This window comes from Schistocerca piceifrons, chromosome 3 (genome assembly GCF_021461385.2).
Source record: "Schistocerca piceifrons isolate TAMUIC-IGC-003096 chromosome 3, iqSchPice1.1, whole genome shotgun sequence".
NCBI classification, from domain to species: Eukaryota; Metazoa; Arthropoda; class Insecta; order Orthoptera; family Acrididae; genus Schistocerca; species Schistocerca piceifrons.
Window position 1 is genome coordinate 142,030,063 of NC_060140.1, and position 72,089 is coordinate 142,102,151.

Genomic DNA, 72,089 nt, shown 5'->3' on the forward strand with positions numbered 1-72,089 from the left:
TGAGAACGCTCTCTACGTCACAGGCAGAAAACAAGACACCTTACTGTATTTTTCGTGGTCGGTGGAAGCCCTTATCCGGAGGGTTTTAAGTTGTATGTTAATCACTATGAATATATGTTGCTTCTAAGCACGTGACCAGACAGTGTCTCGAGAACGAATCGTTATTCGTACGATTTGTTGTGGTAAAATGACGGGAAGCGTCATACTGGTGGATGAAAAATTTTCGCCTTTAGTTATTTTCACGTTAAAGCTCGCGTGTTGTAAGAGAAAGCCGTTTTAAAGCAACAATCTACATTTACATCTACATCCATACTCCGCAAGCCACCTGACGGTGTGTAACGGAGGGTACCTTGAGTACCTCTGTCGGTTCTCCCTTCTATTCCAGTCTTGTATTGTTCGTGGAGAGAAGAATTGTCGGTACGCCTCTGTGTGGGCTATAATCTGTCTGACATTATCCTCATGGTCTCTTCGCGAGATGTACGTAGAAGGGAGAAATATTCTGCTTGACTCCTCGGTGAAGGTATGTTCTCGAAACTTCAACAAAAGCCCGTACCGAGCTACTGAGCGTCTCTCCTGCAGAGTCTTCCACTGGAGTTTATCTATCATCTCCGTAACGCTTTCGCGATTACTAAATGATCCAGTAACGTAGCGCGCTGCTCTCCGTTGGATCTTCTCTATCTCTTCTATCAACTGTATCTGGTACGGATCCCACACTGCTGAGCAGTATTCAAGCAGTGGGCGAACAAGCATACTGCAACCTACTTCCTTTGTTTTCGGATTGCATTTCCTTAGGATTCTTCCAATGAATCTCAGTCTGGCATCTGCTTTACCGACGATCGACTTTTTATAATCATTCCATTTTAAATCACTCCTAATGCGTACTCCCAGATAATTTATGGAATTAACTGCTTCCAGTTGCTGGCCTGCTATATTGTAGCTAAATGATAAGGGATATTTCTTTCTATGTATTCGCAGCACATTATACTTATCTACATTGAGATTCAATTGCCATTACCTGCACCATGCGTCAATTCGCTGCAGATCCTCTTGCATTTCAGTACAATTTTCCATTGTTGCAACCTCTCGATATACCACAGCATCATCCGCAAAAGCCTCAGTGAACTTCCGATGTCATCCACAAGGTCATTTATGTATATTGTGAATAGCAACGATCCTACGACACTCCCCTGCGGCACACCTGAAATCACTCTTACTTCGGATGACTTCTCTCCATTGAGAATGACATGCTGCGTTCTGTTATCTAGGAACTCTTCAATCCAATCACACAATTGGTCTGATATTCCATATGCTCTTACTTTGTTCATTAAAAGACTGTGGGGAACTGTATCGAACGCCTTGCGGAAGTCAAGAAACACGGCATCTACCTGGGAACCCGTGTCTATGGCCCTCTGAGTCTCGTGGACGAATAACGCGAGCTGGGTTTCACATGATCGTCTTTTGCGAAACGCATGCTGATTCCTAAAGAGTAGATTTCTAGTCTCCAGAAAAGTCATTATACTCGAACATAATACGTGTTCCAAAATTCTACAACTGATCGACGTTAGAGATATAGGTCTATAGTTCTGCACATCTGTTCGAGGTCCCATCTTGAAAACGGGGATGACCTGTGCCCTTTTCCCATCCCTTGGAACGATATTCTCTTCTAGAGACCTACGGTACACCGCTGCAAGAAAGGGGGCAAGTTCCTTCGCGTACTCTGTGTAAAATCGAACTGGTATCCCATCAGGTCCAGCAGCCTTTCCTCTTTTAAGCGGTTTTAATTGTTTCTCTATCCCTCTATCGTCTATTTCGATATCTACCATTTTGTCATCTGATCGACAGTCTAGAGATGAACTACAGTGCAGTCTTCCTCTGTGAAACAGCTTTGGAAAAAGACGTTTAGCATTTCGGTGTTGGGCTGTCATCGTTTCAGTACCATTTTGGTCACAGAGTGTCTGGACATTTTGTTTTGATCCACCTACCGCTTTCACATAAGACCAAAATTTCTTATGATTTTCTGCCGAGTCAGTACATAGAACTTTACTTTCGAATTCATTGAATGCCTCTCGCATAGCCGTCCTCACACTACATTTCGCTTCGCGTAATTTTTGTTTGTCCGCAATGCTTTGGCTATGTTTAAGTTTACTTTGAAGCTCCCTTTACTTCCGCAGCAGTTTTCTAACTCTGTTGTTGTACCACGGTGGCTCTTTTCCGTCTCTTACGATCTTGCTTGGCACATACTCAACTAACGCATACTGTACGATGGTTTTGAAGGAAGTTTCATGACAATGTGTCATTCTTGCTAGGATTTGTTACAGTTAAATATCAATAACATTTCGTCAAATGAAGCTTTTAGAGCACTGTAATGTAAGATTCGACAAGAATTGAGGTGGATCATTAGCATGGCGTAATTGGTTGAAACGCCACGATGCGGAACCACGGTGTCCCACTGTACCGCCGTCCGGAGTGGCCGAGCGGTTCTAGGCACTTCAGTCCGTAACAGCGCGACCGCTACGGTCGCAGGTTCGAATCCTGCCTCGGCGAATGGATGTGTGTGATGTCCTTAGGTTAGTTAGGTTTAAGTAGTTCTAAGTTCTAGGGGACTGATGACCTCATAAGTTGTCCCATAGTGGTCAGAGCCATTTGAACCATTTGTACCCTAGATTTTTTTTTTCCATCTTCGCGTGCTCTGAAAGGTTGTGGGAGTCTCATATGAAATTAACAGAATTAATTTCTTTAATATTTGACGTTATGTAATCATAAGGGCGATCTCAATCAAGGGTGAACTTTTTTAAACGCCATGTCCACCCTGAGTGGTCATGTATCTTTCATTGTGGTCTCACTACACGTTCCAGGATGTTGATGTTTTTATTTATGTATAACAACATGGCTAACACATGGTCAAGATAGAAATGTGCGTTTTAATAGCGCCAACGTAGAAAGTCTACGTGCATCCTTTTTCGTGAACAAACTGTTTGGTTTGGGAGTCAAATAAAGCCTCTGGATAGTGCGGAGAGCGCGAAACCACGTTAAGGAGCTCGTGTCGCTTGCCGATGGTGCTGTGTGTCGTGGGGTGGGATATCTCGTCTACGCGCTCGTCAACGCTACCTGTCTCGTCCCGTGTGTAAGGTAAGGAATAGATCCAGAACACCATCGTCCAGCTTTCAGAGGTTCTTCCTGCCACAGTTAGCTTTGTATCTAAATTCCACTGAAAATGGTACACAACAGTGCATACGTCGACGATTTGTGCCCTCTGTATTGCTTGGAAACAAAGTTGTTCCAGTAATTCACAGTACTTCCTATTCACAGCAGCAACGCCCACTTCAGACTACGTCGCTCAAATGGTTCAAATGGCTCTGAGCACTATGGGACTTAACATCTGAGGTCATCAGTCCCTAGAACTTAGAATTACCTAAACCTAACTAACCTAATGACATCACACACACCCATGCCCGAGGCAGGATTCGAACATGCGACCGTAGGAGCAGCGCGGTTCCGGACTGAAGCGCCCAGAAACGCTGGGCCACAACGTCCGGCACTTCGCTACGCCGTCGATCCTGCATTCGGCAGTGCTCGATTAGGTCTCGGGTTTGTTTTTCCAGCAATGTAAGTTTCACGTAAACTGTGATACACAGTAGTAGACATACACAGAAGCGCCAGAGAAATTGGTACAGGCATGCGAATTCAAATACAGAAGTATGTAAACAGGCAGAATAGGCGCTGCGGTTGGCAACGCCTATGTAAAACTACAAGTGTCTGGCGCAGTTGTCACATCAGTTTCCGCTGCTACAGTGGCAGGTTTTACTTGAGTTTGAACGTGGTGTTATAGTCGGTGCACGAACGATGGGACTCGGCATCTCCGAGGTAGCGATGAAATGGGGATTTTCCCGTTCGACGAGTTCACGAGTGTGCCGTAGAGATCAGGAATCCGGTGAAATATCAAATCTCTGACATCGCTGAGGCCGGGAAAAGAACGCGACCAATGATGACTGAAAAGAATCGTTCAGCATGACAGAAGTTCAGCCCTTCCGCAAGTTGCTGCAGACTCCAGTGTCGGGCTATCACCGAGTTCTAGCGTGCGAACCATTGAACGAAACCTCATTCATACGGGCTTTCGAAGCCGAGAGTCCTCTCGTGCATCCTTGAAGACTGCACGACACAAAGCTTTACGCCTCGCCTGGCCACGTCAACACCGCCTGTGCACTGTTGATGACTGGAAACATGTTGCCTGGTCGGACGAGTCTCGTTTCAAATTGTATCAAGCGGATTGACGTGTAAGGGTATAGAGAAAACTTCATGAATCCATGGGCCCTGTATGTCAGCAGGGGACTGTTCAATCTGGTGGAGGCTCTGTAATTGTGCGGGGCGTGCGCAAGTGGAGTGATATGGGACCACTGATACGTCTAGTACGTCTCTGACAACTGATACGTACTTAAGCATCCTGTCTGATCACCTGCATCCATTCCTGTTCATTTTGCATTCCGATGGACTTGTAGAATTCGAGAAGGACAATGCGACACCCGACACGTCCAGGATTGCAATAGAGCGGCTCCAGGAACGCTATTCTGGCCGCCAAACTCCCCAGACATGAACATTATTGAGCATATCTGGGATGCCTTGCAACGTACTGTTCAGAACAGATCCCCACTCCTTGGTATTCTTAAGGATTTATGGGCAATCCTGCAGGATTCATGGCGTCAATTCCCTCCAGCACTACTTCAGACATCAGTCGAGTCCATGCCATGTCGTGCTGCGGCACTTCCGCGTGCTCACGTGGGCCCTACACGATATTAAACACATGTACCAGTTTCTTTGGCTCTTCAAAGTAGATTCAGTGATGAAGAGCAGGCCTCGCGTGAGGGTTCGCCGAATGCAACGGATGAGCGACGTTATGCTGAGATGCTCCTGCGGAGACGAAAACCTCATCAGATATTTGCTATCTGCACGTAGGCGCCTAAGAAAAACTGGAATGAATGATTGTATATTATAGTCATTGCCATTGATGCGATGGGCGTTCAATAAGTAACGCAACATATTGTTTGCCTGAAACAGGTTGGTTTTATTCAGAATTCCAATACACCATACAGGGTGATTCAAAAAGAATACCACAACTTTAAAAATGTGTATTTAATGAAAGAAACATAATATAACCTTCTGTTATACATCATTACAAAGAGTATTTAAAAAAGTTTTTTTTCACTCAAAAACAAGTTCAGAGATGTTCAATATGGCCCCCACCAGACACTCGAGCAATGTAAACCCGATACTCCAACTCGTTCCACACTCTCTGTAGCATATCAGGCGTAACAGTTTGGATAGCTGCTGTTATTTCTCGTTTCAAATCATCAATGGTGGCTGGGAGAGGTGGCCGAAACACCATATCCTTAATATACCCCCATAAGAAAAAATCGCAGGGGGTAAGATCAGGGCTTCTTGGAGGCCAGTGATGAAGTGCTCTGTCACGGGCTGCCTGGCGGCCGATCCATCGCCTCGGGTAGTTGACGTTCAGGTAGTTACGGACAGATAAGTGCCAATGTGGTGGCGTTCCATCCTGCTGAAATATGAATTGTTGTGCTTCTTGTTCGAGCTGAGGGAACAGCCAATTCTCTAACATCTCCAGATACTGTAGTCCAGTTACAGTAGCACCTTCGAAGAAAAAGGGACCAAAAACTTTATTGGCTGAAATGGCACAGAAAACGTTCACCTTAGGCGAGTCACGTTCATACTGAGTTGTTTCCCGCGGATTCTCAGTGCCCCATATACATACATTGTGACGGCTGACTTTCCCGTTTGTGTGGAAAGTTGCTTCATCACTAAACACAATCCTTGAAACGGAAGATTCATCTGTTTCCATTTGAGCAAGGATAAAATCACAGAAATTGATTCTTTTAATCTTATCAGCTGCAGACAGTGCTTGAACCAATTTCAGACGGTAAGGTTTCATAACTAACCTTTGTCGTAGGACTCTCCATACAGTTGATTGTGGAATTTGCAGCTCTCTGCTAGCTCTGCGAGTCGATTTTCCGGGGCTGCGAACAAATGCTTGCTGGATGCGTGCTACATTTTCATCACTCGTTCTCGGCCGTCCAGAACTTTTCCCTTTGCACAAACACCCATTCTCTGTAAACTGCTTATACCAACGTTTAATACACCACCTATCACAAGGTTTAACACCATACTTCGTTCGAAATGCACGCTGAACAACTGTCGTAGATTCACTTCTGCCGTACTCAATAACACAAAAAGCTTTCTGTTGAGCGGTCGCCATCTTAGCATCAACTGACGCTGACGCCTAGTCAACAGCGCCTCAAGCGAACAAATGTACAACTGAATGAAACTTTATAGCTCCCTTAATTCGCCGACAGATAGTGCTTAGCTCTGCCTTTTGTCGTTGCAGAGTTTTAAATTCCTAAAGTTGTGGTATTCTTTTTGAATCACCCTGTATTATTCCCTAACTATTTTGGCTATGAAATCCTATTTCTCAACGTAGTCTTCGTTCAGTGCGACGGCCTTGCCACACCTTACTGGCAGGGCCCGTCTGCCCGCGTGGTATCACTCTGCTGGTAGATGTCGGAGCCAACGTCTTGATGGATGTATAATCTCCTAATCGTCCACGTATCGCATTCCGCGGAGTGCATCCTTCATTGGGCCAGACAGATGCTCCTTATGGTCTTCTATTATTCTGCGAGGAACCCAGCGGGCTCACACACCTTTGAGTACCCCAGCTGTTGAACAAGTTTATCAGCACTGCCAATAGAGACGTCCAGTTGTTGGAGGTGTTTGTGATCTGTCAATCTCCTCACGTGAGAGTGTTCTCACGTTCCAACACTGGGGCAGTCATGGCTGTGTAAGGCCTCCTGGACCCCGGGAGATCGGACAAGTTTGCGCGACCCTATTGCCTTGATCACAGACGCCTCGCCCGACGATTCACCGTGCTTTTGTTCACTGCCAGGTCTCTGTATAAATTCTGCAAGCGCCTGTGAATATCTACGGCCCTCTGGTTTTCCGCATTAAGAAACTAAATGACAGCTCTCTGCCTGGAACGCATCTCAGTAACAGACGCCATTTTGAAGGCTACGTATAGTGCGTCACCTTTGGGGACTTGATGAAACTATAAGGGTTGAAGTGAGAATATTTTTACGATGTCCCACAACATATTCAGCATTTTTTCAACCGAAATTTGCCGAGAAAAAATGTGTTGCATTACTTACTGAACGCCCTTTCTATAAACGTATTTTCGCTGAGACGAAGCTGATTGGGGTAACAAGCTGTATAAATCATGATTATGAATTACTCTATAACGGAAGACTGGAGAACATGGGTCCCTGACCCAAAATTACTCAGAAGGTATCCTTGAAAACCTTCTTAAAGTTTGTTGATGGTTCTCTGTTTCTCCCTGCGTAAATAAATAAAATGACTGGATAAACCCAGCAGGATTAATAATGTTGACGAAACTAGAACATTGTATTTTTTTGGCTCTGAGCACTATGGGACTTAACAGCTATGGTCATCAGTCCCCTAGAACTTAGAACTACTTAAACCTAACTAACCTAAGGACAGCACACAACACCCAGCCATCACGAGGCAGAGAAAATCCCTGACCCCGCCGGGAATTGAACCCGGGAACCCGGGCGTGGGAAGCGAGAACGCTACCGCGCGACCACGAGATGCGGGCGAACATTGTATTTTAATCCAAGTAAAAGTTTAGTGACTAATATTCAGAAATCCGTGAATGGTGGTTTCACATAAAATGAAAAATCAATTTAATATGATGTATATGGTGCGAGTAGAGCATCGAATACAGAAACAATGGAAAGACTAGAGATGACGGTTGGATGAAATCTGGAGCAATGCAGATGCATGCAACTGGCGACTGTACCCAACTGGAGAGTGTAAAGCAGGTCACTACGCGGAAGTAGCTATAAGTACACGGACGCAGGTAAGGATACCCATACGGATTATTGGACAACAGTTTGGATTTTGTGTATTTTTCTATACCCGTAGACACGATGCTCCGAGTTATTTGCGTACGCCCCTGCTCATAACTGCTACCCTCCGGTCGACAGCGCACAAGCAAACGACCGCCAACGACGTCAAGACCGTATCTGATCGCATCACTGCCAACAACTGCGTGACTCCAGTTCTGACTTTCGCGACACCAGCGTAAAGGCCTGTCTGTTGATAATGGGTAAGATTAGTGAGTTTTGTTCTTGCTCATAGCCCAGGTTTCAACAAAAGATTCCAAATTAGTGCAGTCAGCGAAAGAAACTTAGGGGAAATAGTTCGTGTAGTCGCAAATTTTTGTGCTGTAGTAGGACAGAGTGCCATGAACAAGATACTAAAAATACCGACAGATGCGATGTGAGTGTGCGATGTGTGTGTGCGTTTTTCTTGACTAACTCAAAAATTGCGGCGTCTAGCAAAAGTTTTCGCAATGTAAAATTAACCCCGACCGCTTAGCCGTGCGGTCTAACGCATGGCTTTCCGGACTGGGAAGGAGCGCCTGGTCCCCGGCTTGAACCCGTCCGGCGTATTTGTGTCGAGGTCCGGTGAGCCGGCCAGTCTGTGGAAGGTTTTTAAACGGTTTTCCATCTGCCTCGGCGAATGTGGGCTGGTTCCCCTTATTCCGCCTCAGCTACAGTATGTCGGCGATTGCTGCGCAAACAAGTTCTCCACGTACGCCTACACCACCATTACTCTACCACGCAAATATAGGGGCTACACTCGTCTGGTGTGAGACGTTCCCTGGGAGGGGTCCACCGGGGGCCAAACCGTACAATAACCCCGAAAGAGTGGTTCGGTGTGGGGCGGCGGAGGGGTGAAGTGGACTGCGGTAGTCGCCGTGGTGTTTGGGACCACTGAGGCTGCGGCGGGGACGGAGCCTCTCAGACGTTTCTAGGCCCCCGGTTCACACACAGTACAATGTAAAATTAAACTACATTAAATTTCCTGAAAAAGTTCTATTCATTTTTCTCTAGAGCTAATGGTTTCTGCTTGGAAAAACGGCATATTATTACAATTATTTTTGTTTTACAGTGCGTCTACAGCCTCGAAATATTTTGTAATAGAAAAATTATCTGTAATAGCTGCACAGTTAATAAAGAATATTAGAGCCTACTATGGACCATGTACACTCCTGGAAATTGAAATAAGAACACCGTGAATTCATTGTCCCAGGAAGGGGAAACTTTATTGACACACTCCTGGGGTCAGATACATCACATGATCACACTGACAGAACCACAGGCACATAGACACAGGCAACAGAGCATGCACAATGTCGGCACTAGTACAGTGTACATCCACCTTTCGCAGCAATGCAGGCTGCTATTCTCCCATGGAGATGATCGTAGAGATGCTGGATGTAGTCCTGTGGAACGGCTTGCCATGCCATTTCCACCTGGTGCCTGAGTTGGACCAGCGTTCGTGCTGGACGTGCAGACCGCGTGAGACGACGCTTCATCCAGTCCCAAACATGCTCAATGGGGGACAGATCCGGAGATCTTGCTGGCCAGGGTAGTTGACTTACACCGTCTAGAGCACGTTGGGTGGCACGGGATACATGCGGACGTGCATTGTCCTGTTGGAACAGCAAGTTCCCTTGCCGGTCTAGGAATGGTAGAACGATGGGTTCGATGACGGTTTGGATGTACCGTGCACTATTCAGTGTCCCCTCGACGATTACCAGTGGTGTACGGCCAGTGTAGGAGATCGCTCCCCACACCATGATGCCGGGTGTTGGCCCTGTGTGCCTCGGTCGTATGCAGTCCTGATTGTGGCGCTCACCTGCACGGCGCCAAACACGCATACGACCATCATTGGCACCAAGGCAGAAGCGACTCTCATCGCTGAAGACGACACGTCTCCATTCGTCCCTCCATTCACGCCTGTCGCGACACCACTGGAGGCGGGCTGCACGATGTTGGGGCGTGAGCGGAAGACGGCCTAACGGTGTGCGGGACCGTAGCCCAGCTTCATGGAGATGGTTGCGAATGGTCCTCGCCGATACCCCAGGAGCAACAGTGTCCCTAATTTGCTGGGAAGTGGCGGTGCGGTCCCCTACGGCACTGCGTAGGATCCTACGGTCTTGGCGTGCATCCGTGCGTCGCTGCGGTCCGGTCCCAGGTCGACGGGCACGTGCACCTTCCGCCGACCACTGGCGACAACATCGATGTACTGTGGAGGCCTCACGCCACACGTGTTGAGCAATTCGGCGGTACGTCCACCCGGCCTCCCGCATGCCCACTATACGCCCTCGCTCAAAGTCCGTCAACTGCACATACTGTTCACGTCCACGCTGTCGCGGCATGCTACCAGTGTTAAAGACTGCGATGGAGCTCCGTATGCCACGGCAAACTGGCTGACACTGACGGCGGCGGTGCACAAATGCTGCGCAGCTAGCGCCATTCGACGGCCAACACCGCGGTTCCTGGTGTGTCCGCTGTGCCGTGCGTGTGATCATTGCTTGTACAGCCCTCTCGCAGTGTCCGGAGCAAGTATGGTGGGTCTGACACACCGGTGTCAATGTGTTCTTTTTTCCATTTCCAGGAGTGTATTCCTTTACAAAATATTAAAAACACGTCCGACAGAACGGACACCATATGTCAATATATAAGGTGAACATTATTAAAACCGACGAACTTCAAGGAAGGGTTCCTGAATGGAAAAGGAAGAAAACAGGTCCTACGAACATGTGTCCGGAAATGAACGATGTGCGTGAACGACAACAAATCGTCCGAGAACACAGCAGAGAGCGGTATTGCTTCCACGTCACTAAAGATGTTCAAAGTGTTTTGCATCGGATGCAATACATGCGTTCACTCGTCGCATCGTGGATTTCCAAATTTCTTTCGCACGTTTCGGCCTCTCTCCGAATAGCGTCGCAGATGTCATGAACATCCTTTTGCAGGGTCTGCACATCAGGAACTGGTTCAGGATAATGCTTTACAGATGCCTCCAGGGGTAAAAATTCAGGGGCTTAAATCCAGTGATAAGTTCTGCCCCACGAATTACTAACATGTGAGTGTTTCGTCATATCGATTTGAAATACGGAGCGAGAGCTTAAAATATTGTTGTATAGGAATAACAAAAATATTTGAAAGAACAGGAATTGCCTTACGTTACACTATTATAATGTTTAATAATCTTCCAACCGCAACATTCGTCATATTTCTGCTTATTTGTGGTATGTGTTGCTTAGTACAGCTATGCGTTCTCGTCTGTGAGTCAATGTTTAAGTTGATTAAATTATTACCACAACAGCTGTCAATATCGAACACCATTACCGGGAGTTCCCATTTACATATGGATACAGACGACTCGAATACTGAAACAATTGCAGGCTCCGCAATTTTATGTTCCATAACTGGACAGCAAATCGAAGTGAAGCTGCCTGTTACCTGAAAGTGAGTAGCAGAAATTACATTTATAATAATGTATTAGCTATAAATACAAATTTTTCAGAGCCTTCTTCCCCGAGCATTGACGATTCAGTAATTAGGCCAGTAGAGGAAGGGGAAATGGGAGTGGGTAAAGGCGCAGGCTGTTGGTGTGACTTGCGATACTCGCACGACATGTCAGTGACCAGGTGAGCCAGTGCCGTATCGCTTGCCCATTGGCTGACAGCCGACAGCATTCGTCTCTGCACCTCTGTGCAGCCCGACCTGTTTCACTGCTGATATCATTTTCAAACTTTTTGGGAAGATGATATATTCAAGAATAGTATCTCACCATAGCAACACGAGGATCCTTAGCATTTCACAGTTTGGCTTCCATAACGGTTGCTTTACTGAGAATTCCATTTACACGTTCATTTACCAGATTTTTAAAGTATCGAATAATAAAACAGCACCGGTTGGTATTTTCTGCGACCTCTCTGAGGCACTTGAATGTGTGAATCACAGTACTCTTCTAAATGAATTGACATGTTGTAGGAACAATCTACATCTACATCTACATCCATACTCCGCAAGCCACCTGACGGTGCGTGGCGGAGGGTACCTTGAGTACCACTATCGCTTCTCCCTTCTATTCCAGTCTCGTTCGTGGAAAGAAATATTGTCGGTGTGCCTCTGTGTGGGCTATAATCTCTCTGATTTTATCCTCATGGTCTCTTCGCGAGATATACGTAGGAGGGAGCAATATACTGCTTGACTCCTCGGTGAAGGTATGTTCTCGAAATTTCAACAAAAGTCAGTTCCGAGCTACTGAGCGTCTCTCCTGCAAAGTCTTCCACTGGAGTTTATCTATCATTTCCGTAACGCTTTCGCGATTACTAAATGATCCAATAACGAAGCGCGTTGCTCTCCGTTGGATCTTCTCTATCTTTTCTATCAACCCTATCTGGTAAGGATCCCACACTGCTGAGCAGTATTCAAGCAGTGGGCGAACAAATGTACCAATGGTACAGCCACCCAATGAATAATGTCATCTCTAACTAAAAGAATGCAGAAAGATGTACGTAGTAACTCATGCATAATTCTGACGGGGTAGAAACGATGTATGTGGTTCCTCAGGGTTCAATGTTAGGTCCACTACTGTTCTTATATATGTAAATGGTCTTCCATATAGCATACAGCAATCAGAATTGCACCTTCATGGAGATGGCACTAGTATTGTAATCAATTCAGGCATATGTACAGAAACAAAAAAATGATAAACAAATTTCGTAAAAGTATCACTGACTGGTTGTCTACGAATTGTGTCACCATCAGTTTTAAAAAGACACAACACTTTCTGTTGTGCACATCAAGAGGTAGTACACCAATGAGAAATGTAAGATATAATGAGGAAAAAATAAATAGAGGGGAAATTTCAAAATTCTTCTCAACCTTATGGGTCCACAATCATAAGTATTTAAATTGGAAAAAAACCAGTTTGGAACTCCTAAAATAACATAGTTCAGCCAAATTTGTGCTTAGAATCATTGCAAATCTTGTGGAGAGACAAATCAGTATGTTGATATATTTTTATTCAATAATGTCATATGGAACAATGTTCTGAGGTAACTCATCTTTAAGAAAGCAAGTTTTCATGGCGCAAAAACGTGCTGTATGAATAATATGTGGTTCTCACCCACTATCTCTTGTAGATATCTGTTTAAGGATTTGGGCATTCTGACTAGTGTTTCACAGCATATTTATTCCCTCATGACGTTTGTTGTAAAGAATCCACTACAGAGCAAAAGGAGCAATGAAGTACATTGTTATAATACCAGGGGGAAAAATGACATTCATTTCTCCACATTAACGTTGTATTTAACACTAAAAGAGGTGCACAATGCTGCTACAATATTTTTTTATCACCTACCCAGTGATATAAAATGTAAGACAGCAAAGTATAATTTGATAACAAACTGAGAAAGTTTCTCCTTAACAACTCCTCCTGCCGGCCGGAGTGGCTGTGCGGTTCTAGGCGCTACAGTGTGGAGCCGAGCGACCGCTACGGTCGCAGGTTCGAATTCTGCCTCGGACATGGATGTGTGTGATGTCCTTAGGATAGTTAGGTTTAATTAGTTCTAAGTTCTAGGCGATTGATGACCTCAGAAGTTAAGTCGCAAAGTGCTCAGAGCCATTTCAACCATTTTGAACAACTCCTCCTAATCCGTAGAAAATTTCTATTGCTGTAATATGTAAAAGGTGGTGGGTAGGAGTTACAAACTCACATTTGTATGCTTTTTTCTTTTTGGAAAAAACCCTTAGTAATGTTCAGAATGTAACCGCATCTGCAAATTGATTTGCAATGTGATTGTAAAATGACTATTTCCACATCACTACGATCTATCGTGCAAAATGATCCATGGAACATGTAACTAACCCGCAGCTTCATGGGCGACATTCAGAGCAGCTGAAACCGCATTCTGATCATCAGTCCCTCCAGGTAGAACCACAATCTGGAGATCGACGCAGGGCCAGCTCGCTGTCTCCTGATGCTGATGTCTGCAGTAACTGACAGCAGAGACAGCGTCCAAAGTTTATTCTGAGATGTAGAAGTGAAGGAAACACAGGCGAACAGGCGAAGAATCACGTATTCGAACACTGGACCGAAAGATAGACCACCCGAGTGGAAATGAAACCTGAAGGGTCACAAAATGACGGTAAACATTGGGGTAAATAAGGAATCAGACTCAAAATGTGAAAACTGAGTAGATAACGTACTGGCATACCTACAGAATGCGGAGCCAGAATCATTTAGTATGACATTGCATGAAAATCTCCTGAACGGCTCTCAGAATGAATAACCCCAGAAATGATCCTTCTCTGGAGATTCGTTCTCTTTCCCCCACACTTGCCTTCACAGCACTGAAGTTTCTGACGTGTCCTCTTGCAATTGGTGGCACAGTTTTCATGGTCCCGAAGTGAGTGATCAATGCTGGTTCACTTCACCCTGTCAGTTTTGATTACGGGGCGCCAACGTTCTCGATCTCACTTTGAAAAACCTGTGCGGCGCCTGGCATGGAGGATGCGATCTGAGGCAGCCGTTTCAAGTCGCAGCGCCAGCAACTGCCATCTGGAAGTTCCTTAGCGGCTTGCAGACGGCATTTTCTTGAGAATTGCTGCGAGTGCGTTTAGGTGCCCTTCTTTGCATTTCTGAGTCGCCAGTAAGGCGGCAGCTTAATAGCAGGTCTAATGTTCTCCATCTTTAACTTTTTTTATAAAATTTAGAAGATTAAATAAAAGTTTCACATAGAACCTCCGTTTGTCGACAGTGTAGAACGAATAGACTGTCTCCGGTGATAAACAACCGAAGGAAAAGAACGGACAACATAGAATTCATGCATCAATCACATGAACAATCTCAAAGAAAATAGTTTAACTTAACTTGTTTTCGCTGTAGTCGATTGTAGATATCTTCTTCTCGTTGTCCCTGTTGTCTAGCTGATTGCGGTAAGACAAAAATAAATGTTCGTGTTCTGAATATGCGCATAATATTAACATCGATAGTAAAGTTACAGCTACTTTGAACTATTTATTCCATGCTGCACACACCACAAACCGTGTATTTACAACTCAGATCAGATATGATTTTCTCTTAACACTCGCCAAAAAATCTAGCTCAATAAGAGCACAAAGGAATTGCAGACATTGGCCAAGAGCGGTCCGGCACAAAATTTTCAACTTTCTCCATTGATTTCAGTCAATGCCCGCTCGCAACCAATGTCTGTAATTTTTTGTTTCTTAATTCATAATGGCTGTTGGATTAAAATTATGCCCGTTTCTCCGGAAATGTTCGGAAAAAAAGATACCACATATGTATCAAAAAAAAAAAAAAAAAAAGATACCATTACACACAGCACAGAAATCGTACAATGTATCGAATCTTTTATGTCCAGAAAGATTTGTACATAACTGTTTCTTTCTCAGATATTTTCAGAATAAATTACAGTAATTTCAAATTTTGGGGCTTAAGTTCGTAGCGTTTTTCCACATAACAGAGACTTCAGTCATCAATAACATTCTCATTCACTATCTACAAGAGTCTGCCAACGCTGGGGTAACTTTTCGATTCCCCAGTTGTAGAAATCACGTGGTTTTGATCAAAGAGCTCGTCGAGCGGTGTTCGGTGCGCATTTTTATCCAGAAAGGAAGTTCCTTGAAGGTTGTTCGACAGCGAAGAGGAATCTGAGGGCACAAGATCAGATGAATAACATGGATGCGGAATGACATCCAACCCCACGTCCCGTATGTTTGTTTTTTTTTTTTTTTCAGTCTGGTAGAATGCAACGGGCGTTATCGTGAAGCACCATCTCTTCACGCAGTCTTCCTGGTCGTTGTTCTTGGATTACGTCTGCAAGACGTCTCAGTTGCTGACAACAAACGTCAACAGTAGTAGTTACACCCTGGGGATGCAAATCGTAGTAACACCACAGCTGTTCCACAAAATGCGTAAGATTATCTTTTGTGGATGCACGGAGTTCTTTGTACGGTGAGATACCGCTTTGTGTGAGCTCAACCTTTCCTTTCTTCTCCTAATGTTAGCACAAACCCGATTTTTGCATCTTCCTCTCTGCATGCAAATGTCCCACGGTGGTGGAATGATCACAGTTCAGCACATTTGCCATTTCTCAAGTTCCCTGATGTGAATCATTGTGTATTAATGCTTTTAAACGATCATTACCAAGCCCTAAAAGTCTTCCTGAACATGGAGAGTCACTAATGTCAAAAGGATCCTTCTTAATACGAGAAAACCGTTTGATTGCTGTGCTCTGTCCAATGGCATTAGTCCCTTATACGGAGCGAAAGTTTCTGTCTGCCTTCGCCGAACTCAAACAGAATAAATAAGTCAGAAATGTTCCCATATCTCCACTTGGTACTCCATTTTCTAACGTCCACAACTCCACTCACTACCTTCACGTGACAACAAGTAAATTCAAACAGCAGCAGTGAGCTACAAATAAACAGACAAGTAATAAATAAAAGCATAGCAACTGAAATACCAACGTCCAAAACAAAAGCGCTACGCACATTCGCACTGACCTGTTACTTCTTCGATGTATCCTAATCTGTCTTCCTCTACAGTTTTCCCTCTCTTTAGCTCCCTCTAGTACCAAGGAAGGTATTCCTTAATATCTCAACACATGGCCTGTCATCCTGTCGCTTTTTCTTGTCAGTTTTTTTAATGCCTTCGTTTCTTCACTGAGTATGTGAAAAACCACCTCATTCGGTATCTTATCAGTACACCTAATTTTCAACATTCTTCGGTATCACCGCATTGCAATCCTTTCGACAGTTTCTCTTCCAGTCTTCCCACAGTCCGTCATCCGCTACAATACAACGCTGTGCCCTAAACACACATTTTCGGAATCTTCTTTCTCAGATTAAGAGTGACGTCTGATACTGGCTGTCCATTCTTAGCCAGCAATTCCGTCCTTTCTTGTGCTAATCTACTTTTTGTGTCCTTGCTTCATAAGTAGTGTGTTATTATGCTTCCAAGGTAAGAGAATTCCTTAATTTCGTCTACTAAGTTCTCCTTAATTTTGATATGAAATTTGTTAGTTTCATTTCTACTACTTCTCATTACTTCCTTCGGTTTCCTCTCAATCGACACTCTGTGCTCCTTGGACTGTTAATCCCATTCAATACGTCTTCACCTTCATTAAAAATAAAAATCTTATCATTGATATCCTTTCACCCTCTATTTTAATCGCACTCTCGATTTTTTCTGTTATTTCCCTCATTGCTTTCTCGATGTATAGCTTTAACAGTAGGGGCCGAAGACTGCATCCCTGTCTTCTACTCTTTCTAATTCGTGCACTTCTTTCTTGGTCTTTCGATATTATCGTTCCCTCATGGCTCTTGTACATATTGTACACTCCTGGAAATGGAAAAAAGAACACATTGACACCGGTGTGTCAGACCCACCATACTTGCTCCGGACACTGCGAGAGGGCTGTACAAGCAATGATCACACGCACGGCACAGCGGACACACCAGGAACCGCGGTGTTGGTCGTCGAATGGCGCTAGCTGCGCAGCATTTGTGCACCGCCGCCGTCAGTGTCAGCCAGTTTGCCGTGGCATACGGAGCTCCATCGCAGTCTTTAACACTGGTAGCATGCCGCGACAGCGTGGACGTGAACCGTATGTGCAGTTGACGGACTTTGAGCGAGGGCGTATAGTGGGCATGCGGGAGGCCAGGTGGACGTACCGCCGAATTGCTCAACACGTGGGGCGTGAGGTCTCCACAGTACATCGATGTTGTCGCCAGTGGTCGGCGGAAGGTGCACGTGCCCGTCGACCTGGGACCGGACCGCAGCGACGCACGGATGCACGCCAACACCGTAGGATCCTACGCAGTGCCGTAGGGGACCGCACCGCCACTTCCCAGCAAATTAGGGACACTGTTGCTCCTGGGGTATCGGCGAGGACCATTCGCAACCATCTCCATGAAGCTGGGCTACGGTCCCGCACACCGTTAGGCCGTCTTTCGCTCACGCCCCAACATCGTGCAGCCCGCCTCCAGTGGTGTCGCGACAGGCGTGAATGGAGGGACGAATGGAGACGTGTCGTCTTCAGCGATGAGAGTCGCTTCTGCCTTGGTGCCAATGAAGGTCGTATGCGTGTTTGGCGCCGTGCAGGTGAGCGCCACAATCAGGACTGCATACGACCGAGGCACACAGGGCCAACACCCGGCATCATGGTGTGGGGAGCGATCTCCTACACTGGCCGTACACCACTGGTGATCGTCGAGGGGACACTGAATAGTGCACGGTACATCCAAACCGTCATCGAACCCATCGTTCTACCATTCCTAGACCGGTAAGGGAACTTGCTGTTCCAACAGGACAATGCACGTCCGCATGTATCCCGTGCCACCCAACATGCTCTAGAAGGTGTAAGTCAACTACCCTGGTCAGCAAGATCTCCGGATCTGTCCCCCATTGAGCATGTTTGGGACTGGATGAAGCGTCGTCTCACGCGGTCTGCACGTCCAGCACGAACGCTGGTCCAACTGAGGCGCCAGGTGGAAATGGCATGGCAAGCCGTTCCACAGGACTACATCCAGCATCTCTACGATCGTCTCCATGGGAGAGTAGCAGCCTGCATTGCTGCGAATGGTGGATATACACTGTACTAGTGCCGACATTGTGCATGCTCTGTTGCCTGTGTCTATTTGCCTGTGGTTCTGTCAGTGTGATCATGTGATGTATCTGACCCCAGGAATGTGTCAATAAAGTTTCCCCTTCCTGGGACAATGAATTCACGGTGTTCTAATTTCAGTTTCCAGGAGTGTATATTACCCGTCTTTCCTTATAGCGTACATCAGTTATTCTCATAATATCAAACATCTTGCACTATTTTACATTGTAGAACGTTATTTCCAGGCCGACAGATCCTATTAATACGTCTTGATTTTTTTTTCAGTCGTGCTTCCGTTATCAAGGGAAACGTCGGGACTGTCCCTCTGTTGTCTGAATCTTCTAAGGCCAAACTGATCGGCATCAAAAAGATCCTCAATTTTTTTCTTCCATTCTTTCGTATAAAATTCTTGTCAGAAACTTGGTTTGCATAAGCTGCTAAGGTGATTACACGATAGTTCTCGCACTTACCTGCCCTCGCTACCTCTGAAATTGTCTGGATGATTTTTTTTTTTTTCGAAATTCCGATGGTTCGTCGCTAGTCTCATGGCGTCTGCACACTAACATTTATTGGAGAACTCAATTAGTCTTTCATTCCTACCTGCAAGCCCACATTCTCCTGCAACACTCCTTCTACTTCTCCCCCAACTACCGCATTCCAGTCCACCCCAGTGATTGGATTTTCATCTCCCATTACTTTCTCTATTTCATCGTCTTCCGTTGGAGACGTCGGCATGTACACTTGAACTATAATTGTCAGATTTGGTATGCTGTCGAATCTGATGAGAAAACCCTGTCACCAAACGGTTCACACTAACGCACTCTCTGCTCGATGTTCTAATTCGAAACAAGTCCCATTCTCGTTATGCCATTTTCTGCTGCTGCTGGTATGAGCCTACAATCGTCAGACCAGAACAACTTATCTTCTTTCCATTTCTCTTGATTAACCCCTACCATATCGGGATTGAGCCTTTGCATTTCCCTCTACAGATTTTCTAGGATTCCTGCTAGATTAAAACTTATGAGATTATGTATTCCACTTAGTACAAAGCTTCCCATTCGTTGGTCATTGTATCTTTTTGAAACAGTCACCTCCCCCTTGCAAGTCCTCGCAGAGATCAGAATGGGAGATTAACCTTTCGCCAGTGAAGAGATCACACGACCTTTTTTTAAATTACACGCTTCTTATTGTGAGGATATACCTTAAAAAACCTTCAACGCAATGGTTTGCATTGCCCTCCGCGTCCTCATGCCATTGATCACTGCTGATTATTCCATTGTTTTGTGGCAGTTTCCCATCCCATAGGCAGTAGGGCGGCCACAGACTCTGTCCCCTCATCCAGTCTTTTTGCCGAGGCCGTTGGCAGAACGAGGGTGACTTCTTATGCCGGAATGAAACTGTGGTGTCACCGCCAGACACCACACTTGCTAGGTGGTAGCTTTAAATCGGCCGCGGTCCATTAGTACATGTCGGACCCGCGTGTCGCCACTTTCAGTGATCGCAGACCGAGCGCCACCACACGGCAGGTCTCGGGAGACGTACTAGCACTCGCCCCAGTTGTACAGACGACGTAGCTAGCGATGCACACTGACGAAGCCTCACTCATTTGCAGAGCCGATAGTTAGAATAGCCTTCAGCTAAGTCAATGGCTACGACCTAGCAAGGCGCCATTAGCCTTACATAGCTTGTATCTAAAGAGTCTCACTTGTATCGTCAATAGCGATGTACCAAGGATGGATTAAAGTTAAGTATTCCAGGAGCTACGTACTTTTCTTTATAGCATTCATTACGTATCCTGTTGCAGACCTATCTCTATTCTGCGTGAACTTAGCGCGTGCCTTTTGGCTACTTCCGAGTGGCGTGGTTGTCTTGTTACGCCATAACAGTTGGCGACGAGGCTTAAAAGAGGATTTCGCGTTCGTATTGCTCTAATTTACTTGTCATGGCTTCGCCACAATCTCCAGATGTACTGTCCGAATTTTATCGCTTGCAGAATCAGCAGACGCAGCCGTTATTGGATGCCCTTGGACAGCTCGTCCAGGGTCAACGTGCACTGCAAAACGATGCGGCAGCCGCCGTTCCACCGCTACCGCAGCCACAACATGCTGTTGCACCCCCGTTCCGGCCATTTGACCCAGCTATGGAATCCTGGACGGAGTGGTCACGCCAATTTGGATTCCATCTCGCCGCCTACAGAATTCAAGGTAACGAGCGGCAGCCTTTTTTATTGGCCTGTGTAGGTGTGTCCACCTACCGTGTCATAGTGAAATTGTTTCCCCGACGTGATGTAGCAACTCTATCCTACGAAGAAATTTTGTCGGCGTTAGATGCCTATTTCCAAGAAACAGTCAATGTCGATGCAAAAAGGTATACGTTCTTTCGTACCAAACGTACGGCCGGTCAGACTAATAGGGGGTATACGTTCTTTCGTACCAAACGTACGGCCGGTCAGACTAATAGGGAATGGGTTGCAACATTGCAAGGCCTTACAAGGGATTGTGCTTTTGAGTGTGAATGTGGACTCCCTTATTCAGATACAATGGTACGTGATGCAATTGCACAGAACGTTTCTGATGTTCGTATACGGGAACAGATTTTGAAACTAGTTAATCCCCCCTTTCAACAAGTGATAGACATATTAGATAGGCAAGACACACTTGACTTTGCGCAGGAATCGTTTGAAACTTCGCCAGCCGTGTGTCACATTAACCGGCAAGCCAGGCGCGCTGCACGGAACGATAAACAGCCCTCGTGCCCGTCCGCGCAGCTGCCGCCCCGCTCTCCACCAAGTGTGCTGCGTAAGCGAGCAAATGCAGTGAAATCGTGCCCGCGGTGTGCGACTAGACATTCGCGTGAACATTACCCGTCACGCAAAGCTATTTGCTTTTACTGTAATAAGAAAGGACATGTTCAAAGTGTTTGCCAGATAAAGCTCCGATCGGCCAATCACAACCATTCCAGGCCCTTTGCTTCGCGCCGGAATCGGACCAAGAATAATCAGGCTCGTGAACCTTCGCCCATGGACATTCATGTAGTTAATTCCAATCCGTCCAGTGTCACTTTCTTTAACAGTGACTGTGTTCATCCCACTAAAAGTGTGCGTCGCCGTCGACGGATATCTCGTCCGGTCGCAAGTGCTTCTGTACCTGTATCAGTTCAAATTGCACGAGGAAGTCGCTCTTGTCGTCGGCAGGACAATAAACTTTTTGTAGACTTGGACATTCTTGGCCACGTGATACCATTCCAGCTCGATACCGGAGCTGCAGTTTCATTGATCAATCACGACACAAACAAACAACTGGGCAAACCTCCGTTGCATGCCGCAAATGTTCAGCTCACTAGTTATTCAGGACAGCCTATCCCTGTGTTAGGACAGTGCAGCCTTCTTGCAATATACAAGGGACAAACAAAACTTGTGTCATTTTACGTACTTCGTTCTTCTTCTGCGGTGAACTTGTTTGGTTTACATTTATTTCAATTGTTTAACATGTCTATAGTCAATCAGGTACTATCAGTGAACGAGACTGTGCCTTCAGCCAGTGTTTCTCGTCTATGTGAAGAATTTGCAGACATTTTTGCACCGGGCCTTGGTTGCGCTAAGAACTATGAAGCACATATGGAACTGAAAGTAAACGCGCAACCGAAATTTTTCAGAGCGCGCAATGTTTCCCACGCATTGCGTGATGAGGTCGCAAGGACATTAAATGATTTGGAGTCACAAGGTGTGATTGAATGTTCGCAATGCCTCCTTCATTTCAGCTCCGCTTCATCGCTTACGCCGTACAGGTGTTCCGTTCATCTGGACGACGGAATGCGAACGCGCCTTTCGCCAGTTGAAATCGGCGTTGCTTTCTAATACTTGCCTTACGCCATTCGATCCCCAGAAACCCCTTTTGTTGATGGTGGATGCATCGGATTTCGGGATCGGTGCTGTGCTTGCGCACAAAGATGGATCGCATGATCGCCCTACTGCCTTTGCGTCAAAATTGCTCTCGTCTGCGCAAAGAAATTATTCACAGATCGAGAAAGAAGCTTTGGCTCTCGTATTTGGTGTTACTAAGTTCCATGATTTCTTGTATGGTCGTCATTTTACCATCATCACGGACCACAAACCTTTGACATCGCTTTTTCATCCGAACGAGCCTGTACCTCCACGTACAGCGCAGAAATTCATTCGCTGGTCTATTTTCCTTTCGCAGTACCGCTACGATTTCTTGTATCGGTCCACTGCTAAGCACGGAAATGCCGATGCGTTGTCCCATTTGCCTGTTGCTGAGGATAAAGCATTCGATTCTTCCGAACTTGCTTGCATGTTCATTGATGCGGAAACTCATGACGTGGTCGAATCGTTTCCGATTGATTTTCGTCGTGTAGCTGCAGCCACAGCTGCTGACCCTGTCCTTGCTACCGTTGTGCGTTGTGTTGCTACGCAATGGCCCTTGTCAAAGTCACGGATCGAGGATCCGTTGGTTCGCCGAATTTTTGCTCACAAGGCGAGACTTTTTGTACGACGTGGTGTTTTGTTGTTGCGTTCTGATAATGATCAGTCCAGATTCGTGGTCCCACGTTCGTTACAGTCCTCTGTCTTACAGCTTCTTCACCAAGGACATTGGGGTGTAGTGCGAACGAAACAACTTGCTCGTCAGCACTGTACTTGGTTCGGCATCGATGCTGCGATTACGAATATGTGCTCTTCTTGCATCGCGTGTGCCGAACAACAATCTGCACCGCCGCGGAAATTCTTTGCATGGCCGAAAGCCACTTCCCCTTGGCAACGCTTGCACATCGATTTTGCTGGTCCGTTCTGGAATGCTCGATGGTTGGTTGTGGTGGATTCCTTCAGTAATTTTCCTTTTGTTGTCCAGATGTCTTCCACGACGTCTTCTGCCACCATCCAAGCGTTATCCGCTATTTTTTGCATTGAAGGTCTTCCACAGACTATTGTTTCTGACAATGGCCCACAATTCATGTCCGCAGAATTTCAGTCATTCTGCATGGCTAATGGTATTCAACATCTGACATCCGCGCCGTTTTCGCCTCAGTCAAACGGTGCCGCTGAACGATTGGTCCGGACTTTCAAGTCACAGATGTTGAAATTGAAAGAGTCGCATTCTCGGGAGGACGCGTTGTTGCTCTTTTTGTCTTCGTATCGCTCTCAGCCCAGAGATGGTCACTCGCCGGCTGAGTTGCTCCATGGTCGTCCTCATCAAACCTTGATGTCTTTGCTGCATCCGCCGCGTCAGGTTCCTGTGCAGCGGCAGGCTCCTGCTTTTGCTCCAGGCGACGTTGTATTCTATCGCAACTATCGCGGTTCACGGCGTTGGCTCGCAGGGCGCATTCTTCGCTGCCTCGGCCGCGCGATGTATTTGGTTTTGGGGGACTCTGGTGAGGTGCGTCGGCATCTCAATCAGCTGCGCCTCTGTCGTCGCCTGGGTTCTGCCGCTCCCCGTCTGCTTTCAGCGACGGTGCCGTCCGGTCAGCGCCCTGGGGACCCATCTACTGGCTCGCCTCATCCCCAGGTGTTACCGACTCTGCCTTCCATTTTGCCCCATGGCGTCGCGCCGCCGCCGCAGCCGCCGCCGGCGCCGCCCGCAGTGGACGCGTCGCTGCAACCGCCAAGCGCCTCCCTGGGTCACGCGCCGCCGATCGCTTCCCGTGACCAGATGTCCTCCGCCATGGAACTTTTGCCCGCTCCGGACCAGATGTCGTCTTTACCCGTCGGGTGACCCGACGCAATGGAGGTCGACCCTTCGGCCCCTCCTATATCTCTAAGGGCACATACACCGCATGTTGACGTGCACCCTGGACTAGGTTTTCAGGCGTTTCCTAGCTCCCCTCGGACCGAATGGCCGGGTGCTGGTGGCACAGCCTCGCCTGTTGTTAGGCTCCCCACCTCATCACATACGTCAACATGGGGTCCTCCCCGCGGCGGGCGGAAGCCTTATAACACGACCGTTCGCCGATTTTGGGGGAGGAATGTGGTGTCACCGGCAGACACCACACTTGCTAGGTGGTAGCTTTAAATCGGCCGCGGTCCATTAGTACATGTCGGACCCGCGTGTCGCCACTTTCAGTGATCGCAGACCGAGCGCCACCACACGGCAGGTCTCGGGAGACGTACTAGCGCTCGCCACAGTTGTACGGACGACGTAGCTAGCGATGCACACTGACGAAGCCTCGCTCATTTACAGAGCAGATAGAATAGCCTTCAGCTAAGTCAATGGCTACGACCTAGCAAGGCGCCATTAGCCTTACATAGCTTGTATCTAAAGAGTCTCACCTGTATCGTCAATAGCGATGTACCAAGGATGGATTAAAGTTAAGTGTTCCAGGAGCTACGTACTTTTCTTTATAGCATTCATTACGTATCCTGTTGCAGACCTATCTCTATTCTGCGTGAACTTAGCGCGTGCCTTTCGGCTACTTCCGAGTAGCGTGGTTGTCTTGTTACGCCACAACAGAAACTACAGTGAAATCCGGTTGTAACTGCTTACAGGCGTTTATAAATATCAACGGGGACAGTTGAAAATGTGTGCCCCGACTGGGACTCGAAGCCGGGATCCCCTGCATATATGGGAGACGCTCTATCCGACTGAGCCATCGAGGACACACAGGACAGTGCGACTGCAGGGACTTATTTCTGGCACGCTTCCCGTGAGACCCTTATTTCCAACTTATTGTCGACACATTACATTTGTAGTGACCCTGCCCGCGCATGTGAGAAGCTACAAAGGTCTGGATTTCGCAGCAATTTAGTTCTTCGAGAGCTGCAATATCACCAGTGGTGTCTCTTCTTGCGGACATCATATTCATATCTTATGCCGGAAATCGTCGGCCGTCATTGCTAATGATTTTTATCCAAAATTGAAACAATGGCGAAGTTCGAACCTGGGACCCTAGACGTTTAGATTGCTACTCGAAGACTGTTGTTGTTGTGGTCTTCAGTCCTGAGACTGGTTTGATGCAGCTCTCCATGCTATTGTATCCTGTGCAAGCTTCATCTCCCAGTACCTACTGCAACATACATCCTTCTGAATCTGCTTAGTGTATTCATCTCTTGGTCTCCCTCTACGATTTTTACCCTCCATGCTGCCCTCCAATACTAAATTGGTGATCCATCGATGTCCCTTCTTTTTGTCAAGTTGTGCCACAAACTCCTCCCCAAATCTATTCAATACCTCCTCATTAGTTATATGATCTACCCATCTAATCTTTAGCATTCCTCTGTAGCACCACATTTCGAAAGCTTCTATTCTCTTCTTGTCCAAACTATTTATCGTTCATGTTTCACTTCCATACATGCCTACACTCCATACAAATACTTTCAGAAACGACTTTCTGGTACTTAAATCTATACTTGATGTTAACAAATTTCTCTTCTTCAGAAACGCTTTCCTTGCCATTGCCAGTCTACGTTTTATATCTTCTCTACTTCGACCATCATCAGTTATTTTATTCCCTAAATAGCAAAACTCCTTTACTACTTTAAGTGTCTCATTTCCTGATCTAATTCCCTCAGCATCACCCGATTTAATTTGACTACATTCCATTATCCTCGTTTTGCTTTTGTTGATGTTCATCTTATATCCTCCTTTCAAGACACTGTCCATTCCGTTCAACTGCTCTTCCAAGTCCTTTGCTGTCTCTGACAGAATCGCAATGTCATCGGCGAACCTCAAAGTTTTTATTTCTTCTCCATGAATTTTAATACCTACTCCAAATTTTTCTTTTGTTTCCTTTACTGCTTGCTCAATATACAGATTGAATAACATCGGGGAGAGGATACAACTCTGCCTCACTCCCTTCCCAACCACTGCTTCCCTTTCATGCCCCTCGACTCTTATAACTGCCATCTGGTTTCTGTACAAATTGTTAATAGCCTTTCGCTCCCTGTATTTTACCCCTGCCACCTTCGGAATTTGAAAGAGAGTATTCCAGTTAACATTGTCAAAAGCTTTCTCTAAGTCTACAAATTCTAGAAACGTAGGTTTGCCTTTTCTTAATCTTTCTTCTAAGATAAGTCGTAAGGTTAGTATTGCCTCACGTGTTCCAACATTTCTACGGAATCCAAACTGATCTTCCACGACGACGACTTCTACCAGTTTTTCCATTCGTCTGTAAAGAATTCGCGTTAGTATTTTGCAGCTGTGACTTATTAAACTGATAGTTCCGTAATTTTCACATCTGACGACACCTGCTTTCTTTGGGATTGGAATTATTATATTCTTCTTGAAGTTTGAAGGTATTTCGCCTGTCTCATACATCTTGCTCACCAGATGGTACAGTTTTGTCATGACTGACTCTCCCAAGGCCATCAGTAGTTCTAATGGAATGTTGTCTACTCCCGGGGCCTTGTTTCGACTCAGGTCTTTCAGTGCTCTGTCAAACACTTCACGCAGTATCTTATCTCCCATTTCATCTTCATCTATATCCTCTTCCATTTCCATAATATTGTCCTCAAGATCATCGCCCTTGTATAAACCGTCTATATACTCCTGCCACCTTTCTGCCTTCCCTTCTTTGCTTAGAACTGGGTTGCCATCTGAGCTCTTGATATTCATTCAAGTGGTTCTCTTCTCTCCAAAGGTCTCTTTAATTTTCCTCTAGGCAGTTTCTATCTTACCGCTAGTGAGATAAGCCTCTACATCCTTACATTTGTCCTCTAGCCATCCCTGCTTAGCCATTTTGCGCTTCTTGCCGATCTCGTATTTGAGACGTTTGTATTCCTTTTTGCCTGTTTCATTTGCTGCATTTTTATATTTTCTCCTTTCATCAGTTAAATTCAATATTTCTTCTGTTAGCCTAGGATTTCTATTAGCCCTCGTCTTTTTACCTACTTGCTCGTCTGCTGCCTTCACTACTTCATCCCTCAGAGCTACCCATTTTTCTTTTACTGTATTTCTTTCCCCCATTCCTGTCAATTGTTCCCTTATGCTCTCCATGGAAGTCCGTAGAACCTCTGGTTTAGTCATTTTATCGAGGTCCCATCTCCTTAAATTCCCACCTTTTTGCAGTTTCTTCAGTTTTAATCTACAGTTCATAACCAATAGATTTTGGTCAGAGTCCACATCTGCCCCTGGAAGTCTCTTACAATTTAAAACCTGGTTCCTAAATCTCTGTCTTACCATTATATAATCTATCTGAAACCTCCCAGTATCTCCATGCTTCTTCCATGTATACAACCTTCTTTTATACAAATCTTGAACCAAGTATTAGCTATGATTAAGTTATGCTCAGTGCAAAATTCTACCAGACGGTTTCCTCTTTCATTTCTTCCCCCTAATCCATATTCACCTACTATGTTTCCTTCTCTCCCTTTTCCTACTCTCGAATTCCAGCCACCTATGACTATTAAATTTTCGTCTCCCTTCACTACCTGAATAATTTCTTTTATCTCATCATACACTTCATCAATTTCTTCATCATCTGCAGAGCTAGTTGACATATAAACTTTTCCTACTGTAGTAGGCATGGGCTTTGTGTCTATCTTGGCCACAATAATGCGTTCACTATGCTGTTTGTAGTAGCTTACCCGCACTCCTATTCTTTATTCATTATTAAATCTACTCCTGCATTACCCCTATTTGATTTTGTATTTATAACCTGACCAAAAGTCTTGTTCCTCCTGCCACCGAACTTCACTAATTCCCACTATATCTAACTTTGACCTATCCATTTCCCTTTTTAAATTTTCTAACCTACTGCCCGATTAAGGAATCTGACATTCCACGCTCCGATCCGTAGAATGCAAGTTTTCTTTCTCCTGATAACGACGTCCTCTTGAGTAGTCCCCGCCCGGAAAACCGAATGGGGGACTATTTTACCTCCGGAATATTTTACCCAAGAGGACGCCATCATCATTTAATCATACAGTAAAGCTGCATGCCTTCGAAAAAATTACGGCTGTAGTTTCCCCTTGCTTTCAGCCGTTCGCCGTACCAGCACAGCAAGGCCGTTTCGGTTAATGTTACAAGGCCAGATCAGTCAATCATCCAGACTGTTGCCCCTGCAACCACCGAAAAGGCTGCTGCCCCTCTTCAGGAACCACACGTTTGTCTGGCCGTTGTGGTTGCACCTACAGTACGGCCATCTGTATCGCTGAGGCACGCAAGCCTCCCCACCAACGCCTAGGTCCATGGGTCATGGGGGGGGGGGGGGGGGGGGGAAGACAATACTCCGAAATCACAGGTGTATAAGGGCGTTTATTGAGACAGTATTGTCCATGGAGGGACGTAATGCCATGATTCTATATCAATCAATGGAAAATCCAGGACGGACCGTAACAATATTATGAAATGAAGTGTGTTAGTGTAGTTTCAGTTACCTGAGAATGCTCTCGTGTGTATGAGCTGCGTCTGTTGACGATGGAGTTGATTGCCGGAAGTTTTATTTGTGACAGTCTTTTCGTTGTGCTTATCTGCGACTCAGTTACATGATGAGAAGCAACTTTCATGATTGTATTTTGGTGATAAACTATCTGCATTGCACTGCCTTTGCTTTGTCTATGTTGTATTTAGGTCTGTGTAGTTTGGCAGAGGGTAAACGCTGATAGTTATACAGGGTGAGTCACTAATTATTGCCACCTAGAATAGCTCAGAAAGTATGATTGTAGAAGAAACGTTTGTGGGACTAATGTTGCATGGGGCAACGGGGACAATAATATGATGTTGCTTTATGTTGCCTCGTGGGGTCGCGTCAGAGATATGAAGGTCAACTTTGTTTTTTTTTTTCTTTTTAAATGGCATGCTATAGTTTGGTACTTATTTTCTGATAGAGATAATCGAGGCGAATCCAATGATACGTTTCAATATCAACGAAGGTGAAAAAATGGCATGAACGTCCATTTACAGAGGGTGTTCGAAGTGATGACCATTGACATCAGTACAGTGCTGCAATCTTCTTATCGTGGATTGAGTGGTATCCCGTGCCACTGCAGCACTTATCAAAGCACATGCTCTGACAATTCTGTCTCGTACATCGTGCAAGTAGTAAATATTCTCCAAATACGGCGTATCCATCTAACGTGCCATTGACATGTAAACACCATTCGATGGTTTCGCAATACAACACTAATAGCAACAATAAGACAAGTACCGACGAATCAAGTGAATTGAATGATGTATTCCTTCGAAAAACAAGTCAATATGCTTCTCATTTAAGGAGAATGCAACGAAATTCAGTGAGAGCTAGAGACTTATATGCTGAAAGATATCCTCAACGTACTCACCCTACACTTCGTACATTTAAGTATGTGTGTGATAAACTGAGAACAACTGGATCTTTAATGCATCGGAAACATATCCGGCAAAGGAAAGTTACTAACGAGGAAACTGAAATTGGTACTCTTGTCACTGTGGTTCGAGATCCTTGTCTTAGTTTGCGTCAGATTGCAAGGGAATCTGGTGTAAGCCAGAGCAGTGTTGTTCGTGTTCTGCATCGCCATAAATATCGTCCTTACCATATTAGGCTCCACCAAGAATTAACTGGTACGGATTGTATCCGTTGCATTGAATTCTGCCGTTTGGCTCAACTTCAGATTCAGAGTGATGACACATTTATTAATTTGATTTTACGTACTGACGAGGCTACATTCAAGAACCATGGAAATGTTAATTTGCATAACATGCATTGTTGGGAACTGAAAATCCATGTTGACTGTGGCAAGTTGCACACCCAAAATCGTGGTCGGTGAATGTATGGTGTGTGATTCTTGAGGACAGAATTATAGGTCCCTATTTTATCGGAAATTTTAATGGTACCAAGTACACCACATTCCTGTAAGAAACATTAGGTCCGTTATTGGAAGAAATACCTTTAGGAACAAGGAACAGATGTGGTATCAACACGATGTGTGTCTGGTACATTTTACACTGAAGGCTAGAAATGAGTTGCAGGGACAATTCCCAATTCGTTGGATTGGACGTGGAGGAGATGTGTCGTAGCCGGTTCGTTCGCCAGACTTGACGCTTCTGCATTTTTCTTGTGGGGATTCGTAAAAGACATTGTTTACAAAGACATTCCAACTACCTGTGAAGATATGCGAGAGAGAATTGTCAGAGCATGTGCTTCGGTAAGTGCCGATGTGATAAGGAATACCACTCAATCCATGATAAGAAAATTGCAGAACTGAATTGATACCTACAATCATCACTTCGAACACCTTCTGTTAATGGACGTTCATGCCAGCTTTGTGACTTTCGTTGACCTTCAAAGCCCTTACGGTAGCACATCATTGGATTCATCTCGATAGCAGATATTAGAAAATAAGTAGCAAACTATGACATCCTATTTAAAAAAACAAAGTTGACCTTCATATATCTGAAGCTTCCCCACCCGGCAACAAAAAACCAACGTTATATTATGGCTTCCGTTGTCCCATGCAACTTTTGACCCACAAACTTTTCAGCTACTATTATACATTCGTAGTTATTCTTGGTCGCAATAGTTAGTGACTCAGCCTGTAGAATGTAGATCTTTATAGATGTGGTTACTTGTCCTAGTAACGTAATGTGATTCCGTCTGTCCATTTGTCAATTTTATTATGGACAGATAATAAACTGTCACTTTAGTTCATGCCCACTGATAAAGCCACATTGGCCAAACTAGACTTTTATCTAAGATACAAATGTACAGACATGTTTTAGAATTTTTTTATAAATTAGTTTTGCTCATTTTAAGTAATAGTTATTATTTTCTATGTCTGGGTGTATTATTGTTTATATCTGGAATTAGCAGCTTTTTAAGAGTATTATTTCTCTGATCGGATGCAAGGGTATTAATTTTATTATGCACTCCATGTTATGATAATTTTTGAAGAAAAGGGTTCCTGCAGTACTATGTCGACCTCTCACTGCTGCAGCCGAGTACTTCCATATCTCGGCGAATAAAAGAATTTCGAGTATTTGTCATACAACATATGTGCCCCACCGCGAGCTATTATTTTTTTAAAAAATACTCGTTTCGATATCTTGAATCGTTTATGAAATATTGCGATTGCTGTGACCACATGATTCGCAATGAGCAACGACGTGAATGGGAGCGTCGCGCATTACCGCCCATCGGATGTCAAACGAAATAACTCGAGAACGAAATGAGATATCGTTCTGCTCTCAATTTTAAATAAAATTGCTATATCTCATCTGCTCGTACATTTCATTCACTGCAATGTATGTGCTGAAATCAACCACCCACAAAGTTCACTCAGTGCGTTTTTACCTCTGTAAATTGTTTAAAAATGTGTGCTGCGCTTCACTTAATTTGATGCAGCTCAGTAAATATGGCGGACAACGAAAATAAATTCAGTTCTTTTATCAAGGGAAGATAACAGACTATAGGACAGGCAAAACCCAAATTTTTTCTCGCATAGTTATCGAAAAATCGAACATTAAATAGCCAGAACGCTGTCTCTCAGCATTTGGCGAGCATAACAGTCATAACAACAGCCGCCCTTAGCATGTAATGCAGAGAGAATGTTCGTAGCATCGCTTGCACAATCCCCTTCCTTCTCCCTCCCCCCCCCCCCCCCCACCTGCCCCCTCCACCACACACACACACCAAGAAAGCACAATCTGCTCAAAACCTGTGTTACAAGAACGGAAATGTACACCAACTAGAAATGCAAAGCATTCAGTTTGGGAACCCTGAAGTCATCCATTTATTGGACAAGTGGTACTAACATTAACAATGGCTTCAACAGTAGCTGCTTTCACGAACAAGAAAGATAGAAATTTCACGTCAATTCCAACATTTTTTAGGTGCAGGAGAATGATTACCATCTTACTTTATATACAGTTTTGACATAGGTCGTCTACAGCTCATCTGCACAAAATCAGAGTCGCAAGCTGTCGTTGCACAGAACACCAAAATGAAACAGCCAGTATAGGCCATTTGGTACTTGGGTGCAAGTGATCAGAATAACGTAACGAGCTGCATGCAGCAACACTATAAGACAAAATTCCGTTGCCAGTTAAGATCCAATTAGCAATGGCTAAGTTGTAAAATACCAAGGCCAATAAATAATCCTAGAAATATATTAAAAAAGTATTAAGCGCAGTGGACAACGGCGCTCAGGTTGATCCCGTGTTCCTTGATTTCAGTAAAGCATTTGACAGCATCCCGCATTGCCGTTTAATGAAAACAATACAAGCTTACGGAGTATCGGAACAGACTTGCGATTGGGTTCACGACTTTCTTGCAAATAAGACTCACACGTCGCTATTCGCAGATGATGCAGTTGTCTACACCAAAGTGGCAACGACGGAAGAGAGTAAGAATTTGCAGAACGATCTGCAGAGAATTAATGAATGGTGCAGACTCTGGCAGTTGACGTTGAACGTAATTAAATGTAACGTATTGTTCATATATAGGAAAAGAAATCCACTACTGTGCAATTACATTACTGATAACAAAAAGCTGGAGGCATCATCTGGCGTAAAATATCTAGGCGTAACAATCCAGAGCGACCTTAAGTGGAATGACCACATACATCGGAAGAATCTTAAGGAAATGTAACTCATCCACGAAAGAAGTGGCTTATAAGGCGCTTGTTCACCCGATTCTTTGCGAGCCGGCCGAAGTGGCCGTGCGGTTAAAGGCGCTGCAGTCTAGAACCAAGACCGCTACGGTCACAGGTTCGAATCCTGCCTCGGGCATGGATGTTTGTGATGTCCTTAGGTTAGTTAGGTTTAAGTAGTTCTAAGTTCTAGGGGTCTAATGACCTCAGCAGTTGAGTCCCATAGTGCTCAGAGCCATTTGAACCATTTTTTCGATTCTTTGCGTATCGTTTATCTATCTGGGATCCCTATCAAGTAGGACTGGTAGAGGAGATAGAGAAGATCCAACGAAGAGTGGTGTGTTTCGTCACGGGATCGTTTAGCTGGCGAGAGAGCGTTACGGAGATGCTAAACAAACTCCACTGGGAGACGTTACGAGAGAGGCGCTGTGCATCACGGAGAGATTCACTATTAAAATTTCGGGACAGCACTTTTCAGGAGGATTCGGAGTACATATTACCTCCCCCCCCCCCACATACATCTCGCCTATTGACCACGAGGAGAAAATTCAAGAAATCAGAACCACTACAGAGGCTTGCCGACAATCATTCTTGCCACGCACTATTCGGAACAGGGTTGGAGGGATCAGATAGTGCTATCTGAAGTACCCTCCGCCACACACCATTGCGGAGTGTGTTGTAGATGTAGAGATACGCTGACCCAGAACCGCTGCTCCCTGTAGACCTCATCGATAATTACTTTCGTCTGTCTTGTGTCAGTTTCATCGCAATGTTCACAGATTGCGCTTCCATCGAATTCAATCACTTCTCAGTTTTTCTTGCTCATGTATTGTCAAATGAACAAAGAATGTGGAAATGACTGTTCGTCTGCTAAATATTTTCTTCATTCTATTCTCAAATATGTTTACTGTTTCCACTGTATTATTTCACTTACGATCTTACAAAATGTTCAAAGCATTTCCGCTCATTTCTAAATACGTTGGAGAATTAACATTATCTTTGCTGCTAAGTAAGTGAAAAAGTTTCAGTATGATCACAGCGCAATGCCTTCCCTGACGCCCAGTGACTAATGACTGAACAACCTCATTCAGAATCAACATTATCTTTAATGTTGTGTTGTGTATTGTGTGCCAAAAACGACTCTTCATGTACTACTTGAAACTGTAAACACTCGTACAGTAAGAAAGGATTTGAAAACAGCGTAGTACCATACCTCGACAGTGGAATCCTTAAGCTCGCCAAGTAAACATTACTGTCAATGTGATAAGAGGTAAGCTTGCAACCGTGAGAAGTGCTAACCACCCTCGAATGAGGTGTGGGCATATGCGTGTAGTTGACACAGTTATCGGCTGCAGTATTTCTCGTTAGAACTGCAACAACACGCGATGTGTAAGCACGGTAATATTCTCACAATATATTGCACAACGCATCCGAGGGAGCAGCACGTGCAGAAATTCACAAAGCAGTAAATTTTGACTTCACTCGAACATGTGGGCTTAAAAATAATTACGTACAGTCTACCGACGATGAGATTTAATTAAGCCTTTTCAGTTTTACAGCATCACCAGGTAATCAGATGTATAGGGTTTTGAATTCTGTGTATCTGATACTGTGACACAATACAGTATCATAGAATCTTTGATACTGTGATACAGTACAGTATCACATACATATGAAACGTAAGAACATGTTTTAATTCATATAGGAGCGTTCAGTCATTAAACATACAGAGGATTGTTTATGTATTTGGTTATCGTAATATATATCTACAATCTGTAATGAGCTGTTATTGAAAATAACTTCGACAATTAGAAGCTCGCCACTGGTTCATGTTAAAGCAGTAGATTGTATGTCGATAACTGTTATATTTCAGTGAAAATAAAATGCTCAAAATATGTTACATAACCAGCATCTCTTAGAACGTGTTTGGGCGTACAATTACGAGAGCAAGTAAGGTACGCACAAAAGGTCTTTTCCGAGGAGGGGGCCGGGGTGTGTCATCAATCTCCTGACTGGTTGGACGTGGTTACCACCACGAGTCACAAGTTTTTGTCCTAAGCAATGTCTACATATCAGAATAGCACTTTTGTTTCTAACGTTCTCAATTATTTGTTGGATATTTCAATACACACATCAAAAAAAGTTTTGCATCACCCTGTTTCCGAGAGTTCCGGAACCCGTTCAGAAAATTGGAATAGAGATCAAAATAAACATCATTTCCGACCTTTTTATTGCTCATGAAAATAACACATTGCGTATTGTACCACCATTCAGCGAGACCTTCAGAGACGATAGTCCAGATTGCTGCACACACGGATACCTTTAATACCCAGTAGCACGTCCTCTTGCATTGATGCATGCCTGTATTCGTCGTGGCATACTATGCACAAGTTCATCAAGGCACTGTTGGTCTAGATTGTCCCATTTCTCAACGGCCATTCGGCTCCGATACCTCAGAGTGGTTGGTGGGTCTAATCGTCCATAAACAGCCTTTTCCAATCTATCTGAGGCATTTTCGATAGGCTTCATGTCTCGAGAACTTGCTGGCCACTCTAGTCGAGCGATGTAGTTATCCTGGAGGAACTCATTCACAAGATGTGCACATTGGGGGTGCGAATTGTCGTCCACGACGACGAATGCCTCGCCAATATGCTGCCGATATGGTTGCACTATCGGTCGGAGGATGACATTGGCGTATCGTAAAGGCGTTACGGAGCCTTCAATGACCACCAGTGGCGTACGTCGGCCCCATATAATGCCACCCCAAAACAGCAGGGAACCTCCACCTTGCTGTACTCGCTGGACAGTGTGTTTAAGGGATTCAGCCTGACCGGGTTGCCTCTAAACACGCCTCCGACGATTGTCTGGTTGAAGGAATATGCGACACTCACCGGTGAAGAGAACGTGATGCCTATCTTGGGCGGTCCATTCGGTATGTTGTTGGGCCTATCTGTACCGCGCTGCGTGGTGTCGTGGTTGCCAAGATGGACCTCGCCATGGACGTCGGGAGTGAAGTTGCGCATCATGCAGCTTATTGCGCACAATTTGAGTCGTAACACGACGTCTTTTGATTGCACGAAGATCATGGTGGCATTGCTGTCAGTGATACTCCGAAACATTATCCGTAGGTAGCGGTCATCCAATGCAGTAGAAGCCCTTGGGCGGCCTGAGCGAGGCATATCACTGACAGTTCTTGCCTCTCTGTATCTCCTCCATGTCCGAACAACATCGCTTTGGTTGACCACGAGATGCCTGGACTGGACACTACCCTTGTTGAGAGCCCTTTCTGGCAAAAAGTAGCTATGCGGACGCGATCGAACCATGGTATTGACCGTGTAGGTATGGTTCAACTACAGACAACACGAGCCGTGTACCTCCTTCCTGGTGGAGTGACTGGAACTGATCGGCTGTCGGTCCCCTTCCACCTAATAGCCGCTGCTCATGCATGGTTGTTTACATCTTCCGGCGGATTTAGGGACATATCTGAACAGTAAAAGGGATCGTGTCTGTGATACAACATCCACGGTCAACGTCTGCCTCCAGGAGTTCTGGGGACCGGGGTGATGCAAAACTTGTTTTTTGATATGTGTATATTCCCCTCCACAGCTCCGTCTAGTATCTTCAAAGTTATTCCGTAATGATGTAATGCATGTCCTACCCTCCTGTCCTATTTTCTTTTCGTATATACATCCACGGACCCCGGTGTAGACATTTATTACTAGGTAATGAGTTATTAATGATTATGTACCTAGAGGAAGCCTTTCCCATCATGTGGATTAAGAGACTGACGTTTTTAATATGCTACTTCCCTCGCCAGACCCTCTTCATTTCTTATAACTCAACGTCCTTCATAACATCCTTCTTTAGCAACGTAGCTCAAACATTTTAATTCTCTTCTTTCCCTGTTTTCCCAAAGTCAGTGACTTCGTTCCGTGCAATTCTTTGCTTCAAAAGCACAGCCTCAAATCTTTGTTCCTCAAATTAAGGCCAATGTTTTTACTAGTAGACCTATTTCGGTTGTCAATACCTTCCATGCCCGAGCTAATCTGCTTCTTATGCCTTTCTTGCTTCATCTATCACATGTTATTTTGCTTGCAACATAACAGAATTCATTTTTGTTAGTCTACTACACGTCACCCTGTTGATGTTAAATTGATCGCTAACCTTATTTCTACTCCTAATTGATTTTACCCTTCTCCAGTTTCCTCTCAATCCCTATTCTGTACTCAGTCCATTCAAAAGGTCGTGTGATTCTTCTTCACTTTCTCTGAGGATAAGGTAGTCATATTCGAATCTTAGCAGTCGTATTCTTTCACCCTGAATTTTTAATCCATCTCTGAACCTTTCTTTCATGATCTTCATTGCTTCCCAAATCTGTAGGCTGAACAGCAGGAGCGCAAAGTTGCATTCCTGATCTTCACTCCGAAGGCTGATTTGAAGAAACTCTTCATACTACTGTAACCTGTGTAAGCCTCTTCACCTCTGTATTATTGCCTACATCTACGTCCCATTGAATCTATTTACTGTATTCGAGCCTAGGTCTGGGGGAGTCGTCACAATAATTTATAATCCTCACACTTCTTTCTGTGGCCAAATGGACAATGCCTTAATATCTCAGAATGTGTCTCACGAGTCGATTCCATCTTCTAGTCAACTTCTGTCACAAATTCCTTTTCCCTAGTTCACTGAACTGTCTCCTCATTAATTATTCTATCTACTCATCTAATCTTCAGCAATGACCTATTAGCACCTCACATCGTGAGAGAGCAGAATGGGGCGCTAAGTGGAAGTCAGGGACTTCGAACGTCGTAGGTGACTTGGTGTCACCTGCGTCATACGTGCTTATCGTCAACACATCACTTCCATACAATGCTCCACTCCAGACAAATGCCTTCAGAAACGACTTCATAACACTTAAATTTACATTAGAAGTTAACAAACTCCTACATTTCACAAATGCTTTGCTTGCTGTTGACAGTCTGCATTTTACATTCTCTATAATTCGGCTATAATCACCTATTACTTTTAATGTCCCATTTCCTAATCTGATTCCCTTAGTGTCGTCAGATTTAACTCGACTCTATTCTATTAATCATGTTCTGCTATTGTTGATGTTCATTTTACAGCCTCTCTTCATGACACCGTCTTTTCTTTTGACTGTTCTTCAATGTCCGTTGCTGTCTCTGAAAGTGTTACAATGTCATCGGCTGAACATAGAGTTCTTATTTCTTCTCTCTAAATTTTATTTCCATTTCCCAATTTCTCCTAGGGCTTTTTTCACAGTTCTCAATGTACGGATTATATAAAACCATTGCTCTTTTCACTCCCTTCTCAACAACGGCCTTCCTTTCACATTTGTTGGCTCTTATAACTGCAGTCTCGTTTCTTCAGAAGTTCCAAATTAACTTCCATACCCTGTATTGCATCCCTTCACAATTTATGAGACTGTGTTCCATTCAACCCTGTCAAAAGCTTGTAAATGTAAGTTCACGTTCTTTCAACCTACATTATGAGATCAAAAGTCTCCGGACACCCCAAAAAACATACGTTTCTCACATTAGGATGCATTTAGCTGCCACCTACTACTAGGTAATCCATATCAGCGACATCAGTAGTCATTACACATCGTGAGAGAGCAGAATGGGGCGCTAAGTGGAAGTCAGGGACTTCGAACGTCGTAGGTGACTTGGTGTCACCTGCGTCATACGTGGGTACGTGAGATTTCCACACTCTTAAACATCCATAGGTCCACTGTTTCCGACGTGATAGTGAAGTGGAAACGTGAAGGGACACGTACAGTACAAAAGTGTTCAGGCCGACCTCGTCTGTTGATTGACAGAGACTGCCGACAGTTGAAGAGGGTCGTAACGTGTGATAGGCAGACATCTATCCAGACCATCACACAGAAATTCCAAACTGAATCAGGAACCAGTGCAAGTACTATGACAGTTAGTCTGGAGGTGTGAAAACTTGGATTTCATGGTCGAGGGGCTGCTCATAAGCCACACATCGCGCCGGTAAATGCCAAACGACTCGTCGCTTGGTGTAAGGAGAGTAAACATTGGACGATTGGACAGTGGAAAAACGTTGTGTGGAGTGACGAATCACGGTACACAATATGGCGATCCGATGGCAGGGTGTGGGTATGGCGAATGCCTGGTGAACGTCATCTGCCAGCGGGTCTAGCGTGAACAGCAAAATTCGGAGGCTGTTGTGTTATAGTGTGGTCGTGTTTTTCATGGAGGGGGCTTGCAACCCTCGTTGTTTTGTGTAGCACTATCACAGCACAGGCCTACATTGATGTTTTAAGCAGTTTCTTGCTTCCTCAGTGCAGCACCCCGTGAAGAATGGGTTGCCCTTCCCCAAGAAACCTTCCAGCACCTGGTTGAGTGTATGCCTGCGAAAGTGGAAGTTGTCATCAAGGCTAAGGGGTGGGACAACACCATATTGAATTCCTGCGCCACGAACTTTAAGTCATTTCCAGCCAGGTTTCCGGATACTTTTGATAACATAGTATATTTTCTTGAATACGTAATAGGGTTAGAAGTGCCTCGTTTGTTCATACTTTTCTCCGGAATAAAAACCCATCTTCCTCAACGTCAGATTCTACCAGTGCTTCTCTAGGTAACTCCTGTCAATATTTTGCAACCATGACTTATCAGACTGATGGTTCGGTAGTATTAATACCTGCCTATACGTGCCTTCTTTTTAATTGTATTTATAACAGTCTTCCTGACTGAGGGCATTTCTGCTACGTCGTACATCTTGCACATCGTGTGGGTGCACTTTGTCATTTCTGTCTCTCCAAAGTATTCGTAACACAGAGGGAAAGTCGTCAACTTCAATGGCCTTGTTTCCGCTTGGGACATCCACTAAGCTGTCAAATTATTCTCACAGTATCATAACTTCCGTCTCATCTTCACCTATTTGTTCATTTGCTTCCTATAAATTGTTATGACGTTTGTTTCCTGTATATAGATCTTCAATACGTACATTCGTTCAACCCCCTAAGAGCAAGGTCGTAAAAGGCCAATGATGTTTATGGCATTCGAGGCCCCACATATTGTCATCCATGCAGCCACATTTTTGGCTGCTAATGGTAACAAGGAACGGGACCGGAGGTATACAATGGTGATCACAGCATGAGGCTACGGAGCGTAATTGAACTTCTCAGTTGAAGAGTTATTCACAATAGTACTACAATGCAAGTGGTGTTGGTATAAAGCAGAACAATAGCAACGATAAACAAAACAAAAATCATTATATCTGCAACAATGGTCGCCGAAGCTAACATTCCGTCAGAAAGGAAAACAACGAGTTTCACAGAGTGAGAAAGAAACGGCAGATGAAGTATTAGTCTTTCTGCAAGGTGAGGCAGTGGTTGTGTGGTGTCGTGTGCGCTTTACCGTGTACATGAGGAGTACAGTGATGACCATTAGGGCTTAACAAGTGAAAGTGACATTGGAACAGGTGTCGAGCCACGTAGTTCATCATCCATGCCGGGCAGAGCCACAAATCCCGTGTGCAATGTAACGTAGTAAAGGACGATCGTTGTCCAAGGAGCTGATACTAAACATAAATACATACATGGAAATCATATTCAGCATAGGAAAAAAAAACCTACGAAAAGATGTCGAATAAGGCCACAACAATAAGACCATGTAATGCATAAGAAAAACTACGGATATTCAAGAGAGAACAAGACGCACTTTTTAGAAAAAATGGTATTTGCACGTTTCAATGATGCTCTATACGATTGACAGGTTGTGCATGGTAGTGACCTACTAAGTTATGCAAATCAAATTGCGCCGAACATACACTCCTGGAAATGGAAAAAAGAACACATTGACACCGGTGTGTCAGACCCACCATACTTGCTCCGGACACTGCGAGAGGGCTGTACAAGCAATGATCACACGCACGGCACAGCGGACACACCAGGAACCGCGGTGTTGGCCGTCGAATGGCGCTAGCTGCGCAGCATTTGTGCACCGCCGCCGTCAGTGTCAGCCAGTTTTCCGTGGCATACGGAGCTCCATCGCAGTCTTTAACACTGGTAGCATGCCGCGACAGCGTGGACGTGAACGGTATGTGCAGTTGACGGACTTTGAGCGAGGGCGTATAGTGGGCATGCGGGAGGCCGGGTGGACGTACCGCCGAATTGCTCAACACGTGGGGCGTGAGGTCTCCACAGTTCATCGATGTTATCGCCAGTGGTCGGCGGAAGGTGCACGTGCCCGTCGACCTGGGACCGGACCGCAGCGACGCACGGATGCACGCCAAGACCGTAGGATCCTACGCAGTGCCGTAGGGGACTGCACCGCCACTTCCCAGCAAATTAGGGACACTGTTGCTCCTGGGGTATCGGCGAGGACCATTCGCAACCGTCTACATGAAGCTGGGCTACGGTCCCGCACACCGTTAGGCCGTCTTCCGCTCATGCCCCAACATCGTGCAGCCCGCCTCCAGTGGTGTCGCGACAGGCGTGAATGGAGGGACGAATGGAGACGTGTCGTCTTCAGCGATGAGAGTCGCTTCTGCCTTGGTGCCAATGATGGTCGTATGCGTGTTTGGCGCCGTGCAGGTGAGCGCTACAATCAGGACTGCATACGACCGAGGCACACAGGGCCAACACCCGGCATCATGGTGTGGGGAGCGATCTCCTACACTGGCCGTACACCACTGGTGATCGTCGAGGGGACACTGAATAGTGCACGGTACATCCAAACCGTCATCGAACCCATCGTTCTACCATTCCTAGACCGGCAAGGGAACTTGCTGTTCCAACAGGACAATGCACGTCCTCACGTATCCCGTGCCACCCAACGTGCTCTAGAAGGTGTAAGTCAACTACCCTGGGCAGCAAGATCTCCGGATCTGTCCCCCATTGAGCATGTTAGGGACTGGATGAAGCGTCGTCTCACGCGGTCTGCACATCCAGCACGAACGTTGGTCCAACTGAGGCGCCAGGTGGAAATGGCATGGAAAGCCGTTCCACAGGACTACATCCAGCATCTGAACGATCGTCTCCATGGGAGAATAGCAGCCTGCATTGCTGCGAAAGGTGGATATACACTGTACTAGTGCCGACATTGTGCATGCTCTGTTGCCTGTGTCTATGTGCCTGTGGTTCTGTCAGTGTGATCATGTGATGTATCTGACCCCAGGAATGTGTCAATAAAGTTTCCCCTTCCTGGGACAATGAATCCACGGTGTTCTTATTTCAATTTCCAGGAGTGTAGATAACAGTGACTTTAACGAAAGTGGTTACACAACTTCAAACAGTGCCACAGTATTGGGAGACGTAAGATAATGAATCATCGTTCGGTAAATACAATTATGCCAACTGTTAATCTGGATTAGTAAAAAAAAATGAAATGATCGAATGGCATTGTTGGCTGGGATGTCCCAGTCGGGGTCGGCCGCCAAGTGCAAGTCTTTTTCCTTCGGCGCCACACTGGACGACCTGCGACCGCTGATGAGGATGAAATGATGATGAGGGCAACACAACACTCAGTCAACGAGCGGAGAAACCTCTGACCCGGCCCAGAATCGAACCCAGGCCCAGTGCAAGCATGTTACCACACAGCTAAGCAGGCGGACAATCTGGATGGTAAATTGCCTGGAAAGTTATTTATTGCGCTGCAAGAAGTTGGACGTGCTCTGTCCCTACGATTGTTTCTCGTGCGCGTGATCTTGTGAGGCTACTAGGGAATATTTACGTCACAGAAAGCAAGAGTGGGGGAATCGACGTAAGAGATATACAACTACGGAACTATGGTATGAGCACTACTTTTGGCCAATAACTGGTCAAACTAACTCGCTGTTGCTTGATTCCTTGTCTGAATATAGAAATCATCCTCAATTACAAGAGACCATCAATCCTGAAAGTATGCGACATTTCAATTCACACGACCTGGAGCCACTAGAAAAAGGCAGCCTCTGGGTGTCAGCCTCTAAATGTTTGTATGACACCTATAAAACGTGTTAGCGGCTCTATCTGCAGCTGTGCTTTAAAGGATAGCCAGATCCGTGATAAGCTCCCAGAGAGACTGTTTTGCATTTGGGTGCATGTCACAACATGTCATCAGTTTCTCATCAACCCGTTCCACCAATATGATTCTATATGCCATCTTTAAGAGAGGATACATAGCCGAACGTCCTGCTCGGTTTGTAGCTCCCAAGGGGTTCGCCTTCGATCTTGATCGTGCGTAACTTTGTGATCGCTGTGAAGCTCCTTTCTTCATTCGGTCTTCGTACTGCAATTTAATGGTTTGTTTCGAACATTTCTTCAATGTCGACGATGTCGATTTTGTGAAACGTAATACATGCATCCCACAGAAGGTCGATCTATGGACCTCCTGGAAACTCATTTTCTGTCTCCTTCCTAATTCACACGATGCATTAGCAGCTAATATTTCTCCTATCATAACTGTCAACATTGCATTTTCAAATGAGTCTTACTAAACACTGATGACGTGACCTCGCATCAAAGGGGTTCCTTTTTAGTACCCAGTAGGCTGCAGTAGGCCTTTAATTTGCACTTAAATGACTTTGAAAAGTGCTTTTGGGTTAGAAACGCCATAGCTCCAAGGTCTTTGGTCACGAGTCCTCCTCAACTTACCAATGTCGTCACGCAAACTCCCTCCCTGCCCCACCCATCCCCTGGTCCTCTACACCCCTACTCCACCTCTTCCTCTTCCTCTTCCCTTCTACTCCCCCTTACCTATCCTATCTCTCCTTCAGTCACAGCATAGTATTTTTGTAGGCAATGAGGCCCCAGTGCATCCCCCTTCGTCATGCACAAAAGATTGTGCAAGCTCTGAATTTTTTGTGCCATGTTCGTAAAATATACCCAAGAAAATTGCTTGTATTATTTGCAAACCTAACCCGTGACGCTAACACACACACACACACACACACACACACACACACACACACACACACACGCATTTCCAGATTTGTGAAATGCACTCCATGTGGGTATCTTTCAACTGCTGGAAATATCTCATGTAGAACTCCCCACTTAGCAATTGAATCCTTCACTTCATTAATGTGGTCAACCATTGTAAACTTAAAGCATTAGCCAATACTCCTTGAAGTCCCTTTTCACACAGGTGAGGAATGACAGTTACTATACTTTCAGCTACCTTATCTCGTTTTCAAGATCCTCCAACTACCCACTTTTGGTTACATTCCAAAGTACACATAACGCTCATAGGAGACATTTAGGATTTTGTGTAGGATAATCAATTAGTAAACAAATATTGTAGTATCAAATCTATTAATTTATGGACATGTATTTACACGCAGAAAATAACTCTTCTTTACTTTTGTTTGTTGTAGCTCTAGTAATATCTAATTTTTAGCTTATAATTTATATCGGTACCTGGATCATATAATTTTTTTCTATAATTTGACAAAAATGTTCTTGAATCATAAAACATATGCAGGATGAGTCACTAACTATTGCCACCTAGAATAACTCCGAAAATATGATAGGAGATGAAAAGTTTGTGGGAAAAGAGTTGCATGGAACAAAGAGGGCATTAATATTATTTTTGTTGCTAAGTGAGGTCGCGTCAGAGATATGAAGGTCAACTTTGTTTTTTAAAATGGGATGCTATAGTTTGGTACTTATTTTCTGATAGCGGCTATCGAGACGAATCCAATCATGTGCAACAGTAAGGTCTTTGAAGGTCAACGAAGATGGAAAAGGTGGCATGAACGTCCATTTACAGAAGGTGTTCGAAGTGACGTCCATTAGAGTCAATGCAGTGCTACAATCGTCTTATTATGGATTGAGTGGTATTCCTTATCACTTCGGCATTTATAGAAGCACATGCTCTGACAATTCTCTCTCGCATATCGTGCAAATAGTAAATATTCCCCGAATATGGTAAACACCATTCGACGGTATCGCAATACAACACCAATAGGAACGGTAAGACTAGTATCGTCGAATCAAGCGAATTGAATGATGTATTCCTTCGAAGAACAAGTCGACATGCTTCTCATTTACGGAGAAATGCCAACTAAATTCGGTGAGAGCTGGAGACTTATACACTGAAAGATATTCTCAACTTACTCACCCTACACGTCATAGATTTAAGTATGTGTATGATAAATTGAGAACGACTGGATCTTTAACGCATCGGAAACATATCCGGCAAAGGGAAGCTACTAACGAGAAAACGTAAACTGACACTCTTGCCACGGTGGTTCAAGCTTCTTGTGTTAGTTCGCGTCAAATCGCAAGGATATCTGGCATGAGCCAGAGTAGTGTTGTTCGTGTTCTGCATCGCCATAAATATCCTCCTTACTATATCAGCCTCCACCAAGAGTTAACTGGCAAGGATTGTATGCATCACATTGAATTCTGCCGATGTGGTCAACTTCAGATTCAGAGGGATGACACATTTATTGATTTGATTTTATCTACTGATGAGGCTACATTCTCGAACCATGGAAAAGTTAATTTGCATAACTTGTATTATTCGGTAACTGAAACTCCATGTTGGCTGTGGCAAGCTCCACATCAAACACCGTGGTCGGTGAACATATGGAGTGGAATTCTTGAGGACAGAATTACAGATCCCTATTTCATCGAAGGAAATATTAATGGTAGGAAGTACACCTCAATCCTGCAAGAAACATTAGGTCTGTTATTCAAAGAAGTACCTTTAGGAACAAGAAACAGAATGTGGTACCACCACGATGGGTGCCCAGCACATTTTACGCTGATTGCTAGAAATGAGTTGCAGAGACGATTCCCAAATCCTTGGATTGGACGCAGAAGAGATGTGTCGTTCGGCTCGTTCGCCAGACTTGACGCCTCTGGATTTTTTCTTGTGGGGATTCGTAAAATACATTGTTAATAAAGACGTTCCAACTACACCTGGAGATATGTGAGAGAGAATTGTCAGAGCATGTGCTTCGATAAGTGCCGATGTGATAAGGAATACCACTCAATGAATGTTAGGAAGATTGCTGCACTGCATTGATACCAATGGTCATCACTTCGAACACCTTCTGTAAATGGACGTTCATGCCACCTTTGTGACCTTCGTTGACCGTCAAAGAACTTACTGTTACTCGTCATTGGATTCGTCTCGATAGCCGCTATCAGAAAATAAGTCCCAAACTGTAGCATCCCACTTAAAAAAACAAAATTGACTTTCAATCTCTGAAGCGACCCAACATAGCAAAAAACTCTCAACGTCATATTATGACCCCCATTGTCCCATGCAACTTTTGTCCCACAAACGTTTCAGCTCCTATCATACTTTCGGAGTTATTCTTGGTGGCAATAGTTAGTGACTCACCCTGCATACTTTTTCCTATAAACTGTCAATTTCACTCCCTTAACTGTTACCTCTATTCCTTTTGGCGCTTTTTTAAGTCCAGACTATTGAGAGAATTTAATTTAGCCTTTAATTTCATGCATTTATTGTTGGGTGTACATAGGCAATATTTCTCCTACACATTCTTTCAGAATTTCCGTATACCAAATTAAGTGTGTAACTTTCGCAAATGATCTGCCATTCAACGTAGTTATTCTGTTGGTTTTAAAATGTGAAAACAACTTTTCGGTTACTAGATGCTTAATGTCCTGTCCACCACATCTAAAAATAATGTAGGCGTCGTGTTTAAGTAGTTGTGCGCCCCACAAACCAAACATTATCATCATCCTTTTTAAGTAGCTCAAAATGGGTGTGGATCTTCATAATCAGATTTTTCTTATATCCCGTAATACAGTAAACGTGCTTGGAGCCACCGATTTCTGCAGGTGCTCCAACTTACAACCACTTTCTGTTGATATTTACGCTAAATGCTGATACCTTGCATTCTTCAGTTGTATCGAGATTTCTCCCAACACTGTGAGCCTCTCTTGCTCATCTGCAATGGCTTTTCTTTTTTCAGTAGTAGCTTATATTCTTATATATAGTTCATAATTTATTGCAGTTGTTTTACCAGTTGATCAAACACTTTTTGACTTCAATATCTTCCATCCCTAGTTTTCTTTTGTGTACACATAACAAATTAACTTTGCTTAACGAAATAGTTTCTTTAATAGGTAGTAGTTTACGTTTTTCCGATACATTGGTTCTTTTCCTTCAAACCTGCAGAATAATGTTATTCATTTATACCTTTATTCAGATATATTTTGGAGAAAATGTCCTGGGTATATAAAAACATATTTTTCCAGCTTTAATTTAGATGTTATGTATAATACTTTCGTTGTAATTTTGGAGTTTGCATTAATAATTTCCATACGTTTTATGAGTAAATAATTAAAACTATTGGCAGACAGCACATAACTTCCAATATTTTCTTGGTCTTGATTGTCTCAGAGGTTTATTCGTGCTGTAGACAACCTGTAAAACACTATTAAACATAACACAGCAAATGTTCAGTAAGCTATACGATAATTTGCACCTAATGGAAGAGATTGGTACAGAATACAGCAGAGCATTGTAAATACTTTTTGTTGGTGTTTAATAGACTTGGAGAGTCTTGCAGTGGATCAAACACACAGTTCAGTCTGTAGTTATAAATCTGAGATCCCACTCTGCTAAAACCATTTCTTTAGCTACGTAAGGTGTAAATGTTTCTCACTGATGCCCCTTTGGGCACTTTATGAAATGAACAAGATAGTTATCGCTATCTATGTGACTTCTGGGCTTCTGATTTGACACATAAATTTGTTATGTATTTATTTCCCCAAATCGAGGTCATCTACATTAAGTAGCCCATTCCAAGTTTCTTATCATTGTTAACAACCTGCCTGTCATGTCCTTGGTGGGCTTTGTACACAGAAATTGTGGTTAGTTGTTAGGTAATTATACATCTACATTTTGGCAAAAGTACAACCAAAATTTTCAGTTCTATGCATAACCACGGATCTGCTGCAGTATCCCAGCAGTTCATCCATTAGTACAGCGATTTTGGTGCCAGCAAATTCCACTTTATACAGTACAACAATAGAATTTTTGTATTTCCTCGAAACGGTTTCCGGTGTTTCCTTCCCTTTTTTTCCAGTATGCCTCTTGCTGCCACATGGTCGTTCCCATGCAGGAGTAATGGCAGTTCTGCTCTGATGCTGTGTCTCGCAGAGATGAACTTGGAGAATTTACCACATAAATAATTGTTAAAAGAGCCACACGTTTCCTTCTTTAACGTTACAGACCGTCCATTCTCTAATTGGTCTTGTCATTCCAGCTGATCACAGACTTTAATCACCATAATGTAACCACGAAACAGTCCTGTATTCTTGCTAAGGAGCAAGCCAGTATGGTTGTAATTTATGTTACCAACGTCAGTAACAAGATTGTCCACGCTGTCGAAGAACAAACACAAACCTAAGAATTCATCAGTTGGTTTCATCTTCTTCTCCAATAGTTGAGAAGTTTTATATACTTTTGGAGATGCCATATAGACACTTTCCACTACCAAATACAATAGATCAGTCTATCAAGGCGTATACACTCTAAAGATCCAAGATGTCGGCACATCAGATCACGTAATCACTTTGGTGCACAGTTCAAGGGTCTGACACTAGTACATGCTCCAAACATTGTAAGATAGTGCTGGTGGGAAATTGAAAGATGTAAGCTGGTGGTCGAGGGAAATTAAGAAAAAGTTCTTAGATTTTGATCACTGCATGGCCGCCAAATAACACTGGCAGAAAGTTCAAACTGGCTGTGCAAGAATAGCTACAGGACAAATGCAAGACTGTAGATTCGTCCATAGCTAGTAGAAAGGTTGATGCCGCCTATAGGAAAGTTAGAGAGAACTTTGGAGAAAAGTAAAGCAACTGTAGGAATATCAAAAGCTCAGGTGCCAATACATCTATGAGGACTTTAGCTCACTTTGTTAACATATGACGTCACAGGCCTTGCCGTACTTATCACTAATGTCATCACTCTTATGACTGATGTTACCAGCCTTAATCTCATTTCTTGTAATGGTTGCAAATATTAAAACTAAACAGCCAGCTACAGCGTAGTATTTTAGTAGTCATGAAAATGTATCAGGTAATCACAACGTAGCCAAAACGGAGCCATCTTTGCCGTTCGAAAAAGTAACCAAAAAGGAGAATTTTTGTGCTATGTTCAAATATATTTATCCGATAAAATACGTAAAAAGTGTGACTTCCAATATTTCCATATATAAAATGCGTGTTACACACACACACACACACACACACACACACACACATGTTTACACCGTGAACTTGCAGCTCAGTTACCACTTTAAATCACCACACACACACATGTTTACGCCGTGAACTTGAAGCTCAATTACCACTTTTAATCACCCGAGTTCAATGTTTGTACAACACTTAGTGTAAGGTACAGCGGGTATTCTAATTAAATATTTTCCACATTTAAATTGTTCTACGATGCTTTTCAACTGTCGCAATGTTAATTCAGGTTCTGCAAAAATACGTCAGCGGTGCAATGATTAGATCAAGTGTCACAATGTTATTTTAAGCACAAACTTTGAGGTTCGCCGATGACGTTGTAATTCTGTCAGAGACAGCAAAGGACTTGGAAGAGCAGTTGAACGGAATGGACAGTGTCTTGAAAGGAGGGTATAAGATGAACATCAACAAAAGCAAAACTAGGATAATGGAATGTAGTCGAATTAAGTCGGGTGCTGCTGAGGGAATTAGATTAAGAAATGAGACACTTAAAGTAGTAAAGGAGTTTTGCTATTTGGGGAGCAAAATAACTGATGATGGTCGAAGTAGAGAGGATATAAAATGTAGACTGGCAATGGCAAGGAAAGCGTTTCTTAAGAAGAGAAATTTGTTAACATCGAGTATAGATTTAAGTGTCAGGAAGTCGTTTCTGAAAGTATTTGTATGGAGTGTAGCCATGTATGGAAGTGAAACGTGGACGATAAATAGCTTAGACAAGAAGAGAATAGAAACTTTCGAAATGTCGTGCTACAGAAGAATGCTGAAGATTAGATGGGTTGATCACATAACTAATGAGGAGTTATTGAATAGAATTGGGGAGAAGAGGAGCTTGTGGCACAACTTGACTAGAAGAAGGGATCGGTTGGTAGGACATGTTCTGAGACATCGAGGGATCACCAATTTAGTACTGTAGGGCAGCGTGGAGGGTAAAAATCGTAGAGGGAGACCAAGAGATGAATACACTAAACAGATTCAGAAGGATGTAGGTTGCAGCAGGTACTGGGAGATGAAGAAGCTAGCACAGGATAGAGTAGCATGGAGAGCTGCATCAAACCAGTCTCAGGACTGAAGACCACAACAACACAACATACACACACAGACACACACACACACACACACACACACACACACACACACACACACACACACGTGTCCAGTTTGTTGTCTGAACGATGATAATAAACTTACAAATCATGTGGCCCGTTGGTATTTCCGTAAGTGAATTCTTACAAAACATATGTTGCTTAAATACAACATTTTTAATAAAATACCAGCACCATTGCACCTTTTATTTTGGAAACCACGATCGATTTTTTTGTCCCCAAGGTCACTATCCAACGGCATCGATATAGTATCGAAAAACAAGATATAATGGAATTGATTAAAAAGCGAAGAGTGTAGCAATAGACACCATGCTTTAACGTTAGGCAATAATTCGTTCACAAACTTCATAAAAGCAGAATAAAAATATTGTTGTAAAAATTAGCCAGTTATATAAAAAAGAGAAATACGTAAAGTAAACTAACTAATGTTGAAAAATAGCTCGTTAACAAAGTTCATAAAATAGCTTAATAACAAAAATATTATAAAAACTCTTTTACAGTCTACCAAATCGAAATATGTAACGTCAACTTACACGTCAAGTGTCCTGAGAGAACACAGAATGACTGATGAGACATGCAAGAAGGTCACACGGAGGGCCTGCATTGGGCAGGGCAGAAACCAGGGAGAGGAAGATGACGAAAAGAATACTGATGCGATGTTTTAAAAACAAAATAAAATACAGAATGCTATAGCATTTAAAAGAGTAATGTAGATACACGAGAAAAAGACACTTAAAAAGTGGTATTATGAAAAAGGGAAAAGATAACAATTGAGGTTCAAAGATCCAAAGACGAACTGAGTGTCCATCCAGGAAATCGGCTGAGGGAAACATCTACTGGAAGTTCGGTAGGCAACTTCCCTTGATGGAGCTTGTTAATAGACAGTCTACGGTAAGCCCGTCAGAAGATATGGAATACAGCTGTACGTAGTCGAGAGCTGAGTTACCTAAAACTCAGGTGGAAATGAGGTGAGGGTCGCTTGAAATAGAGGATACGCATGGGGAAGACCTATTGTACGATTCAGTTTTACGTCACGACATGTTGATAAGTGGATATTTATTCATTAGAAATGGATATAAGTCAACGCATTGCTCCACTCAGTATCAACAGTATCGCACAGTATTAACAGTACCTTAGGACAGCATCAGAACAGTCGCCACCAAGAAGAGCCCAACTAGACTTTCTACAAAAGATCTTAGATATCATTCACTGAATACAGGACTGCTCCATTATTGAATTCAGATAAGTGATGTGCACAGTCAGCTACTGTCATACACCACCTTAACAATATAGTTAAGTAATGTACAGTTTGTATATGTAGGGTCGGTGGCCTTTGGTTAAATTGTATGCCTCATGGCAAGTTTGCGAAATCGTATGAAACATACGACGTTAATGTAAAATATAACAACAGTAATAACAATATCGGGAGGTAAATTAACGTCCCATTAATGATGTAGGTCACACAGTTGCGATTTGGTTAGAAGACTATTTATTCAAAAAGCAAACTAATAGCGAAAGTCGTCGTATTTCAGTTAATATTAAACTAGAGCGCATATCCATTTGACACATTCGATCATTCACAATGTCGTCGCGATATACAAGTTATCTACGCGAAAAGTTAGAGTTCACACTAGGCGCACGGCTGCTCGACGCTCAGAGTCTAAGTTTCGCGATACCATACAACGCGAAATTTTTTAATTCTTTTCACTTCCTAGTTACCTAAAGACCGGCCGTCCGCTTTCGTGTCGCCACCAGCACTGTCCTTCTGCCCGTCCCCAGCCGCGTTTCCCGCGCGCCAAATATCATCGCTCGACTGACTGGAGCAGTTCCGTGTCCTGAAGCCGTCCATCTGATTGGCTGCAGCTTATTCTACATTATTTTACATTTTAAGATATTTAAATAATCAAATCTTGACCACTTTCACGTTCTAAATAAAGTAACAATATCCATTACATAATAAACGTTAAATTCTTTTACATAAAACCAATACAGTTTCCTTCTCAGCTTTGAATTCCACGGCCAGTAGCCTTGCACCAATGTGCTTTTTGATAAATAAATAAAAACAAAAGCAACTATTATGCACCAAACCTTGAAACTTCCCCTTTTTAACAATTATACATGACTGTGCTTAAACTGACACACAATATTTTGTTAGCGCAACGCAATCTGACTTTCAATAATCCCCACAAAAGAATGGCCCTGACTAACAGTAAACTATACCTTTCACAAATCACTTACCACACAAAAATCTTCGCTACTCAAGCTACTGCAATACAGCGAGCGCCACTACTGCCAGCTAAATAAAAGATTCAAACTACTGAAGGCACTAACTACTGATAGGGATAGTTAGCAAATGAAAGATATTAATAGAGAACAAACAATGTATTTACCTTAATATCATCACAAGTCATAATATATATATCACTTCATGACAAATTACAAACCTCCGCCATCTCTCTCCCCACATCCACCACTGCTGGCGGCTCACCTCCAACTGCGCAACGCTACGCGCTGTTCACAGCCAGCTGTCTAACACTACAATGGCGAGTATTACAACAATGCAAAGCAGCCACAGACTGCACGCAGCACAGCCAGTGATTTTCATATTGAGCGCTACGTAACGTTGCCAATAAGAAAACATAAACAGCCTACTTACATAGAGAAAACATAAACAGCCTACTTACATAGAGAAAACATAAACAGCCTACTTACAACCTTACGACAAATATTCTATTACCTAATGATTGAATAAGGTGTCATGCTGTCATCGTTCAAGGTGTTTTGTGTGGAGGAAATGATGATCTGATGCTTAACTGAAAATACTGATAATTTAAATTTACTATATCTTTTAAACAAATAAAGTTACAGAGTTGTTATTTACAACATTTGTCATTTTAATGTTGCTCTTTTATATGAAATGTCGATCGTTAAGATCGACCAAAGCGTTCAGATTTTAGCATTCAGGTCTTTGTTACGAAACTTGTTAATTTCATTTTAACAGTAAATCCTAAACTATTATAGATATGATCAATATTCAAGTTTTATTGGGATCACCATGAAAATTTATGAAGGATGGAAGATTAAAATTACAGTGGCTTCATTCTCTGAATTACTACGGAATTAAATAATTTTCATATATGTTTCCCTTTATGGACAATCTGAGGTCCGCCATATTTAACACTGCTACGTCTCCCTGGCCACAAACAGCTTCTACGGGGTTTCCCTAAGTTCTCATCTGTCTCAATCGCACATTACAGCGCTTTGGCCACACTCAGTACAACAGACGCATGTGAATTTACCGATATTGTGGTGAATCTGCGCTCTTTGTGGCATACCGTCCTGGACGACACTGTTCGTTTCACAGTTCCTGAAGGTTCACTCTTTCGGCCATATACTTAAATGCTGGTTACACACCTCCACTTCATAGTATGTTGGCGTGCCATATTTGTAATAAAGTAGCGCCCAAATTCACAAGATAGAAATTCATAACACAATAACATAAATATCCCAAGCTCCAGATCAATAGTGTAATTGTATGCAGATGTGTTGATGCAGCATGCTTTAAATTTTGAGAAACTTATATCTAACATAAATCATGAATTGCCGCATATTAATTGTCAAATGAAACTATACATTTATCAAAATCTACTGCCTATTGAAATGACTCAGAAATATCAGCGCCACAGTGCTCACTTTCACAGAACCTTTTCGTCACAACGAAGTCTCCAGCGGCGCTCCACAGATTCGGATCAGAGTACCCCGCCGAAATTCTGTATGGCTCTGCATTCCATCGCCATCGGTTTGCAGGAACAAACCTGTTAAAATTCGAATCGGTTGCAGATAGCAGAAAACAAACATTTTCCGAAGCCACCCAGGATCTGCACTGAACACTTACCCGAGTGGAATCGATACAAACAGTTCTAAACTACACAATAAACAATTTGCAAGATGCTCGTAAATTCTTCGATGATCTGACATGTTATTGAAGTCCCACTAGACACGTGCATCTCGTGACAGATTTCCAATCAACTTCATCGGGACATTAATATTTTCTTTTAATTTAAGTAACTCTCTTAGAATCAAAACTAACAACAAATATGAAAAATCTCACCCCTCGTTTAATTCCTTGCAGTGAAGCTGCGTACACAAATCGATACTCCATACAACAATAAATTATTCCCCCAAAATATTCTCAGGTAAGTAGATAAACATACATCTGTCTTCCTAGGTAAGTACTATTAATTTTCATTTTGCAGATTTCTCCGCCTCCATGCACCCAAATTCAGGTGACCATAACTGATAATTTGAAAATTACAACAAACATAAAACCATCCAAAAACTTAAGCCTAACTCACACACATACGTAAATAAATCCCTTATATACCCCCAAAAAACCAAATTTATATTCATATTATGCACCTTATTTTGACTGGAGACCATTCACCAAGTAACTGATTTCTCCGACCTCCTCGCACCCAAATATGCATCTAAACTATCTCTTTATAATTGCATAGACCTTGTGAAAAAAAAAAAATCCTTATGCGACGAAACAACAAACAAGGTACAATAAATTCTGAAATTAAACATTGCAAATCACCCCTCCAAATAATCTTTAATCTAAACACAGATATACCTATTTCTTAACCTACTTTCCCCTTCTCATTGTACAGTCTCAATTCTGTAACATTTCTTAAACCTAAAAATTTTCCTGAAACAGGGTGTTCGAGTCCGTAGGCATTAGGGTGCAGACATTCGGCCACTACAAATGGCCCATGGTACAACTCAAACATTTTTTTTTTTATTTCTCCATCCACTTCGCTTGACTTTTCTTTCGTACGTACTAGGACTTTGTCTTCCATTTTGTGTTTAATTGGTTTGTACCGCCCATTCTCCCTTTCCGCTGCCAACTTCTCCATACGAGATTTTACCGCCTTCTCCCTCTCAGTGGCCGACTCGGCCTGGCACTGCGGGAACTCCACAATTTCCGTTAATGGAAATTTTGGGTTTGACTCCCGTCATCACCTCCAAGGGCGAATATCCAGTTACGTTACTCTTCACGCTGTTTAGAACTTCCTCAAATGAACGTACGTATTCCACCCACTTTGAGTGTCTATCAGGCGCATATGTCCGACACAGATGTCCAACTTCTCTCATATACCGCCGCAAGGATTGCTCGCCGTGTGGTACACGGATATTTCATAAATTTGTTCCAAACGTTTGATGTAAACTGAGATCCCTTGTCAGATAACAGTCTTTCTGGTTTGATTACTATTTTAAAGAAATCCTTTTCTACTTTGGCTATCAGTGTCTTGCTGTTAGCTTTCCGTATCGGATAAAGTCAAATAAATTTTGAAGAGAGGTCCACATCAACAAATATGTACTTCATACCGCCACGTCCTGTGGGTAGTGGGCCAAAATTGTCAACCGCCAGTAACTCTCCTACCTTGGTCGGTATTATACTTTGCATTGTGGCGTACTCGTCTGCCGAGATTATCAATGTGAATGTATTACTCTAAAAGTTCCGTGCACTTCCGGGCCCCGTAATGACCGTGACGTACATGGACGTAATCTATCAGCTGTTCCACAAATTTGTGTGGGAAAAACAGTCTCCAGTGATCCGTCTTCTCGTCTCTTCTGCGAAACTGTACACTCTTGTAGATCTTGAAACAGAGACTTTTTTTTTCGTGGCTCTTTCTGTCAAAGTTGATTTTGATGTTCTTCAGTTCAGGGTCATCATTTTGCGCTCTCCGCATATCCCTGCAGACCACACGAATTTCCATTTCCCCCAGTACTCCTTTCATGTACTGCAGCTGAAATTCGTTCTTTGTCTCCTCCCCTTCATTGTCTTCCTCTTCAACGGGCAGCCGCGACAGAGCATCGGCAATACAATTCTCGGTCCCTTTAATTTAGCGTTTCTGGTAACTAAATTGCTGCAGGAACATTTCCCAGCGCATCAAACGGTCGTTTAGTAATCTACAATCTTGCAGGAAGCTAAGGGTCTTAGGATCGGATAGCACTGTTACCTCTCTACCTACAAATACAAACGGAACTTTTTGAATCCATACACGACTGCAAGCAGCTCCTTCTATGATATACTGTATTCGCGTATGTGTTTGTTGAGTATGCGGCTGGCGAAAGCCACACTCCAGTGTTCTATCTTCCCGTCGATTTGTTTTTCTTGTAAGATTTCGCAGCCTATCCCATAACCTGATCTGTCCTACGACAAACAAAACGGAAGTGTCATATCGGAATGATATAGCATCTTGCTCGCACACCAGTTTATCCTTTATGTTCTGAAATTCTTTTTCACATTCCTCGGTACATTTCCATGATGAGTTTTATCTTATAATTTACATAAATTTTGGTTATTCATTCCTCCATCCCCCAATATTTTTCGATAAAACCCACATAATCCGAAGTATGATTTTCATTGTTTTCTGTTGGTTGGTCTTTTACAATCCGTGATTCATTTTATTTTCTCGGTACTCAGTAAAATACCCTCAGATGTAAGAGTGTGTCCTAGAAACTGAATTTCTTCTCGGACAAATTCGCATTTGGCAATCTTTAACGTCATCCCTCCTCGTCTTAATGCCACAAGAACTTCCTCCAGCAGTTTACAGTCTTTGTACCGTCGCTATTAAAATGTCGTAAACATAGATCACCAAACCACTCACTAAACGTTCTCCTAAGATATGGCTTTGCGGTCTCACAAATACTACCACTGAAATCGTGAGGCCGAACAGTATAACATTAAACCGGTATCTTCGTCCTTCGAATAAGAAATCTGTGTAACTTCTGCTTTATTCTGCCAGTGGGATTTGCCAAATTCCTGAGGTCAAATCAACACGAGACATCAATTTTATGTCCCTGAAGTTTTGCAGTAGTTCCTGCATATTACCAGACTGATCGAGTTCTCTCACAATTACCTCATTTATCTTACAGGGATCTAACACGATTCTAACCCTTTGGCTTTTTTCTTTACAATTACAGCGGGATTACAATAATCACTCCTACACTGCTCTATAATATCCCATTCTACCATTTGCCTTAACCTGGCACTGACGGCTTCCCGATCAGAATTACGAATTATGTAAGGCTTGCACTTAATCAGTTCATGTGGCTTCACTTTAATGGAGTATTCGAAGTCGGCTACTTTACCGGGACGATCAGAAAGTATGTCCTCATAACGGCACAACAATTCACATAACTCTTTTTTCTCTACCTCCGATATACCATCGACTGCTTCTACCGTTTCCTTTATCTTGTCACTCATATTTTTCTCTTCATCCCAACCATGTGTAATGGTGTGCGCAATCTGGTTGTCCCCCGTCAGAAGATTCTTAAATTTTACTTTTCTTTTTTCATCCTCAATTTCAAAATCAAAGCACCTTCCCATGCAGTGAAGCGAAGATTTATATTTACATAAGAACTCAGTTCCCAGTACCTCATCTTTTTATAAGTCCATTCACTACAAAGCATCCTATACTAAAATGATTCTCCTCGCACTTGAATTCTAGGACCACTTCTCACCCTATCGGCTTACTTAAACTGTTAACTGCCGTTTTAATTTTTACACTATTTGCAGGTAGTAACACTAATATCTTTTTCTTTACCCTATGTACAACACTGCCGACACAGTACTTCCAGAACCGAGCATTGTGTCTAGTTTCTCGTCATTTACTTTAATTTCAATGATAGGCTGAACATTAATCATTTCTTCTCGTTATAAACACTGTCCCCTCAATGAATCATTCTTGTTCCCGTCTCTTCCATCTTTAGAGTACACATTCTTTCTTTTTGGTCATCAGTTTACTGACTGGTTTGATGCGGTCCGCCACAAATTCCTTTCCTGTGCTAAACTCTTCATCTGAGAGTAGCACTTGCAACCTACGTCCTCAATTATTTGCTTGACGTATTCCAATCTCTGTCTTCCTCTACAGTTTTTACCCTCTACAGCTCCCTCTAGTACCATGGAAGTCATTCCCTCATGTCTTAGCAGATGTCCTATCATCCTGTCTCCTTATCAGTGTTTTCCACATATTCCTTTCCTCTCCGATTCTGCGTAGAACCTCCTCATTCCTTACTTTATCAATCCACCTAATTTTCAACATTCGTCTATAGCACCACATCTCAAATGCTTCGATTCTCTTCTGTTCCGGTTTTCCCACAGCCCATGTTTCACTACCATACAATGCTGTACTCCAGACGTACATCTTCAGAAATTTCTTCCTCAAATTAAGGCCGGTATTTGATATTAATAGACTTCTCTTGGCCAGAAATGCCTTTTTTGCCATAGCGAGTCTGCTTTTGATGTCCTCCTTGCTCCGTCCGTCATTGGTTATTTTACTGCCTTGGTAGCAGAATTCCTTAACTTCATTGACTTCGTGACCATCAATCCTGATGTTAAGTTTCTCGCTGTTCTCATTTCTACTACTTCTCATTACCTTCGTCTTTCTCCGATTTACTCTCAAATCATACTGTGTACTCATTAGACTGTTCATTCCGTTCAGCAGATCATTTAATACTTCTTCACTTTCACTCAGGATAGCAATGTCATCAGCGAATCGTATCATTGATATCCATTCACCTTGTATTTTAATTCCACTCCTGAACCTTTCTTTTCTTTCCATCATTGCTTCCTCGATGTACAGATTGAAGAGTAGGGGCGAAAGGCTACAGTCTTGTCTTACACCCTTCTTAATACGAGCACTTCGTTCTTGTTCGTCCACTCTTATTATTCTCTCTTGGTTGTTGTACATATTGTATATGACCCGTCTCTCCCTATAGCTTACCCCTACTTTTTTCAGAATCTCGAACAGCTTGCACCATTTTATATTGTCGAACGCTTTTTCCAGGTCGACAAATCCTATGAAAGTGTCTTGATTTTTCTTTAGCCTTGCTTCCATTATTAGCCGTAACGTCAGAATTGCCTCTCTCGTCCCTTTACTTTTCCTAAAGCCAAACTGCTCGTCACCTAACGCATTCTCAATTTTCTTTTCCATTCTTCTGTATATTATTCTTATAAGCAGCTTCGATGCATGAGCTGTTAAGCTGATTGTGCGATAATTCTCGCACTTGTCAGCTCTTGCCGTCTTCGGAATTGTGTGGATGATGCTTTTCCGAAAGTCAGATGGTATATCGCCAGACTCATATATTCTACACACCAACGTGAATAGTCGTTTTGTTGCCACTTCCCCCAATGATTTTAGAAATTCTGATGGAATGTTATCTATCCCTTCTGCCTTATTTGACCGTAAGTCCTCCAAAGCTCTTTTAAATTCCAATACTGGATCCCCTATCTCTTCTAAATCGACTCCTGTTTCTTCTTCTATCACATCAGACAAATCTTCACCCTCATAGAGGCTTTCAATGTATTCTTTCCACCTATCTGCTCTCTCCGCTGCATTTAACAGTGGAATTCCCGTTGCACTCTTAATGTTACCACCGTTGCTTTTAATGTCACCAAACGTTTTTTTGACTTTCATGTATGCTGAGTCTGTCCTTCCGACAATCATATCTTTTTCGATGTCTTCACATTTTTCCTGCAGCCATTTCGTCTTAGCTTCCCTGCACTTCCTATTTATTTCATTCCTCAGCGACTTGTATTTCTGTATTCCTGATTTTCCCTGAACATGTTTATACTTCCTCCTTTCATCAATCAACTGAAGTATTTCTTCTGTTACCCATGGTTTCTTCGCAGCTACCTTCTTTGTACGTATGTTTTCCTTCCCAACTTCTGTGATGGCCCTTCAACTGTACTGTCTACTGCGCTATTCCTTATTGCTGTATCTATAGCGTTAGAGAACATCAAACGTATCTCGTCATTCCTTAGTACTTCCGTATCCCGCTTCTTTGCGTATTAATTCTTCCTGACTAATGTCTTGAACTTCAGCCTACTCTTCATCACTACTATATTGTGATCTGAGTCTATATCTGCTCCTGGGTACGCCTTACAATCCAGTATCTCATTTCGGAATCTCTGGCTGACCATGATGTAATCTAATTGAAATCTTCCCGTATCTCCCGGCCTTTTCCAAGTATACCTCCTCCTCTTGTCATTCTTGAACAGGGTATTCGCTATTACTAGCTGAAACTTGTTACAGAACTCAATTGGTCTTTCTCCTCTTTCATTCCTTGTCCCAAGCCCATATTCTCCTGTAACCTTTTCTTCTACTCCTTCCCCTACAACTGCATTCCAGTCTCCCATGACTATTAGATTTTCGTCCCCCTTTACGTAGTGTATTACCCTTTCAATATCCTCATACACTTTCTCTAACTGTTCATCTTCTGCTTGCGACGTCGGCATGTATACCTGAACTATCGTTGTCGGTGTTGGATCTGCTGTCGATTCTGATTAGAACAACCCGGTCACTGAACTGTTCACAGTAACACACCCTCTGCCCTACCTTCCTATTCATAACGAATCCTACACCTGTTATACCATTTTCTGCTGCTGTTGATATTACCCGATACTCATCTGACCAGAAATCCTTATTTTCCTTCCATTTCACTTCACTGACCCCTACTATATCTAGATTGAGCCTTTGCATTTCCCTTTTCAGATTTGCTAGTTTCCCTACCACGTTCAAGCTTCTGACATTCCATGCCCCGACTCGTAGAACGTTATCCTTTCGTAGATTATTCAATCTTTTTCTCATGGTAACCTCCCCCTTGGCAGTCCCCTCCCAGAGATCCGAATGGGGACTATTCCGGAATATTTTGCCAATGGAGAGATCATCATGACACTTCTTCAATTACAGGCCACATGTCCTGTGGATACACGTTACGTGTCTTTAATGCAGTGGTTTCCATTGCCTTCTGCATCCTCATGTTGTTGGTCATTGCTGATTCTTCCGCCTTTAGGGGCAATTTCCCACCCCTAGGACAAGAGAGTGCCCTGAACCTCTATCCGCTCCTCCGCCCTCGCTGACAAGGCCGTTGGCAGAATGAGGGTGACTTCTTATGCCGGAAGTCTTCGGCTGCCAATGCTGATTATTTATCAAAATTTAGGCAGTGGCGGAGATCGAACCCGGGACCGAAGACGTTTTTGATTGTGAATCAAAGACGCTACCCCTAGACCACGGGTCTCCGTCTGAGTACACATATCCTGTTCAATCTACACCCCCCCCCCCCCGCCATCCTATTTCGTATTCATCCCAAAATAATTAATTACATGCTTCGCCGGCCGCAGAGGTTCTAGGCGCTTCAGTCAGGAACCGCACGACTGCTACGGTCGCAGGTTCGAATCCTGCCCCGGGCATGGATGTGTGTGATGTCCTTAGGTTAATTAGGTTTAAGTAGTTCTAAGTTCTAGGGGACTGATGACCTCAGATGTTAAGTCCCATAGTGCTCAGAACCATTTGAACCATTCATGCCCCTCGACTCTTATAACTGCCATCTGGTTTCTATACAAATTGTAAATAGCCTTTCGCTCCCTGTATTTTACCCCTGCCACCTTTAGAATTTGAAAGAGAGTATTCCAGTCAACATTGTCAAAAGCTTTCTCTAAGTCTACAAATGCTAGAAATGTAGGTTTGCATTTCCTTAATCTATTTTCTAAGATACGTCGTAGGGTCAGTATTGCCTCACGTGTTCCAACATCTGCGGAATCCAAACTGATCTTCGCCGAGGTCGGCTTCTACCAGTTTTTCCAGAATTCGCGTTAGTATTTTGCAGCTGTGACTTATTACACTGATAGTTCGGTAATTTTCACATCTGTCAACACCTGCTTTCTTTGGGATTGGAATTATTATGTTCTTCTTGAAGTCTGAGGGTATTTCGCCTGTCTCATACATCTTGCTCACCAGATGGTAGAGTTTTGTCAGGACTGGCTCTCCCACGGCCGTCAGTAGTTCCAATGAAATGTTGTCTACTCCCAGGGCCTTGTTTCGACTCAGGTCTTTCAGTGCTCTGTCAAACTCGTCACGCAATATCGTATCTCCCATTTCATCTTCATCTACATCCTCTTCCATTTCCATAATATTGTCCTCAAGTACATTGCCCTTGTATAGACCCTCTATATACTCCTTCCACCTTTCTGCTTTCCCTTCTTTGCTTAGAACTGGGTTTCCATCTGAGCTCTTGATATTCATACAAGTGGTTCTCTTTTCTCCAAAGGTCTCTTTAATTTTCCTGTAGGCTGTATCTATCTTACCCCTAGTGAGATAAGCCTCTACATCCTTACATTTGTCCTCTAGCCATCCCTGCTTAGCCATTTTGCACTTCCTGTCGATCTCATTTTTGAGACGTTTGTATTCCTTTTTGCTTGCTTCATTTACTGCGTTTTTATATTTCTTCCTTTCATCAATTAAATTCAATATTTCTTCTGTTACCCAAGGATTTCTACTAGCCGCCGTCTTTTTACATACTTGATCCTCTGCTGCCTTCACTACTTCATCCCTCAGAGCTACCCATTCTTCTTCTACTGTATTCCTTTCCCCCATTCCTGTCAATTGTTCCCTTATGCTCTCCCTGAAACTCTGTACAACCTCTGGTTTAGTCAGTTTATCCAGGTCCCATCTCCTTAAATTCCCACGTTTTTGCAGTTTCTTCAGTTTTAATCTACAGTTCATAACCAGTAGATTGTGGTCAGGGTCGACATCTGCCACTGGAGATATCTTACAATTTAAAACCTGGTTCCTAAACCTCTGTCTTACCATTATATAATCTATCTGATACCTTTTAGTATCTCCAGGATTCTTCCATGTATACAACCTTCTTTTATGATTCTTGAACCAAGTATTAGCTATGATAAAGCTATGCTCTGTGCAAAATTCTACCAGACGGCTTCCTCTTTCATTTCTCTCCCCAAATCCATATTCACCCACTATGTTTCCTTCTCTCCCTTTTCCTACTCTCGAATTCCAGTCGCCCATGACTATTAAATTTTTGTCTCCCTTCACTATCTGAATAATTGTTTTTATCTCATCATACATTTCATCAACTGCAGAGCTAGTTGGCATATAAACTTGTACTACTGTAGTAGGTGTGGGCTTCGTGTCTATCTTGGCCACAATAATGTGTTCACTATGCTGTTTGTATTAGCTTACCCGCACTCCTATTTTTTTTATTCATTATTAAACCTACTCCTGCATTACCCCTATTTGATTTTGTATTTATAACCCTGAATTCACCTGATCAAAGGTCTTGTTCCTCCTGCCACCGAACTTCACTAATTCCCGCTATATCTAACTTCAACCTATCCATTTCCCTTTTTAAATTTTCTAACCTACCTGCCCGATTAAGGAATCTGACATTCCACGCTCCGATCCGCAGAACGCTAGTTTTCTTTCTCCTGATAACGACGTCCTCCTGAGTAGTCCCCGCCCGGAGATCCGAATGGGGGTCTATTTTACCTCCGGAATATTTTACCCAAGAGGATGCCATCATCATTTAACCATACAGTAAAGCTGCATGCCCTCTGGAAAAATTACGGCTGTAGTTTCCCCTTGCTTTCAGCCGTTCGCAGTACCAGAACAGCAAGGCCGTTTTGGTTAGTGTTACAAGGCCAGATCAGTCAATCATCCAGACTGTTGCCCCTGCAGCTACTGAAAAAGGTGCTGCCCCACTTCAGGAAGCACACGTTTGTCTGGCCTCTCAACAGATACCCCTCCGTTGTGGTTGCACCTACGGTACGGCCATCTGTATCGCTGAGGCACGCAAGCCTCCCCACCAACGGGAATGTCCATGGTTCATGGGGGTAGGGTAATTTCAGTAAGCACTCCAAATGGACGTTTCACATGCATTATTCTCGCAAGTTCACGTTTACAAAATGCTCGCATCAACTCGTTTCCGTATTTAAATGTTGGCCCGTTCAGAAACTCATTTTGGGTCACGTTTGCTTCGCTTCACTCCAGAACTTGTTCAGAAAACTGCTTTCAAATATTTCGTATGTAGTGAACGTATCACTCTGTATATTTGCCCACGATTGCGGCTCACCTTCCAAATGTCTTTTCACGAATCTTGTCTTCGCCTCGTCGGACATTCCCCTTATAAAACCATGCCTACATGCTGCTACAAAATTTACTGGGTGATATTTCCCGTCATCTCCAAAACATTTGACCGTTCCCGAGGTTATCAACGGGACACTGATCACTGTAGAGGTTTGATGTGAAGCTAAAGAATCCAACTCGCTTGTTATTTCATTTATTTGCTTTTTAGATTCTACTTGTTTCAGATTCTGTTTGTTTATCTACTTCTTTCTCCCCTATAGCTATTCGAACGGATAAATTGCTAATAGCCTCTCTCGTTTGAGACATTAGAGCATCTTGCCTACTCATACAATTTCTTGCGTTCCCTCCCAGAGCCGCCTGCAACTTCTACACCTTATCACTGAAATTTTTCTCCGTTTGATCTACCTTAGATTCACGTATCCATACTTCATCAGAAATTTTGCCTATTTCATCCCGAATAGTTTCTAATTTTCAACTACCAATTTCTCGATTCCACTAGTAATTTTACCTACTTCGTCTCTCACAACCGAAGCTATTTAGGATTGAACCGAATCAATTTTTAAATTTACGTGACCCATATCGGTTTTAACAGAATCAATTTTTAAATTTACTGCACCCATATCGGTTTTAACAGGATGAATTTTGGATCCCAATCCTCTGCTTCCATCTGGTAAGTGGTGAGATTGGTTTCTGGATTTTGGCGACCCTTGCTCAGATATCATTGGTGATGTGAACTGCACTGTTAACCTCAACTAAGTGTCTAGATTCACTCTGTGCAGTTGATGATGAAGCTATTTTACTGTTATTATTGTCAAGCCTGTTCTCCACAAGATGTGTGCTGGCAACGGTGGGTATTCTTTTGATGCATTATTGCTGTCATTGTGGTGTTCTAAACTACCGACTGCAATTGCATCAACGAGATGACGAACAACGTCCTCATTGTTTCCAACAGTGGCGGTGATATTTACAACAGAATCTCTGGTTATACCCGCGACCAGATCGAAAACAGAGGCTGATGTTTCGTAACATTTATTTCCATACGAAATTTTCGTTTTCTGCTTAACATGGTAGGTTTGGTTGCATATGAAGCACACTGGGAGTTGCCCCAGATATGTTACATAGCCTTGCTAGTCCCATATATTTATAATTGATGGAATTGGCTTTTTGACTTTCGGTTTTACTTATCGTAACCATTGGGTCACTGGGTACGGGAAACCTCGTACAGGCTATACCTCGTTTCGAACAACAGGGATGTCACCATAAGGTGACTTTTGTCTTATAACTCTGTTCGGCATTTCCACTCGTATACTGAACTCTCTCACAGTAGTCAAGTTGCCCTCTATTGCACCGACAGAAAACTGGACGCAAGTCCGGAAGTTAGTGCCGTTTCAAAGTTTCCTGAACACACACGAATAACACATTCGTAAACCAGCCCCAAACAAATTACGAACCAAACCTTTGACAGAGTGCTATCGAGTTGTATGTATACTATGTACTTCGTCTCTAGTAAGTCTGAGATTGGTAGTCACCCTTTGTTGCGTTGCAATGGTTGTTAGGAGCTCATTGTCCTTTGAAAATTGCTAACAGTATCCTTTCTAGGGTACGTTGCAGTTGTATTTTTCCTTTACTCTACAGGAATAGTGAAGCAGCACGTAAACAACACTTGACAGGAAAATGACAAACGGAAAAACGATCTCTAATCGACAACACTTGAGAACCGAACAATATTTGCTAAAAACAATAGTTACACGTTTAAGTGGCCGTCCACTGGAAATGATCGAATAGCAGATTCTTATATGCAAGGCACAGCCTTGAGAGATTTCATCCATATTACTCATTACAAAGGGAAGTCCGTGAAAGACCACAACGCTCATCCATACAAGCAAGTCATGTTGTAAATGTTGCCTTGCGGCAAAATCCATTTGTTCCTATTCTTGTTGATATATGTGGCTGTAAATGATAATATCACACCCTTGTGCGTTAAACATCGTGGTACATGATACACGACCTCCAGTCATCTTAAAATCAGTCTGCACGTCAAGCATCTAAAACATAATTAACAGTGGAATATGTTGGACTACATCGCACATTTACATATAACAATATTTTATGCATTATTCCATGGAAGGGAGAGTGAGGAAAAGACGGAGGACAGGGCATGCGGGCGTGCAGAATAAAAGGGGTAGGGGAAGGAGAAACCGATAATACAGTCGCCGACCGGTGTGGCCAAGCGGTTCTAGGCGCTTCAGTCTGGAACCGCGCGACCGCTATGGTCGCAGGTTCCAATCCTGCCTCGGGCATGGATGTGTGTGATGTCCTTAGATTAGTTAGGTTTAAGTAGTTCTAAATTCTAGGGGACTGATGACCGCAGATGTTAAGTCCATAGTGGTCAGTGCCGTTTGAACCATTTGATAATATAGTCAGTGATCAAAAGTGTGGAGAGGGAAGGGGGTGCGGGAATGGTGCAGATTGCGAACAAGATAGCTACTCGTGAATCTTAACTGCCCCCAACAGTCGGTATGAGGAAACATACTTCTTTCTATTCTGAAACAGTTCTAGGGATTCTTTTTCCTAAACATAAAGGAAGGTCACAACGTGTTTACAGCATATGTAGATTAGCCAAGTATTATGACGATATTAACTAGAGCACACTCTTTGGGGGATATATTCTGAGGACTGTTAGCAGTGTAACTTCATCGACTTTTTTGCGGAACCGGCTGTGACATAAAAGACTTGTATCCAACTTTCCCCATTCCAACAGGCTGGCTGTTACCCAAGGTTATAAAGATTTTTTTGAAGAAAAACAGTCTTGTTTGCAATAAGTATTGTTTAATGAACTGTTTCACCTTTTTAGACATCATCTGACTTTCTACAAAAGGAAAAGGAAGTCAAAAATGAAAATCCAGATTTATGTTCCTGCCATGCACAACTCGAAATAAAATTAACAAAGGAGCATCTACAAACCACTAGAAATAAAACTTCAGTTTGCTATTAGGCTGTAAAACAAGCATACGTCAAGATCGCTCAAAACAGGATGTGTACCTACACAAAAATAAGAGGTAATAAGCAAACCTTTAAAGAACGAGGAAGGTTGTAAGTAGGCTGTTTATGTTTTCTTATTGGCAACGTTACATAGCGCTCTGTATGAAAATCACTGGGTGTGCTGTGTGCAGTCTGTGGCTAGTTTGCATTGTTGTCTGCCATTGTAGTGTTGGACAGCAGCAGCTGGATGTGAACAACGCGTAGCGTTGCGCAGTTGGAGGTGAGCCGCCAGCAGTGGTGGATGTGGAGAGAGAAATGGCGGAGTTTTGATATTTGTAAGAATGGATGTTATGACTTCATATATATATTATGACTTTTGATGATATTAAGGTAAATATATTGTTTGTTCTCTATTAATATCTTTCATTTGCTAACTATCCCTATCAGTAGTTAGTGCCTTCCATAGTTTGAATCTTTTGTTTAGTTGGCAGTAGTGGCGCTTGCTGTATTGCAGTTGTTCGAGTAACCAAGATTTTTGTGAGATAAGCGATTTGTGAAACGCATGGGTTAATGTTAGTCAGGGCCATTTTTTTGTAGGGATTTTTGAAAGTCAGATTGCTTTGCGCTAAAAATATTGTGTCAGTTTAAGCACAGTCGTATATAAATTTTTAAAAAGGGGGCGTTTCAAGGTGTACGATAACAGAGAAAAAATTAGAAGTGCAAACGTTACCTTCAGTACACACATGACGGCAGGCACTGTGGTGCAAGGGTAGGACCACACTCAAGGAATTGTGGACATGTGGCTTCATTTAAACACAGTACAGTAAAAACTGACAAACAATGTTGAAGATGTCAAGCATGTAAGCAGTTATGCATGGGACTAAGTGCTCCATAGAACTTACTGGCGGATACACACAGATGTTTTTCATGAGTAATTTCAAAATAAAAATTTTAATTAAACGCATATAATAGGGATCAAAACTTGGGCTACTGAATAAGACATTCTAAAGATCGAATATATTAAAATAATACATAAAAATATATGATATAGTGTATAAAAATTTAGAAGCAAAACACTTCCATACATCACCAGTACACCACATGCATAACCGAAGCGAGCTTTAATGAAAATACATTAATAAACAGATAGTGCACGCTGTGCGAACCTAAATACATAAAATAACTGCATAAGTTGCAATTGCAAAGATAGAATCACTTCCGGGACTTCAATGGAAATAGGTGAAAGCTTATAAAAATACAAAATACGTGAAAGGAGGAGACAGGCTATAGAAGGAATTAAAACTCGTTAACAAGCAGATGCTGCCGGGGTAGTACTAGCAAATCACAAAAATATTAAAATAATTAAAATAGCTCAAACTGGCAGTAAGAACTTGATCATATAGCCTGTAGAATACTTATAATGATGTACAAGAAACAGCATTTAAAATTAAACTGCTTTAAAGCCAAACCGAATAGGTAAAAGTTTTAAAAATTGACATTATGGAGACGAAATAATTCTGATCCACAACATTACCCCAGCACAAAATAATCCTCCCTTGGTGTATCACTATGCTTGAACCTTAGAATGAATGTCACTGCGCAAACTAGCAAAACGGAGTATAAAAGTATTTTGGTTTCACATATTAATTCAATTTATTTACTCGCAAATCAAAACAAGTCAAAACATGGTTTCTACAGCAAAAGTTAACTGCAAATCCTCATATGGTCAAGCTCATTACTGAGTATATTACTCAGATCTCGTTACTCCCAAAATCATAAATTTAACAGAATACTCGTGCTCTACCTTGCGTGTGTTTGTATGATCGTCTAAGAGAGATGTGCTCAATCTATAGTAAGTCCAGATAAGGTCGCATGATGAAAATTAGACAAAATGTTCAGTAATACAGGCTAGTGAACATACGGAAGTGACACAGAGGATGCCTCAGTTCCTAACATAGTTGTAGCCAGGTTCACTCAACACTGTATTTGCTAAAACTGTCGACTGACAAATCGTCAAAACTACTCGGCAAATGCCCCAATTCGCAGCTACTGTTAAGTCAAAAAATTTCATAATAACATCTGCAGCGCGTTCGCTGACGACGCAGAATACAACATCCTTAAATCCTTCTCGTCACACACACAAAGCAACATCTCACATCACAACACGATCCATTGCCCCTTTAGAACTCTGAACAATTGGCAGAAACTAATGGTTTCCTCAAAGAAAGATGTGAGACATCAAAACAAAACTTATTAGACACAATATGGACAGAAATTCAAAAGAACATGAGGTAAGGTACAGTGAGAAAAATTACAGTTTTAGATCAAATTTTGTTATGATGCACCCTGACGCCTCCGCAACAGAAAAATATAATACGCATGGCAGGATCCGCCTACAATTATTGCTGAATGTAGCTGCACTCCATTATCAAAAACATTTGGAAAACAGACACTATTCTCATGCAACATGGGATTATTTTGCATGCGTTTTTGATACCGGCAGATGTGGACGTACTGATTCTCATGTTTAACAGTAATAATCTCATTTTGCGAGGTACGAGTAGTTTTAATTTCCAATGCATCATCCTACCCTTGATCTTCGACAAACACATACAAACACATAGACAAAATTATGAGATCACAGGTCTCAAATAAGAATTAAAAACGTACTGCTAAACACAAACTAAAACAACGGTAGGGAGCACATAACTGAATAAAGCAAAATAAATAATTAATACAAGTTATACAACCTTCTCTAAAGTAATCCTAGAGTGTGGTTGCTTTCAGATCTGAGAAGAGGTGTGTGAGAATTACCTAGTTCATGCACAATGTCTCTAGAGTGGCTGCATTTGCGAACACCAGACGTTTTATTTAGAATAGGCAGTGAACAAAGAGGATAGCTTCCGTGATTCATTTTTCACTTTGCAGGAGAGGCGATGGTTTCACACCAGCACCTTCAATCGTGTGTGGAAGAAACGTTGCTTGACGTTTTTCGCATTCCTCCTATGCTGTTGTAATGCGGCTTTCCAGATATTTACAGTTTCTTCCACAATCACCTATCTCTACTGGCCAGCTCCTGCCGTGTATAGCTACATGACTTCTGAATCAAGTTGTGCGAGAGTTATACGGTACCTTGTGACTGATAACCCTTTCAAGTTACATCTCCAGTCACTGCAGCTTCCTTCAAATTTGCCAGCAACTCAGCAGGCTGCCTTTAAACTGCCCAATCCATGTTTTGATCTGCAGGTCTTCACATGCCATATAAGTGACGAATTACCTCAGTGAGAACCTTGTCATCAAAGTCCCGTTCGTTGACGCTATCATAACCCAATGCGGCGCACAGTTCTGCTGCACTGGTCCCATCTTGGATTGATGTGTGCGTATGTGTGTGTGTGTGTGTGTGTGTGTGCCATTAGGCACCTTCGAAACTCTCCTGCTCATTGTCATCTCTCCACCTGCTTTCCTTGGTACCAATGGCACTGTGACCTGATGTCGCTCAGTCCCCCTTCTTAATAACTCAACAGCGCCATTGAGCGAAGTAAACTCCTCAGATGCTGCGAATTGAATTGGTTCTATAGCTAAAGTTTGAGGTCGCTCCTCAAGAGCCTGCACACTTTGAAGACACTGATCAATCAGTTTCCTCTACAGTCTGCATCCTTTGACAATGTAACATGTTTGTTTCCTCAACTTTCTTGAGACGTGAATCCACCTAGACCAGCCTGCTGCTCATGTTGCTTTCCATCATTTCAGTTACATTTGCAAGATGCCAACGTGAGTCGAGTACGAGAATTCAAGTCACCACTGGGCTATGGTTAGAAGAAAGCTGTGCCTGTGGTGGGAATCGAGTGAACTCCCTCGATATGCAGATCACCCCTCACTAACTGAAGTGTGATGCGACAAACTGTGCTCAACTGAAAGATTGGAAAATTAATATCCGTGACAAATGAGTCGTGGGTGCGGTCCCTGCCAAAATTGATAATACTAGGGTTGTCCAGAAAGTAATGCACCACATTTTTTTCTTCAACAGTTCTATATTGAACACAATGAGAGTTACACACACGAAAGAATGGTGTTTTACCTACACACCCTATTTTAAACGTACATCCCATTCTAGGGTCTTTCTGCAGCTCAAAACAAGGGCGTGTATGCCCTGTCGGTACCAATCCTTGTTCTGGTGGTGGAGCCAGTGCTTCACTGTGTGAAACACCTCCTCATCCTCATCAAAATGTCTTCCATGAATGGCATCCATTAATGGCCTAAACAAATGGAAATCTGAGGTGTCTAGGTCAAGGCTGTAGGGTGGATGGTGTAACACTGTCCAACCCTGTTTTGCAATGTTTTCCGCAGTCCTCAGACTTGTGTGGGGCCGAGCGTTACCGTGTGGCAGCAAAACATCTCCTGGGTTGCTGTGGCGCCGAAGTCACGAGAAGCCCGTCTTGAGTTTGGTTAATGTGTTGATATTGGTTCTGAATTAATGGTGCCGCCTTCTGGCATCACATCAATGAGAATCACACCTTCACAGAATTTTGTCTTTTGTGGGGAGTGAGAATGGCGCCACTCCATCGACTGTCGTTTTCTTTCGGGCTCAAAATGGTGAACCCAGGTTTCATTACCTGCCACAAACCGGGACAAGAAGGCCTCCCCCTAAGCTTCAAAACGTTGCAACAAATCAAGAAAAATATTTTTTCTGTGCGATTTGTGATCCACTGTTAGACACAGCGGGATCCATGTTGCACACACTTTTGAACATCCAAAA